This window comes from Dama dama, chromosome 12 (assembly GCF_033118175.1).
Source record: "Dama dama isolate Ldn47 chromosome 12, ASM3311817v1, whole genome shotgun sequence".
Classification (NCBI taxonomy): Eukaryota; Metazoa; Chordata; class Mammalia; order Artiodactyla; family Cervidae; genus Dama; species Dama dama.
In genome coordinates, this window is record NC_083692.1 from 78,549,369 (window position 1) to 78,611,911 (window position 62,543).

A 62,543-nucleotide genomic window follows, 5' to 3' on the forward strand; every position below is an offset into this window, starting at 1 on the left:
TATATGCATTAATATACTTTATTGGTATTTTTCTTTCTAACTTACTTCACTCTGTATTATAGGCTCCAGTTTCATCTACCTCATTAGAACTGATTCAAATGTGTTCTTTTTAATTGCTGAGAAATATTCCATTGTGTATATGTACCACAACTTTCTTATCCATTCATCTGCCGATGGACATCTAGGTTGCTTTCATGTCCTGGCTATTGTAAACAGTGCTGTGATGAACACTGGGGTACACGTGTCTCTTTCAATTCTAGAGTGGTAACATAGTTTTATGAGCAAATGAGATTAGGACAATTGGATATTCTTGGGAAACAATTGAAACTTGACCTAAATATCACACCTTATACAAAAATTTGAGTATCGTCTCAAAGTGAACCATACATCCAGGTATAAAGTGTAACATTACAAATTTTTTAGGAAAAACATAAAGAGAATATCTTCATGACCAAAGTCTGGACAAAAAGACTTTTGACATGACCCCAAAAGCACAATTCATAAAAAAAAAAAAAAATCACTTAGATTTCATCAAAATTAAAAATGTTTGCTCTGTAAAAGACACTATTAAGAGAAGGAAAAAGATAAACCACGGAAAGGCAGGAAATAGTTGTAAATACATTTTCATCAAAAGACTGTATTCTGAATACAATGAACTCTCTGAACTCAGCAGGAAGAAAACAAACAATCCAGTTGAAACCTGGACAAAAGATTAACACAGACACTTTACCAAAAAGCTATCTGGTAATGAAATAAGAATATAAAGACATGATTAGAATTATTAGTAATTAGGGAAATGCAAATTAAGCCACAAAGTAACACTTCACATTTCTCACAGGCTAAAATTAAAAATACTGACAATGCCAAGTTCTGGCAAAACTGCAGAAAAATTGGATCACTCATGTATTGCTGGTGGGTGAATGGTCCAGCCATTCTGGAAAAAAGTTCAGCAGTTTCACCTAAACTTAAATATTCACTTACCTTACAGCTCGGCAATCACACTCCTGGGTATTAATGCTTGAAAAGTGAAAAATTATATTCATTCAAAAATCTGTACTTGAATATTCATAGCAGCTCCATTTCTGATGATCAAAAACTGGAAACTAGCCAAATGTTCTTCACTGGGTGAATAGACAAATAAATCCACTGTAACACATCTGTACAATGCCATATTATTTATAGGTTTTTCTCAACTTGCAATAGAATTGTGTCTCAATAAACCATTTTCAGTTGAGAGGATCATAAATGGAAAATGCATCTAATATACCTAACCCACTGAATTGAACCCAGTCTACCTTAAAGGTGCTCAACACCGACAGTAACATACAGCTGGGTGAAATCATCTAACACAAAGTCTATTTTATATTAAAATGTTGAAAATCTCATATAATTTATTGAGTACTGTACTGAAAGTGGGGCTTCCAAGGTGGCTCTAATGGATAAAGAACCTGCCTGCTAAAGCAGAGACATAAGAGATGCAGGTTAAATCCCTGGATCAGGAAGATCCCCTGGAGGAGGGCATAGCACCACACTCGAGTATTCTTGCCTGGAGACTCCCATGGACAGAGGAGCTTGGTGGGCTCCCGTCCATACTATCTCAGAGTCGGACACAACTGCAGGAACCTAACACACACACTACAAGTAAAAAACAGGATGGTTGTATGAGCACACAGTGAATGTAAGCATGTCTGTTGTTTACCCTCCTGATCTCAGGGCTGGCCAGGAGCTCAGCTCACTGCTGCTGCCCAGAATCACCAGGGAATGTTATACCACATGTTGCTAGCATGGGGGAAGATCATATTTAAAAATTCAAAGTATGGTTTCTACTTTCTACTGAAAGTTCATCACTGTCTTGCCACTGTAAGGTAAAGAAATTCAGAGTCAGAATATCCTAAGATGGTAACAGTCTGTAGTGATTAAAAGAAACAGACTACTGATATGTGCAATAGCCTGCGAAGCAGGAGATGTGGGTTTGATCTCTGGGTCAAGAAATCCCCTGGAGAAGGAAAAGGCAACTCACTCCAGTATTCATGCCTGGAAAATTCCATAGACAGAGAAGCCTGGTGGGCTACAGTACATGGGGTCACAAAAGAGTCAGACAGGACTTAGAGACTAAACAACAATAGCCTAGATGGATCTCAGGATGTTATGCTGGATGAATAAATAGTCGTTCTCAGAGGCTACATGGTATATGATTACACTTATTGGATTATTATTATGCTTACATAGTGTGATTTTGCTTAAACAACATTCTCAAAGGCACAAAATATAAAGATGAAAAGGGCACAAAATATAAAGATGAAAAGGAGGTGAGTAGTTAGCAGGGTTATAAAGAGTTGCAGGGATGGGGAAGGTATTCAAAGACAATTTCTTTAGACATATGAAACAATTTTGTGTCATGATTTCAGTGGTGGTACAAGAACTTATACATGTGATAAAATTTCTTAGAGTGATGTATGAAAACCTAAGAGTGTATGTCAAAATTGATGTATAAGGTTATGATATTTTGGTAAAATTGTATTAATATCAATTTCTTGATAGATATGAAATCAATATCAGATTTCAAAAGAATAATATTTTATTCTGGTTATAATTTTATTTAAATATAAACCACTGAATAGGCTCTGAAACTCAGATGGGCTGATTTTCTAAAATCACTTCATGTTGCAGTAATTTTATTTATTGAAAAATCTAAGTAGAGCTCTGGGACTCAGTGGGAAAACAAAAGAGATACATTAATTATTTTGGATAAGATTGCTTTTCTCCCAGAAGGCCTAAGATCTGTGAATGTTTGAAAACAGTCAGTAGATTCTGGATGGAGAAAAGTAAGTATAGGCTAAATGAATGACCAATCAGTAGATTTCAAGAAAGTTTCATAGGCTATACAAAATTATATCTTAAACAGGATGGCAAATAATTTTACTGAATAATTACCAGTGTATGTCAACTTGTTTAATCTTTAGTTCCCTTCAATTCAAATCTTTAATATTAATTGCTTTTTTCAAGCCCTCCTCTAGGATCTGCCAAATTTAATGACCAGGGAAACACGAGTAGACAGAGTAAAAGTTGTGGTGAGCCAAACTTTTTTCCTTCTGAGCACAGACCAGCTGGTCTAGGAACATGACAAATGGCACTTCCTGTCTGGGGGAGGAGCCACACAGGAACCAGGTACTGTGTAAATGTGTTGCCAGGCACTTACAGACACTGAAATCTTAGCTTGAGGCAGAATTAGACACACTTGTCCTGGGGAATCCATCCATCATGCTGCTCTCCAGCCTGCTCTGGGTGTTCCTGGCCTTCACCTTCTCTGGTAGGGATGCTTCCAGGCATGGGTGTGAGTGTTCAGGGTGAAAGGACTGCACACAGGCATGTGTTACTTCACAGGGACTTGGGGAGGAAAGGAGGATTGGAGAAAAGCAAGCATCTTAGGATTTCAGTTTGGATTGTAAATATTTGGGTCCAAAATTAGCCTAATTTCTACATTATTTTGTTCACTATTTCAGCTCTGTTTTCTTTTTATTGTTTTTTTTCCCCACAGGATCTGGTGTGGCTCAGAGTGTTACTCAAGACCAACCACACATAGTCAGTGAAGTGGGGAAGACAGTCACCCTGAACTGTCGGTATGAAACAAGTTGGGACATGTATAAGTACTCCATTTTTTGGTACAAGCAGCTTCCCAGTGGACAGATGACTTACCTTATTCGTCAGCATTCAGATGATGGGAATGCAAGGGACAGCCGCTATTCCGTAAATTTCCAGAAAGCTCATAAATCCATCAGCCTCACCATTCCAGCCTTAGAGCTGGAAGATTCTGCACAGTACTTCTGTGCTCTCCGGGACTCACAGTGCTTGAAGTAATAGGAAAAGCTGAACAAAAACCCCAGAACTAAACAAACGAGAGCCCCCCTGCTGCAAGACCCCAGCTGAAAGGCACACCTGCAGACCCCAGACAAGAAATGGTACTCCTGCGGTTGCTTCATCTGTAGTCTGGATCAGAGGACTTAATTCTAAATAAAAGCTTCTTTGATGTCACTTGAAAGCAGGTGTCCAGAGTGACTGTCAACTAATATGTTCTCTTGAATTCTTGACTTTAAGTCAATCATACAGAAGATGTGTAAAGTTGTCTAAAGCTGTAAACTTGCTCCATAATAATTTAAAGTGACAGTTTCCCTAAAATACACTCACATCACAAATCTGGGTATAGTTATCATGATCATCATGAAAATCATTTCCTTAGTCCTTTCTTTTTAGGCTTTTGTCCCTTAAGGCACAATCAGAGAAGCAGAACCATTAGTGGTGTCGAATAAGAAATTAGTTATAAAGATTAGGATTCAGACAATTGCTACGCCTGGTGAAAGAGTGTACACAAAGCTGTTATCTTAGTATCTGGTATTGAGACTGAATTTAGTGTTAGTCAGTTGGAGTAATATTTGTAGAAGAACATTGGATAGAGACTGAAGCATGGATGAACTGTACCTCAAATGACATACTAGAACCACGAAGATAATGGAGCCCACAAAGACACACTAAAACTTGTCTATGTCTCACCTCCCTCAGTTTCAGAGTAGAGGGTGACCTTAGGAGAAGTAGATGTCTTTTGGCATCATGCTACATACATACTTGGCCCAAGACAAAGAGAAGATGAGGAGATTTGGTTGGAAGTGAAGGAGTTGTGAGTCAATAATAAGATGAGCTATCAGATCAGCAGCAACATGTATAATTAACCATAGTCTCTGGAGCCCTGCAACAAACCCCCAAATATAAAAACTGTAGCTGCTTCATCACAACGACCTTCCAAATGTTAGACAAGTTCCTTTGGCGGCCAACTCTTAAGTCCGAACAATATGGGAAGTACATTCTAGGAAAGATGTTTCCAGTTAGTTAAGATAGATCAAAGCTGCTACAGTACACTCTTTGTTAACTTGTCATCCATCTGTACTCTTTTAACCACTTTTGAATAAGGATGATTGGAAAGCCATGCTTCTTGCTCATGTTGTTGTTGCTGTTCAGTCACTAAGTCGTGTCTGACTGTTTGTGACTCCATGGACTGCAGCTCACCAGGCTCCTCTATCTTCCACTATCTCCCAGAGTTTGCTCAAATTCATGTCCATTGATTTGCTGGTACCATACAACCGTTTCATCCTCTGCTGCCCTCCTCTTTTGTCTTCAATCTTTCCCAGGATCAGGCTCGGTCTTTTCCAATGAGTTGGCTCTTCTCAACAAGTGGCTACAGTATTGGAGTTTCAGCTTCAGCATCAGTCCTTCCAATGAATATTCAGGGTTGATTTCCTTTGGGATTAACTACTTTGATCTCCTTGCAGTCTGAGGGGCTCTCAAGAGTCTTCTCCAGCAGCACACTTCTTGCTATTATGATGCAGTAATTCCTCATTCAACACAAAATACCTTCTAACCTTATCCTTCAAAGATTAGAGCAAGTTCATTTATCCATTTGTAGGTGATGTTATTTTATCTCCTAGCTAGCCACATTCTCCCACTGAATCCTGTATCTTCACTACTGAGATAAAATAAGATATAAGATTGAGTTATGTTAACATACCTTCCTTATGTTACTACATGCAGAAAATGGGAGGGGGGTTAAAAATTGGTTAATATAATACATAAATATATTTATATAAAAATGAAAAACAAATTTTCATAAGTATTATTGTTCTCATTCCTGCAGGTGATCACATTACAGCTGGTATTTATAATGACCTCTTCCATTACCCATCCCATAACCTGTTTGCTCATAGTAAGCACTTCCCCTCACTGCTATACTTGACTTCCTATAAAGCAATCTCCTTATTCAGGAGCAATGCTATGAGGAAATCCATAAATTTAAATAAGGAATTCTGCAAGTCCACCACTCTGGTTTTGACAGATGTTTGCAAGACATTGTATTCTGGGAAACATCATTAAGAATGATTAAAAGATGTTTTCTCTTTGGAAGAAGAGCTGTGACAAAGCTAGACAGCAGAGACATTACTTTACTAACAAAGGTCCATCTAGTTAAAGCTATGGTTTTTCCAGTAGTTGTGTAGGTATGTGAGAGTTGGATCATAAAGCTGAGCATAGAAGAATTGATGGTTTTGAACTGTGGTGTTGGAGAATACTTGAGAGTCCCTTGGGCAGCGAGGAGATCCAACCAGTCAATTCTAAAGGGAATCAGTCCTGAATATTCATTGGAAGGACTGATGCTGAAGCTGAAACTCCAATACTTTGGCCACCTGATGCGAAGAACTGACTCATTGGAAAACGACTCTGATGTTGAGAAAGATTGAAGGCAGGAGAAGGGGAATACAGAGGATAAGATGGTTGGATGGCATCACTGACTCAATGAGCTTAAGTTTGAGCAAGCTCCAGGAGTTGGTGAGGCATAGGGAAGCCTGGTGTGCTGCAGTCCATGGGTTTGCAAAGAGTAGTACATGACTGAGAGACTGAACTGAGCTGATAACTTCACATCAGAAGCAATAGAAGCCACCAAGCTAAAAAAGAAAGAAAGAAAGAAAGAAAGATTTATAGAGTTTAAAGAAAACAAACTAAATATCCAAGCCAGTTTCTTATGAACATGAAAACATATTTTTAAATTGTGTTTGTTATAAATCACCACTAAGAGTTTTGAAAGTCAAAGCACAGACTGATAAACAGTATTTGCAGTGCATATTTCTGAAAAAGGACTCAAATGCAGAATATGTTAGAAGTTCCTTTATTTTTTTTTTCTTTTTTTTTTTTATTATTATTATTTTTTTTTTCCAGTGGGTTTTGTCATACATTGATATGAATCAGCCATGGATTTACATGTATTCCCAATCCCAATCCCCCCTCCCACCTCCCTCTCCACCCGATTCCTCTGGGTCTTCCCAGTGCACCAGGCCGGAGCACTTGTCTCGTGCATCCCACCTGGGCTGGTGATCTCTTTCACCATAGATAGTATACATGCTGTTATTTTGAAATATCCCACCCTCACATTCTCCCACAAAGTTCAAAAGTCTGTTCTGTATTTCTGTGTCTCTTTTTCTGTTCTGCATATAGGGTTATCGTTATCACCTTTCTAAATTCCATATACATGTGTCAGTATGCTGTAATGTTCTTTATCTTTCTGGCTTACTTCACTCTGTATAAGGGGCTCCAGCTTCATCCATCTCATTAGGACTGGTTCAAATGAATTCTTTTTAATGGCTGAGTAATATTCCATGGTGTATATGTACCACAGCTTCCTTATCCATTCATCTGCTGATGGGCATCTAGGTTGCTTCCATGTCCTGGCTATTATAAACAGTGCTGTGATGAACATTGGGGTGCAAGTGTCTCTTTCAGATCTGGTTTCCTCAGTGTGTATGCCCAGAAGTGGGATTGCTGGGTCATATGGCAGTTCTATTTCCAGTTTTTTAAGGAATCTCCACACTGTTTTCCATAGCGGCTGTACTAGTTTGCATTCCCACCAACAGTGTAAGAGGGTTCCCTTTTCTCCACACCCTCTCCAGCATTTATTGCTTGTAGACTTTTGGATAGCAGCCATCCTGACTGGCGTGTAATGGTACCTCATTGTGGTTTTGATTTGCATTTCTCTAATAATGAGTGATGTTGAGCATCTTTTCATGTGTTTGTTAGCCATCTGTATGTCTTCTTTGGAGAAATGTCTGTTTAGTTCTTTGGCCCATTTTTTGATTGGGTCATTTATTTTTCTGGAATTGAGCTGCAGGAGTTGCTTGTATATTTTTGAGATTAATCCTTTGTCTGTTTCTTCATTTGCTATTATTTTCTCCCAATCTGAGGGCTGTCTTTTCACCTTACTTATAGTTTCCTTTGTAGTGCAAAAGCTTTTAAGTTTCATTAGGTCCCATTTGTTTAGTTTTGCTTTTATTTCCAATATTCTGGGAGGTGGGTCATAGAGGATCTTGCTTTGATTTATGTCGGAGAGTGTTTTGCCTATGTTCTCCTCTAGGAGTTTTATAGTTTCTGGTCTTACATTTAGATCTTTAATCCATTTTGAGTTTATTTTTGTGTATGGTGTTAGAAAGTGTTCTAGTTTCATTCTTTTACAAGTGGTTGACCAGTTTTCCCATCACCACTTGTTAAAGAGGTTGTCTTTTTTCCATTGTATATCCTTGCCTCCTTTGTCAAAGATAAGGTGTCCATAGGTTCGTGGATTTATCTCTGGGCTTTCTATTCTGTTCCATTGATCTATATTTCTGTCTTTGTGCCAGTACCATACTGTCTTGATGACTGTGGCTTTGTAGTAGAGTCTGAAGTCAGGCAGGTTGATTCCTCCAGCTCCATTCTTCTTTCTCAAGATTACTTTGGCTATTCGAGGTTTTTTGTATTTCCATACAAATTGTGAAATTCTTTGGTCTAGTTCTGTGAAAAATACCGTTGGTAGCTTGATAGGGATTGCATTGAATCTATAGACTGCTTTGGGTAGAATAGCCATTTTGACAATATTAATTCTTCCAATCCATGAACACGGTATGTTTCTCCATCTGTTTGTGTCCTCTTTGATTTCTTTCATCAGTGTTTTATAGTTTTCTATGTATAGGTCCTTTGTTTCTTTAGGTAGATACACTCCTAAGTATTTTATTCTTTTTGTTGCAATGGTGAATTGTATTGTTTCCTTAATTTCTCTGTCTGTTTTTTCATTGTTAGTATATAGGAATGCAAGGGATTTCTGTGTGTTAATTTTATATCCTGCAACTTTACTATATTCATTGATTAGCTCTAGTAATTTTCTGGTAGAGTCTTTAGGGTTTTCTATGTAGAGGATCATGTCATCTGCAAACAGTGAGAGTTTTACTTCTTCTTTTCCTATCTGGATTCCTTTTACTTCTTTTTCTGCTCTGATTGCTGTGGCCAGAACTTCCAACACTATGTTGAATAGTAGTGGTGAGAGTGGGCACCCTTGTCTTGTTCCTGATTTCAGGGGAAATGCCTTCAATTTTTCACCATTGAGGGTGATGCTTGCTGTGGGTTTGTCATATATAGCTTTTATTATGTTGAGGTACGGCAAACGCTAACGAGTATGAAAGAGGAAATTAATAGTAACACAATAATAGTGGGAGACTTTAATACCCCACTCACAACTATGGATAGATCAACTAAACAGAAAATTAACAAGGAAACACAAACCTTAAATGACACAATGGACCAGCTAGACCTAATTGATATCTATAGGACATTTCACCCCAAAACAATCAACTTCACCTTTTTCTCAAGTGCACACGGAACATTCTCCAGAATAGATCACATCCTGGGCCATAAATCTGGTCTTGGAAAATTCAAAAAAATTGAAATCATTCCAGTCATCTTTTCTGACCACAGTGCAGTAAGATTAGATCTCAATTACAGGGAAAAAATTGTTAAAACTTCAAACATATGGAGGCTAAATAACACGCTTCTGAATAACCAACAAATCATAGAAGAAATCAAAAAAGAAATCAAAATATGTATAGAAATGAATGAAAATGAAAACACAACAACCCAAAACCTATGGGACACTGTAAAAGCAGTGCTAAGGGGAAGGTTCATAGCATTACAGGCTTACATCAAGAAACAGGAAAAAAACCAATTAAATAACCTAACTCTACACCTAAAGCAATTAGAGAAGGAAGAAATGAAGAACCCCAGAGTTAGCAGAAAGAAAGAAATCTTAAAAATCAGGGCAGAAATAAATGCAAAAGAAACTAAAGAGACCATAGCAAAAATCAACAAAGCTAAAAGCTGGTTTTTTGAAAAAATAAACAAAATTGACAAGCCATTAGCAAGACTCATTAAGAAACAAAGAGAGAAGAACCAAATTAACAAAATTAGAAATGAAAATAGAAGTTCCTTTAAATCATTAAGAAAACAGATAATAAAGAATGACAAAATCTTGGAGATCCAACTCAGAAATAAGATAACTGATAGCTAATGCATATATAAAGACCTTAATATTATTATTAATTAGGGAAATGAAAACAATACTTTATATAGGCATACCATCTGGGTCGTTTCAGTACTCTGAGCATCAGTGTGGCTAAGAGAATATGACTCCAGGAAATAGGGAGAAATAATGACTGTCTCCAGGAAAATAAGTGATTAAGTGAATTTTCTAGATGCTTCCATCATTGAACCGATGTGGAGAAAAGAACAAACAGTAACAAGTCACAGACCTAGACATTGAAGGAGAGGTAGGATTTACTGGAAAAAAGAAAGTTGGTATTTACTGAGCTTTACTCAATGTCAGGCACTGTGTTTGCCTTTCAGATTCATTATCTAATTTAAATAACAAAACCCTAAGAGATAGGATTTATTGTTTCCTTTAAAAAAAAATACTTTGGAAATGAGCCCTATCTTTTCTAATTGTGAAAAGCTTCTCTACCTTGTATTATCGGCCAGTGTGTTGCATTTTAGAGGTCTGCTTAGAAGCAAGGTCTGGACTATGGAGAATCACTTGGCCCCAGAACTGGGTGGCTGGATGTCTCAGTGGTGGTGACATTACTGGTTTAAACTGGATGCTAAAGGGAACTAAGAAAGAAAATGCCCAAACATAGATTCAACTGTCCCAGGATCAGTAAATGAGGAAAGCATCCACTAACTAGTTGACAGTGCCGGATGCTTTAGTAAGTTTCTTAAGTAATAGTGTGCTGGAAAAAACAAGGGCTACAATGAGATTTCATTCTTTAAACACTCCAAGCTTGTTTCCCAATCAAGACCTGTGTCCCTTGTTTTTCCCTCTCTCCTGTGATGCTTTGCTGTTGTTTAGTCACTAAGTCGTGTGTGACTCATCCTCTGTCCATTGGGTTTCCCAGGCAAGAATACTGGAGTGGGTAGCCATTTCCTTCTTGAGGGGATCTCCGGACCCAGGGATTGAATCCACTGGAAGGTGGATTCTTTACCACTGAGCCAGTGATGCTATCCACCCAACTATGAACATGATGTACCTCTGAATTCCTTCATGTTTCAACTCATACGTCACCCCTTTGTGACTCCTTTGTCTAAATCTGTTTTTCCATCCTGAGAATCGGACTCTAGCACACTGGATGCAGCAAGAATGAAAGCTGACATACTGCCACCTGGTGTCCTGCTCAAACATTTTGTGAGGCTTTCTCTGGCTTCCCTGCTCCCCTCCAGTGATCTTGGATTAAATTGTAGGGAAGCATAATCACAATAGCAGCTGCCAAAATTGAACCACTCAGTAAACTTTGCAATGCAAAATTCAAGGGAGAGAGGATTCAAGAAAACTGGCTGGTTTTTTTTTTTTTCTTTTTTCTTTTTTTTGCTTTTGCCAGACAGATGTGAAAGTGATTGATTCCAAATGAAAAATAAACACATGTGATGACTATGGTCTGCATGAATAGAAAGCTTGGAATTGTTGCACAAGATGGGAGATTTTTATCTATTAAGTCACATTGTATTTACTGCTTGTCTTGTAGTATAGAAATATCCTGAGAAGTGGGAGCAAAAGTCAAATATGAAAATACTAACAGACTATAGTAGCAAACACAGCTTGGTATACTCTTTCTGTGTTATATGATGCTACCCATTGTCTCAACGTAATACTTTATATTTAAGGTGGTTAACATCAGTTAATGGGAACTGATTTCCCATTAACAGTAAGAAACATAATAGACCACTGACATTTATGATAATACATGAAATCTTCTGTGTAAACTGCTAAACAAACCTCAAAAAATATTGAGTTTTATCTTGTAAATAGACTCGTCTGGAATTTCATACCATGGCTTCCAATCCTCCAAGGTCTTGTACATTACCACAGCTGGTTGAGAGCCTGTGACAGAGAAGGTGTTGCACTAGGTGGTTTGCATGTGTGTTCGCAATTCTGACTGGAACCCCTCAAGATTGGGTCCACCCTACTTTAGGAAGACAGTGGAGCAAAGTGCTTAAAACCAAAGACTTAAGTTGTATTTCTAGATCTAGCATTCATTAGTTGTGTGACCTTAGGATTGTGACAAGAATTTTTATGCTTCAATTTCCTCAGCTCTGCACTGTGGTTATTGATAGAATTTACCATGCAGGGTTCTGATAAGAAGCGAATGAAGCAATGAATGCCAATGCTGAGCCCAGTGCCCAGCAGGAAGATACTGGCTACTTACAGAAATAAAATTGAACACAAGAGAGATTCAATGCCTAGCCTGGTATTGCAGAGTAAGTGTCAGAGGGGAGCCCTCCCTCCATACTGTACTTAGAGCTGATGCCTTTCCTCATCCCAAGAGTCACTCTCTATCTTAACACAGTTTTGTAATGTCTTTAAAGTGCTTATCACTACTTAAAATTGTCTAATTTTTTAGAAAACAAAGCTGTTTAATTTTTTCTCCTTCTACTGCACTATAGGCCTTTTTTTCCTTTTTTATTGCTCTTCACTGTTGCATCCTGCATTCCTGAACAATACATAGCACACACAGGAGACTACCTATCTATCTATCTATAAGTAATTGGGCAGGACCTTATGAGGCCTTCCTGGAACAGACCACTCCATCTGCCCCTGAAGTGTCCTCTCTCTGCCTCTTGTGTGTAGAAAAACTTTAGCTCTAGACCTTCCCCAAGTTCCAAAGTATAAATTTAATCAGAGAAGTGAGAAAATGCAGAAAGGAAGGAAAACAATCAAGCAAGACAAAAAAACAATAGTTTCAGTTCAGTTCAGTCATGGAGTCGTGTCTTCAGCACGCCAGGCTTCCTGTCCATCACCAACTCCCAGAGGTTGCTCAAACTCATGGCCATTGAGTCAGGGATGCCATCCAACCATCTCATCCTCTGTCATTCCCTTCTCCTGCCTTCAATCTTTCCCAGCATCAGGGTTTTTCCCAATGAGTCAGTTCTTCATATAGGGGGTCAAAGTATTAGAGCTTCAACTTCAGCATCAGTCCTCCAGTGAATATGCAGGACTGATTTCCTTTAAGTTTGATTGGTTTGATCTCCTTGTTGTCCAACGGACTCTCAAGAGTCTTCGCCAATAGTTTAGCCATTAAGCAAGTTCAGGGACCTTCAGATCCCCCTCAAGGACTGTGTGTAACATTCTGAGCCAAGTTCTTTGGGCTGTTTTGCAGAAGCTGAAACCCCTACCAAGTGGAAGAAGTTAACTGTATGTGCTCACGAACACTAGATCTCAGACTATCTATGTTAGTTGTTCAATTGTGTCGGACTCCTTTCAACCCCATGGATTGTAGTCACCAGGCTCCTCTCTCCATGGAATTCTCCAGGCAAGAATACTGGAGTGGGTTGCCATTTTCTTCTCCCAGAGATCTTCCTTACCCGGGTATCAAACCTGGGTCTCCTGCATTGCAAGTGGCTGCTTTACCGTCCCAGCTACTAACGAAGCCCCAGTACTCAGACTGGTTGGAAACAAAAGGTTGATTGTGTTGACTCCTGATTACCTCACCACCAACGAACCAGAAGAATGTCCACAAGCTGATCACACACCCCACAACTCCCTTCCCTCACCTTATCTTTAAAACATTTTCCTCAAAGCCATCTGGGAATTCCAGACTTCTGAGTCCTGGCTGCATGGGCCACTTGCTTGGTACCCTGTGATAAACACTGCATTTTGCTTCACTGCAACCCACATGGGCAAGTGGATCCAGAAACGTTCCAGGAATATATATTGTTGTTTAGTCGCTAAATCATGTCCGACTTTTTTGTGACCCGGTGGACTGTAGCTTGCCAGGCTCCCTATCCACAGGCTTTCCCAGGCAAGAATAATGGAGTGGGTTGCCATTTGTTTCTCCAGGGTATCTTCCTGATCCAGTGATCAAACTCATGTCTCCTGCCTTGCAGGTGGATTCTTTACCACTGAGCCATCTGGGAAGCCAATGTATGTGAGTATGTGTTTGTGTGTGTGTGTGTGTGTGTGTGTGTGTGTGTAGTGCAAAAGATGAAAGTATTTCTAAGAGTCCACAGTATTCAAACTCTAAAGTAAAAGATTAAATGGGGCTCATTTTAATTTATCTGTATTTGTCAACATTTCTACTTTGCATGCCACTTCAAGAAGATTTATTTAATTTACCTAGTGGTCAATTGACTTGGCCTCTATTTCAGATAATTATGATAGTTTTAGATTTCAGGATTCTGTCATATTAGTTGAAAGAATGCTTCCTGCTGTTGGAGGCCTATTCTTCCTGGTTTGGACACAGCCCATCCAGTATGTCAGTAAATTTATCAAAGAATTAGTCGTCTCATCAGAATTAAGCTCCATAGCAAATGAGCTTTCTGAATGGTGTGGTCATGTTCTTATGATCTTATCCTCAAGTGGGCTGATTGCTGTGATCTGGAGAAAAGAAAAAGGAATTCGATTTGTAGTGACTTCTGTTTGTCAGGGCTTCCCAAGTGGTGCTATTGGTAAAGAACCTGCCTGTCAATGAAGGAGATATAAGAGGTATGGGTTCAGTCTCTGGGTCCACAAGATCTCCTGGAGGAGGGCATGGTAACCCACTCTGGTATTCTTGCCCCGAGAATCCCATAGACAGGAGAGCCTGGTGGGCTACAGTCAATGGGGTTGCAAAGAGTGAGACACCATTGAGCAACTAACACTATACTACACTGCTGTTTGTCTAGCATCCCCTCCCCAAACATACATTCATACTTCTGAATAGGAGACATTAATGAGACTTTTCAGATATTCCTTTATTAACCGTAGGTGTGTTTCTTTTCTTGGGAAGGTAAGCCAGAGGTTAGCCATTGAGAAATCTTCCAATCCTGTTTCTCTTTTCAGAACATGATTTAAATTTGAGTATTCATGGGCTTCCCTGGTGGCTCAGATGCTAAAGAATCCACCTGCAGTGCAGGATACCTGGGTTCGACCTCTGAGTTGAGAAGATCCCCTGGAGGGCATGGCAAGCCTCTCCTGTATTCTTGCCTGAAGAATTCCCATGGACAGAGGAACCTGGTGGGTTACAGTCCATGGGGTTGAAAAGAGTCATACATGACTGAGCGACTAAGCTGGTGGAAGGCACTGCTCTGATTTTTAGCACCTATCCCATGCTGTTTAGGTGAGATGAGATGAGGTGGTTAGATAGCATCATTGACCCAATAGACATGAATTTGAGCAAACTCCAGGGCATAGTGGAGGACAGAGGACACTAGCATGCTGCAGTCCTTGGGGTCACAAATAGTCGACTTAACTACTGAACAACAACCATACTGTTTACTTTGCTTATTTCAGTTGTTCCCTGGAAAGAAGATTTGTAGTCAGTATGCAGTACCAGATTCCAAGAAGTAGATTTAGATTCTGAACAGTCTCTATTATCTTGTATTTGCAAATTTTCTCTAGATGTGTTTTATTTTTTTTAACTACATTTTGAGCTCACAGACAATGTTGCTTTTATAACTTTTAAAGGTCCTAGGGAAATTGTGGACAAAATCACTGTTTAAATAAATACCTAGATGTTGAATTAAACTAACATTCTTCCTGTACTGTGACACAGGTAAGACAGAACAAAATTCTTATTTATTTTTAAGCAACTCTACTGAGGTATAAGTGACATTCCCTAAAATTCTTCCATTTTGAATTCCCAGTTTAATAATTTTTAGTAAATTATCCTGCATCCCCAATTATAGTTGTCCTTTATTTCCACGTTTGCCCCCTGGCAACTACTGATCTAATTTACAGCTTTATAAGTTCCTTTTGTGAATATTTCATATACATGGGAACTTTCAATATGTAATTTTGTGTTTTGCTATTTTTCCTTAACATAATTTTTTAGAAAAAAATTATTTATCTTGTAGTATACATTAGTATTTCACTCATATTTATTGACGAATAGAAATTCATTGACAAATTAATTACATTTTGTTTATCCACTCACCAGATGTTGCACATTTGGCTGCTTCTCGTTTGGGGGCTATTAGGAAGGGTAACCACAAAGTAGGTTCTCAGAATTTTTAGAACGTAATTTTGTTAACACTTACACATTTACTGAGTATCACTAATGTAGGTCACATGGCAAATTCCAAACACTGTAGACTACTTGAAAGTGAAAGGGAAGTCATTCAGTCATGTCTGACTCTTTCCAACCCTTGGATTGTAGTCCGCCAGGCTCCTTCGCCCATGGGATTTTTCCAGGCAAGCATACTGGAGTGGGTTGCCATTTCCTTCTCCAGGGGATCTTCCTGACCCAGGGATCAAACCGGGGTCTCCCGCATTACAGGGAGACTCTTTACCGTCTGAGCCACTGGGGAATCCCAGGGAATAGACTACTTAGCCAAATAGGTATATATTGTGATTCTTACTATGCTACCTGCTATATGTGTGATCTCAAGTTAGTTACTTGATCTCTTTCAGCTTTCGTTTTCTTGTTTGTAAGTTGGAAATAATATCTCTATTGCATATATTTTCTATTAGAGTAGATAATTTAACACATAGCATTTGTGATTTGAAAGTTTATAAACTTTATTGAAATTTTATGTAAAAGATTCCTAACCAAAGTGTGTTTCCTGTCACATTTGCAATCCCAATCTCTCTCAAGTTGAATAACAGCAGTCCATCCCAAGGCAACCCAATTCTGAAAGGTAGTCAGCTTTCTTTGCATTGTGAGCTCTTAAGAGATATCCACAATGTTTGTGAAGCTGGTCTCAAGAAAGCAGTGTTTGAATCCTCTTTTTGAACCACAGGAAGTTGACTCTAGGGCAGAAATGGTGTATTTCTAGAACATGTATGTGGTCTCATCTCTGATTGGCTGGGCAACAAGATACAAAATCCATACCTGAAGCAGAATATTCCACAGACCTAGGCTGCAGAACTTTCCTCTGTTGAGGATACTTGATCAGAATAAATGGAGAGGAGCACTTTGCCAGCCTCATTACTGAGTCCATGGCTTCATCCAAACCGGCATTTCACATGATGTACTCTGCATATAAGTTAAATAAGCAGGGTGACAATAGACAGCCTTGATGTATTCCTTTCCCGATTTGAACCAGTCCATGTCCAGTTCCATGTCCAGTTCTAATTGTTGCTTCTTGACCTGCATACAGATTTCTCAGGAGGAAGGTCAGGTGGTCTGGTATTCCCATCTCTTGAAGAATTTCCCAGTCTGTTGTGATCCACACAGTCAAAGGCTTTGGCATAGTCAATAAAGCAGAAGTAGATGTTTTTCTGGAACTCTCTTTCTTTTTTTGATGTTTCAGGTGATGTTGGCAATTTGATCTTTGGCTCCTCTGCCTTTTCTAAATCCAGCTTGAACATCTGAAAGTTCACGGTTCACATATTGTTGAAGCTTGGCTTGGAGAATTCTGAGCATTACTTTGCTAGCATGTATATGAGTGCAATTGTGCCATAGTTTGAACATTCTTTGGCATTGCCTTTCTTTGGGATTGGAATGAAAACTGACCTTTTCCAGTCCTATGGCCACTGCTGAGTTTTCCAAATTTGCTGACATATTGAGTGCAACACTTTCCCAGCATCATCTTTTAGGATTTGAAATAGTTCAACTGGAATTCCATCACCTCCACTGGCTTTGTTTGTAGTGATGCTTCCTAAGGCCCACTTGACTTTGCATTCCAGGATGTCTGGCTCTAGCTGAGTGATCACACCATCGTGGCTTTCTGCATCATGAAGATCTTTTTTGTATAGCTCCTCTGTGTATTTTTGCTACCTCTTCTTAATATCTTCTGCTTCTCTTAGGTCCATACCATTTCTGTCCTTTATTGTGCTCATCTTTGCATGAAGGGTTCTCTTGATATCTCTAATTTTGTTGAAGAGATCTCTAGTCTTTCCCACTCTATTGTTTTCCTCTATTTCTTTTCACTGATCACTGAGGAAGACCTTCTTATCTCTCCTTGCTATTCTTTGGAACTCTGCATTCAAATGGGTATATCGCTCCTTTTCTTCTTTGCTTTTCTTTTCTCTTCTTTTCTCAGTTATTTGTAAGTCCTCCTCAGATGAACATTTTGCCTACACTCTAATAAAAAGTTTAAAAACAAAAAGCAAGTGGTGTTTTAAATGGTATGGCAAAATAATTGTCCTGAATATGTATCAGTGAATGACACCTAGTTTGTTCCTTAATTCCCTCAGCTCAAACCTTTATTACTAACTGCTTTTTCAATGCCCCCTTTCAAGATCAGCCTAACTTAATTGCCAGTGAAAGAAAAATAGACAAAGTAAAAGTTTGTGGTGAGTCAGATGTTTTTTCTCATCTGTACACAGACCACATGACATATGAATATGACAAACACCACTTCCTGTTTGAAGGAGTCACACAAGAACTGAGGAATTATGCATATGTGCTGCCAGGCACATAAAAACACTGAACTCTAAGCTTGAGGCAGAACTGAGCACATTTGTGTAGGGGAATCCATGCCTCATGCTGCTCTCCAGTCTGCTTTGGGTGTTCCTGGCCTTCACCTTCTCTGGTAGGGATGCTTCCAAACATGGGTGTGAGTGTCCAGGGTGAAAGGACTGCACACAGTCACGTGGTGCTTCACAGGGACTTGGGGAGGAAAGGAGGATCGGAATTAGCTAGCATCTTATGATTTCAGTTTGCTTTTTTGGGGGGAGGATGGTCTGAAGTGAGCCTAATTTCTACACTATTTTATTCACTGCTTCATCTCTGTTTTCTGATTTTTTCCACAGGATCTGGTAGCCCAGAAAGTTATTCAAGATCAAACAGACATATTCACTCAGATTGGAGAGGCAGTCACTGTGAACTGTCGGCGTGAAACAAGTTGGAGGAGTTACAACAGTTTTTGGTATAAGCAACCTCCTAGTGGAGAGATGATTTTCCTTACAAGGGATGGTCACTACTCTATAAATTTTCAGAGATCACTTAAATAACCTCCAGCCTCACCATTTCAACCTTACAACTGGAAGATTCTGCAAAGTACTTCTGTGCTCTCTTTGAACTCACAGTGCTCAAGGTAATAGGAAAAGCCTAACAAAAAACCCCAGAGCTTAACAAGAGAGAGCCCCTCTGCTGCAGGACCAGAGCTGAGATACAAACCTGTAGATCCTAGACAAGAAATGGTAATCCTGCAGTTGCTTCATCTGTGGTCTGCATCAGAGGATTTAATTCTAAATAAAATTTCCTTCCATGACATATGGAAGCAGGTGTGCAGAGTAACTCTCTCCTGATAACATTCTCCTCTTGAGTTTTTGACTTTAAATCAACCATACAAAATATGTGCAAAGTTGTCTAAATTTGAAGACTTTCTCTACAGTAATATAAAATGGTAGTTTCACCTAAAGATCCTCACATCACAAGTCTGGGTCTAGAGTCTGAAATCATCATGAAAATAATTTCCTTAGTCCTTTCCTTTTAGGGTTTCCCAGGCGTTAGGGGTAAAGAACTCGCTTGCCAATGCAGGAGACATAAGAAACTCAGATTTGATCCCTGGTTTGGGAAGATCCCCTGGAGGAGGCCATGGCCACCAACTCCAATATTCTTGCCTGGAGAATCCCTTGGACAGAGGAAGTTGGTGGGCTACAGTCCATGGGGTTGCAAAGAGTCAGACATGACTGAAGTGATTTATCATACAGTTCTTTCCTCTTAGACATTGTGTCAGAGCATATTCAGAGGAGAACCACCAGTGATGTATGATAAGAGATTAGTTATAAGGATTATTCACAGGCAGGGGCTAGAGCTGGTGGAAGAGTCTATAAAAGCTATTATATTTGTATTTGGTTTGAGCTTGAGATCACTGTAAGTCAACTAAAGTACCATTTATGAAGGAAAGTTGGATGTGGCAACTGGACAAACTGTGGGCAAACTGGAAAAAGCATGGACAAACTGACATGTACATGAGGACAATGGGACCCACAAGACACACTGAAACTTGTCTTTCTCTTACCTCCTTCAGGCTCACAGCAGTGGGCGAACTTCAGAAGTATGCCATCATGCTACATGCATACTTGGTCAAAGACAAAGAGAACATGAGTAAGAGATCTGGTGGGAGGTCGAGGAGTTGTGAGTCAACAATAAATTGAACTACCAGACCAGCAGCAACATTATGAGTTGCCATAGTTTCTGTAACCCTGAACCAACCACCAGAACCTAGAAACATGACTACTTCATCACAGTTCAGTTCAGTTCAGTTCAGTCGCTCAGTCGTGTCCGACTCTTTGCGACCCCATGAATCACAGCACGCCAGGCCTCCCTGTCCATCACCAACTCCCGGAGTCTACTCAAACTCATGTCCATCGAGTCGATGATGCCATCCAGCCATCTCATCCTCTGCCGTCTACTTCTCTTTCTGCCCCCAATCGCTCCCAGCATCAGGGTCTTTTCCAATGAGTCAACTCTTCGCATCAGGTGGCCAAAGTATTGGAGTTTCAGCTTCAGCATCAGTCCTTCCAATGAACACCCAGGACTGATCTCCTTTGGGATGGACTGGTTGCATCTCCTTGCAATCCAAGGGACTCTCAAGAGTCTTCTCCAACACCACAGTTTAAAAGCATCCATTTTTGGCGCTCAGCTTTCTTCACAGTCCAACTCTCACATCCATACATGACCACTGGAAAAACCATAGCCTTGACTAGATGGACCTTTGTTGGCAAAGTAATGTCTCTGCTTTTTAATATGCCATCTAGGTTGGTCATAACTTTCCTTCCTAGGAGTAAGGGTCTTTTAATTTCATGGCTGCAATCACCACCTGCAGTGATTTTGGAGCCCCCCAAAATAAAGTCTGACACTGTTTCCAATGTTTTCCCATCTATTTCCCATGAAATGATGGGATGCTTCATTACAAGTACCTTCCAAATCTTACACAAATCTCTTTTGTGGCCAACCATAACCCAGAACAATACAGAGAAGCAAATTCTGGGAAATAGATTAAGTTGAGACAGTACCAATCCACCAAAATAGCTTAACTATTTAACTTCCCTCCTTGTTAACTAAGCATTCATTACCTCTTTGAACACCACAACTTTGAATAAGAACTACAGAAAACTATGCTTCCTGTTAATATGATGCAATTAATCTTTATTCAGCCAAAACAAGCTCTCTCCTTCAAAGAGAATACCAAGTTCATTTATCTATTTAAGGGTGACATTCTTTCCTCTTCTAGCTGAATCACACTCTCCAATTGACCCTGTATCTTTACTACAGAGATACAATGAGGTATAAGATTAACTTGTAGCAGCACATTTTCTGTTACCAGAAGCAGGCAAAGAGGAGAGGGAAGCTAAAAATGGCTAATGTATACATAAATATATTCATATAAAATGAAAATAATTTCATAAATATTCTAGGTTTTGTTACTGCAAATGACCACATGGCTGTAACTAGTATTTATAACTACCTCATCCAATACCCATTCCTTAACCTCTTTAGCATAGCAAGAACCTCTACTCCCTGTTGTACTTGACTTCCTATAAAAGAAGCTCCTTATTCAGGAACAATGCTATGTGGAAAGTCATAAAGATGAATAAAGAGTTCTGTAAGTTGACCACTGTGGTTTTGGCAGAAGCTTGCAAGGTCTTGAAGACAAATTCAAGGGTCTATTTTAGTGGAAAAAAAATCATGCTAATAGGCAGGGGAAACTGATATGTTGTATTCTGGGAAACATCATTAAGAATGACACTTGTCTTCTCATCACAAGCAATAGCAGTCATAACAGGAAAACATTTGTAAAGTCTTTAAAGAAAACAACAAATAAAACTTTCAAGGAAACTTCTAATGAGCATAAAGCATATTTTTAAATTGTCTTTTTTGTTAAAAAACACTGCTAAGAGAGTGGAAAGCCAAGTGCCAGTCTGGAAGGCTATATATGCAATACACATTACTGAAAAAGGAAATCAACTGCAGAATATATTAAAAGCTCATAAAGCAAAAAGGAGTGAAAATAGTCACTTCTTAGTCATTAATAAGAACAACTTATTAATAGTCATTAATAAGAATGGCAAAATCTTGGAGATCCAATTCAGAAATATTATATCTAATAGCTAGTAAACATTCAAGGTGTCCTTGATTTCACTATTTTTATGGAAATCAAAGTCAAACCTCACCTGTTCCATCTGTGTCTTTTCAGCACCCTGAGTGTATCAATGTAGCTAGCTGGCTATCACACCAAAAGGATAAGGAAAAATAATGACTATCTTCAGGAAAACAAGTGATTAAATTTCCTAGAAGTGTCCATTACTGAACTGATGTGGAGTTGAAAAATCAGGTCACAGACCTGGACATTAGTGGAAAGGAGGTTTTAGTAGAATATAGAAAGTTGGTATTTATTGAGCTTACTGTATGTCAGGCACTTCTGATTCATTATCTAATTTAAATATCAAAACCCTATGAGACAGATTTTACTGTTCCAATTTTTTTAATCTTTGAGAAATGAGACACAACTTTCTTAACTGTGAAAAGCATCTTAAACTTTTATTGTCATCCTGAGTGTACCATTTAGAGGGCTCCTTGGAGAAGATTTGGGTATGAGGAAGCACTTGACCCAGGACAGGGTGACTGGATGTCTCGGTGATGGTGACATGATGGGTTTAAACTGGAACCTAAAGGGATCTATGAAGCACAGTTCTATGAAGATCTACAAGATCTTCTAGAAATAGCACCAAAAAAAAAGATGTCCTTTTCATCATAGGGGATTGGAATGCACACATAGGAAGTCAAGAGATACCTGGAGTAACAGGCAAGTTTGGCCTTGGAGTACAAAATGAAGCAGGACAAGGACTAATAGAGTTTTGCCAAGGAAATACACTGGTCATAGAGACACCCTCTTTCAACAACATGAGAGCCCACCCTACACACAAATATCACCAGAAGGTTAATACAGAAATCAAACTGATTATATTCTTTGCAGCCAAAGATGGAGAAACTCTACACAGTCAGCAAAAACAAGATCTGGAGCTGACTGTGGCTCAGATCATGAGGTCGTTACTGCAAAATTCAGGCTTAAGCTGAAGAAAGTAGGGAAAACCACTAGACCATTCATTGGATCATAGAAAAAGCAAGGGAATTCCAGAAAACATCTACTTCTGCTTTGTTGACTATGCTAAAGCCTTTGACTTTGTGGATCAAAACAAACTGGAAAATTATTAAATAGATAGGAATACCAGACCACCTTACCTGCCTCCTGAGAAACCTGTATGCAGGTCAAGAAGCAACAGTTAGAACCAGACATGGAACAACAAACTGATTCAAAATTGGGAAAGGAATACATCAAGGCTGTATATTGTCACCCTGCTTATTTAAATTATATGCAAGAGTACATTATGTGAAATGCTGTGTTAGATGAATCACAAGCTGGAATCAAGTTTGCCAGGAGAAATACCAACAACCTCAAATATGCAGATGATGCCACTCTAATGGCAGAAAGAGAAGAGTAACTAAAGAGCCTCTTGATGAGAGTGAAGGAGGACAGTGACAAACTCAACATTCAAAAAACTAAGATCATGGCATCTGGGGTCCCAACACTTAATGCAAATAGATGGGGGAAAAGCAGAAGCAGTGACAGATTTTATTTTCTTGGGCTCCAAAATCACTGCAGAAGATGACTGCAGACATGATATTAAGACACTTGTTCCTTGGAAGGAAAGCTGTGACAAACCTAGACAGCATATTAAAAAGCAGAGACATCACTTTGCCAACAAAGTTCCACAGAGTTGAAGCTATGGTTTTCCAGTAGTCATGTTGATGTGAGAGTTAGACCCTAAAGAAGGCTGAGTGCTGAAGAATTGAGGCTTTCTAATTGTGGTGCTGCAGAAGACCTTTGAGAGTTTCTTGGACAGCAAAGAGATCAAAGCAATCAATCCTAAAGGAAATCAATCTAGAATATTCATCAGAAAGACTGATGCTGAAGTTCCAATACTTTGGCCATCTGATGTAGAGAGCTGACTGACTGGAAAAGACCCTGATGCTGGAAAGCTTGAGGGCAGGAGAAGAAGGGGGTGATTGGATGGCAGCATCCACACAATGGACATGCGCTTGAACAAACTCTAGGAGATAGAGGAGGATAAGAAATTGTGGTGTGCTGCAGTTCATGGGGTCACAAAGAGTCAGACATGACTTAGAGACTGAACAAAAACAACACTTCCAGCGAGTATTTATGAATATTTGTTAAATGAACAAAGCATGATTACTATAACATTTACTCCTAAGTCTTCAGTATAATTTTCCTCCATCCTAGACTTGGATTTATTATTTATAGTCTATTATTCATTGTTCACAACAATAACCTTCTGTTTATACTATCAGAGTCTTTTATTTGGCATGCACCCCATAAAATTGGAAGATTGTTTTCAGAATAACTTAAACAGTTGTTTAACATAATTTATCATCAAATTCATGAATAATGATTCATCGGCTCACTCAGAAACCATGCAATTCTTGAGTGCCTACTGTGTATCAAACTCTCTTATAAATATTGAATTACATGGGCTTTGAAGTAAAATTTAAACATCGGAAGGTTAGAGACAAATGAAAAAGAGATCAACAAATCAAATGAGAATCGTATGACTGCAGAGGCCTGGCGTGCTGCGGTTCATGGGGTCGCAAAGAGTTGAACACGACTGCGCGACTGAACGACTGAACTGAAAGCAGTCAAAGATAATTAAAACCTTCTGAGAGGCATTTAGGACCAAGGAAATCCAGATGAGCACAGAGGTGTGACAAGGAAGGTGTGTGTGCTGTGTGGCAAGTCGCTTCAATCGTGTCTAGCTCTGCGAGTCATGGCCTGTAGCCCACCAGGCTCCTCTGTCCAACGGATTCTCCAGGCAAGAATACTGAAGTGGGTTGCTATGCCCTTCTCTAGGGGATCTTCCTGATCCAGGGATTGAACATGGGTCTCTTAAGTCTTCTGCATTGGCAGGTGAGATCTTTACCACTCGCACCACTTGGGAAGCCCATTTACCTTCAAATCTGAGTAGCTTTCCAAAAAGTTGCTTGCTGACTTTTGGTGTGGGTTTAGCTCTGCAGTTCTTCTATTCAGTCACAAGAGAGGGCTGATTCATCTGAAAACAGTGTTTCTTTCTGGGAGAAAGGGAGGGAAATTTGTTTTCCATTGATGTGCCAAAAACAACGAAAAATGACATGCTTTCATCTTCTTTAGACAACTTGAGCTTTTCATCTCTTGTTGAATGGGTGTGATCAAGGATTCAGGGGATCTTAACCCAATAGCCTAAGCCTTTTCCATGTACCTCCCTAACACTGCTTTCCCATTTCTCTGCTCCAATTATCTCTTCCTTTTTCTATTCCTTATACCCATCTTTTCCCTCTTCCGACCTTTTATACCACTCACACCCACCTCCACCCCACCCCACCTACTTTGCCTTTCTTTCTGTCTATTCCTCTGCCTTAGCATCTTTGCTGCACAACACCCACAAGCATCGGCATAGGGAACATGAAGATTATGGACCACTGTTCAAGGGGGATGAGGTGAACACCATCTATGTCAATAGATACATGTCAATTAGAACAGATGCATGAAAAATGTCTACCTATATGGTGAAAGATGCATGATTCCAAGAACACTTATAAGAGCTCCAAGTTCCAGGATGTGTAGTTTTAGTCTCCATGTTATTAATTTTTCCATCTCCCAGAGCAAATCACTGCCTACTTTTGAATCTCCCATACATTTTCTGGAATGTGGATGGAAATTTTCATTATCTTACAACACAGAGCTCAGTAATTTTTCTGGTATTAAATACTATGCTCTGCAAGCTTCGTGGAACACCAGCCAATTTCTTAAGAAACAAATGATAGACCAATGGTTGTGCATAGACACATCATTGTGATTGGTATTCCTTTTCCCAAGGCAGACATTAAACTTCAGAGATGATTGCACTGTGAACTGGGGATGTTTCACCATCTTTTAGGGACATGACTAAAACAGGGGAGGAAGACCTAGATAAGGGATTCTTTGATCATTGGCTGAGAAGGTCCTGGCAACAACACAGCGATATCTGCACTGGTTGTAAGTTTTTACTAACAGTTGTTGCCTCTGTTCTCTGAAACCTCCTTAAGCCAAGGATCAGCTCTGAGCCCATGATCCTGGTTTGTCCTTGAAGTATGAGGCTGGTGACTGGAGTAACCATGTTTCTGACCTTGGGTGAGTGTTGTCTACAAGGGATGACTTTGAGAGCAAAGGACCACAAAGAGTTATTTGTTTTCTACTTCTCTCCCTGTGCTTTATTCAGGATCACAGTGATGGAATTGAGAACCAATCTATGGATTTTCTAGGGAACAAAAACTTCTACATGACAGAAACCATGACCATGATTTCAGAAGAGTCTTTAGCAGTAAGCAGGTTGTAGGAAATCTCTTGGTTTATTGAGCCAAGGACCCATGGAACAAAGCCTATGGATATCTGATTCTTGCCACGTATCTTTGTTCTCTATAATTTTGTTGTTCAGTCACTAAGTTGCATCCAACTTTTTACCACCAAATGGATGGCTGTATGCCAGGCTCCTCTGTCCTCTATAATCTCTTGGAATATGCTCAAATTCAAGTCCATTGAGACAGTAATGCTGTTTAACCATCTCATCCTCTACTGCCCCCTTCTCCTTTTGCCTTCAATTTCCCCCAGCATCAGGGTATTTTTCAATGAGTCAGCTCTTTTCATCAGGTGTACAAATTATTGGAGCTTCAGTTTCAGCATCAGTCCTTCCAATGAATATTTAGGGTTCATTTCCTTTAGGATAACTGGTTTGATCTCCTTACAGTCCAATACTGAACACCAATAATATTTTTGCAGGACATAAATAGAAACACAGGAGTAGGGGTTAGGGCTAGACAGTTACAGGAGGGTTATGCCCTTGATCCATAGAATTATGCTTATTTGTGCTCTGGAACTAATGTGCTCTTATTTGTGCTCTGGAACTGGCTCCTCTGTCCTTGGGATTTTCCAGGGAAGAATACTGGTGTGAGTTGCCATTTCCTTCTCCAGAAGGATCTTCCCAATCCAGGGATCAAACCAGTGTCCTTTGTCTCTTGCATTGTAGGAGGATTCTTTACCACTGTGCCACCTGGGAAGTGGTCAAATTTTTTCTTTATAATGCCTGTGTAGTACTCTGAAACTTTCTATTATTAATTATGTTTACCTTAATAAGTATTTATTTCTATGACTGTGCTATCCTAAAGAGTGTTGTCTTTATACAACTTTGTAGATTGACTTGTGTATATATGGGGACATGTCTATTGTAATGAAATTTCTGAACTGGAATGGCTATTTTCAAAACAAGGTGCGTTTACATTTTTTTTGATAAAGTGACAACTTTCCATTCAAATGGTATAAACAATTATATTTCAACCAACAGGGAATGAGAAGGTGTACTTTGCATCTTCTAAAAATTGAGAATTACCAGCCTTTTCCATTTTAACAATCCAAATGTACTTTATCTTTAGACATTTTATTGATCCCTAGTGCTTTCGAGCAACTTTTTCTTGTATATTGGCACTCTGTCATTCAACCTTGTTCATAAGCTTCTTCCTATCTTTTGACCATTTTTTTCCATTAGGTTAACTTTATTTTTATTTGCTAGAATTATTTTGATATCTTACATGTTATTTTGACTTTTATGTTTGCTTGTATGTTTTATTCTAACATACTACCTTTATTTTTAAAATGATGCTGTCTTTATTTCTTACACTGTTAAATCTATCAAAAATGTATTTCTTTTTGGCTTTAAAATCAGTGTCTTTTAGAAAGCCCTAAATGTATCTTTTAATCCTCCTTACCATTCAGTGAATTATTCTGAGATCTATGCTACCTATTAGAAAGCTAAGCCTCAAAGATATTTTAAAAGTTGCCTATCTTCAGTCTTAATATATCTTAGACCAACTGTTATGTTTATTTTTAAATCTGCTAATGTCAAGCTCCAAAATCTCAGCATGTGTAGTTCAATCTGGCCTTACTGGAAGCAACAGTAAGAACAAAGCCCTGGAATACTGAGGCAACTGGAAAGTCATGGGGTGAATCACAATTCCCATAGCTGAAGGTGACACACATTTTAGGGGAAAATGTCAAGTGTTAGAATAAAAAGCATATGTTGTGACTCAAGAAAAGCCATATGTTTAATTCTGTAAAGAGACATGCAAGTCCTCTAAACATCCAAATAGCAGTAGAAATATTTTTACTGATTGTAGTGGGATTCCGAAACATCCTTAGCTCCTTATTAGCCACACATTTTCCCGAAGAGAAAAGATATAAAGGAAACTAGAACACAAGACAGAGAAAGAAATAGGGAGGCATTCTGGCCCTTGATGTGAGCTGCATCACTAACATAATATCGTGGATCATCCGCAAATCAATCAATGTAACACACCACATTAACAAATTGAAAGATAAAAGCCATATGATTATCTCAATAGATGCAAAAAAAGCCTTTGACAAAACTCAACATCCATTTATGATAAAAAAAAAAAAAAACCCAGAAAGCAGAAACAGAAGGAACATATCTCAATATAATAAAAGCTATTATGACAAACCCACAGCAGACATTTTCCTCAATGGTGAAAAATTGAAAGCATTTTCCCTAAAGTGAGGAACAAGACAAGGGTGCCCACTCTCACCACTACTATTCAACATAGTTTTGGAAGTTTTGGCCACAGCAATCAGAACAGAAAAAGAAATAAAAGGAATCCAGATAGGAAAAGAAGAAGTGAAACGCTCACTGTTTGCAGATGACATGGTCCTCTATGAAGAAAACCCTAAACACTCCACCAGAAAATTACTAGAGCTCATCAATGAATACAGTAAAGTTGCAGGATATAAAATTAATACACAGAAATCCCTTGCATTCCTATACACTAACAATGAGAAAACAGAAAGAGAAATTAAGGAAACAATACCATTCACCATTGCAATAAAAAGAATAAAATACTTAGGAATATATCTACCTAAAGAAACAAAAGACCTATGTATAGAAAACTATAAAACACTGGTGAAATAAATCAAAGAGGACATAAATAGATGGAGAAATATACTGTGTTCATGGATTGGAAGAATCAATATTGTGAAAATGAGTATACTACCCAAAGCAATCTATAGATTCAATGCAATCCCTATTAAACTACCAACGTATTCTTCACAGAACTAGAACAAATAATTTCACAATTTGTATGGAAATACAAAAAACCTTGAATAGCCAAAACAATCTTGAGAAAGAAGAATGGAACTGGAGGAATCAACCTGCCTGACTTTAGGTTCTACTACAAAGCCACAGTCATCAAGACAGTATGGTACTGGCACAAAGACAGAAATATAGATCAATGGAAAAAAATAGAAAGCCCAGAGATAAACCCACATACTTATGGACACCTTATCTTTGACAAAGGAGGCAAGGATATACAACAGAAAAAAGACAACCTCTTTAACAAGTGGTGATGGGAAAACTGGTCAACCACCTGTAAAAGAATGAAACTAGAACACTTTCTAACACTATACACAAAAATAAACTCAAAATGGATTAAATATTTAAATGTAAGACCAAAAATTATAAAACTCCTAGCAGAGAACATAGGCAAAACACTCTCCGACATAAATCACAGCAAGATTCTCTATGACCCACCTCCCAGAATATTGGAAATAAAAGCAAAACTAAACAAATGGGACCTAATTAAACTTAAAAGTTTTTGAACAACAAAGGAAACTATAAGCAAGGTGACAAGACAGCCTTCAGAATGGGAGAAAATAATAGCAAACCAAGAAACAGACAAAGGACTAATCTCAAAAATATACAAGCAACTCCTGAAGCTCAATTCCAGAAAAATAAATGACCCAATCAAAAAATGGGCCAAAGATCTAAACAGATATTTCTCCAAAGAAGACATACAGATGGCTAACAACACGTGAAAAGATGCTCAACATCACTCATTATCAGAGAAATGCAAATCAAAACCACAATGAGGTGCCATTACACGCCAGTCAGGATGGCTGCTATCCTAAAGTCTACAAGCAATAAATGCTGGAGAGGGTGTGGAGAAAAGGGAACCCTCTTACACTGTTGGTGGGAATGCAAACTAGTACAGTCACAATGGAGAATAGTGTGGAGATTTCTTTAAAAACTGGAAATAGAACTGCCATATGACCCAGCAATCCCACTCCTGGGCATACACACTGAGGAAACCAGATCTGAAAGAGACACATGTACCCCAATGTTCATCGCAGCACTGTTTATAAAAGCGAGGACATGGAAGCAACCTAGGTGTCCATATGCAGACAAATGGATAAGAAAGCTATGGTACATATACACAATGGAATATTACTCAGCCATTAAAAAGAATACATTTGAATCAGTTCTAATGAGATGGGTAAAACTGGAGTCCATTATACAGAGTAAAGTAAGCCAGAAAGACAAAGACCATTACAGTATACTAACACATATATATGGGATTTAGAAAGATGGTAATTATAACCCTATATGCAAGACAGAAAAAGAGACACAGATGTATAAAACAGACTTTTGGACTCTATGGGAGAAGATGAGGATGGGATGATCTGAGAGAATAGCATCAAAACATGTATATTATCAAGTGAGAAACAGATCACCAGTCCAGGTTGGATGCATGAGACAAGTGCTCAGGGCTGGTGCACTGGGATGATCCAGAGGGATGGGATGGGGAAGGAGGTGGGAGGGAGGTTCAGGATGGGAAACACATGTAAATCCATGGCTGATTCATGTCAATATATGGCAAAAACCACTACAATATTTTAAAGTAATTAGCCGCCAGCTAATGAAAATAAATGGAAAAAAAAAAAAAAGACTGACAAATCTCTCCTGCTGCATAGGATGTGTACCTAAATATATATCGCTGTGTTTATACTTTGGGAACTGCTTTGATTTGTGAGTCAGAGATGAAGGAACAGATACTTGTATTCAATCTTGCCAAGTACAATGAGAGGTGCTGTAGCATTTTCCAAATATCAGCATATCCCTTCAGTCACCTTTTCACTCATTTGCTCCTCTTCACAGACTTTTTTTTTTTTTTTCCATTTATTTTTATTCGTTGGAGGCTAATTACTTTACAATATTGTAGTGGTTTTTGCCACACATTGACATGAATCAGCCATGGATTTACATGGGTTCCCCATCCCGATCCCCCCTCCTGCCTCCCTCTCCATCCCATCCCTCTGGGTCTTCCCAGTGCACCAGCCCTGAGCACCCATCTCATGCATCCAACCTGGGCTGGTGATCTGTTTCACCCTTGATAGTATACTTGTTTCAATGCTGTTCTCTCTGAACATCCTACCCTTGCCTTCTCCCACAGTCTCTCACTTTCTGTTTCCTTATTTCACTTTTCATGAAACATATCTTTCGTCCCTTTAGTTTATTGAAGTAGTCTCAGTAATTAGCACAGTACCCAACAAATAGTATGTGTTCAACAAATATTTATTGAGTAAAGAAGTATTTATGACTGATGTTACTAGTAATTGCCAGGGATGCAATAAAATATTGAAAGGGTGAGTTAGATCTTTTTAACAATAGAAGAGAGTCAACATCACACGGATTTCACAATGAAGACGGATATATTTGAAGATACTTATTCATTCATAAACTCATTAATCCTATTCTTCTATTCCCCTTTCTTTTCCTTCCACCCTCCCTCTCTCTTTTCCTTCTTTCCTCTCTTTCCTCTTCTTTCCTATAATTATTAGTAAAACAGGGACCCAAGTACTTTGTTAAGATCTTCTTGTGAAACTTTAGTTTATTCCAACACAAAATTCTTTCTTCCATCAAAATTCCCAGTACTTTGTGTTTCTCATAAAGTGGTTGACACCAGATATTTTGAAAGATTAAAATTGCACTTAACTCATTCCCCCAATGAGGCAGGGAATTCTCCTAATTTTAGAAAAATGGATACAAAAAATAGTTATTTGGATATCAACTGGTATTGTCATTCACGCCATCTTCTATAACTATAAGCCAACAAAGGTGTTAAAAGTCCATATGGTGTTTTCAGCAAACCCATGGCCATTGGAAACACAGTGCTTGCCAACCCAAAAGTGGTGAACAGATTTTAAAAAGCCTTTTCTTATTCCTGTTTTTTCATCTTCGTTCAGAAATAATACTTACCAATAAAAAAAAAGAAAAAAAAAAAAAAAAACATGTGCTATTCTTATACCAAACCTGTCCTGCTTTAAAACATTCTACTGAACTTATCTTTAGAAATTACAGAATTAATGTGTACTGTTAAATAGAACTGTCATTAGTTCTATCACTAATTCTGCCAGTAGAGATTCACCATGAGCAGATGATCTCACAAGAAAAATAACAGGAGTTAGGAACTTGAAGCTTCATTAGCTCACTGTATCTTTTAACTGTTTTTCCCTACAACTAATACATTAATAAATTGAATCAGGAAAAGATTGTTATCAGTGCACCCTGAGGATTCTAATGTTTTACAAATTCTACCTGTTTGCACATCTGAGGGACTGAATCTAAAGTAAGACGAATATCTAATTCATTTGTTACACCAGAATTGCATAAAACAGGCAACATACTAAGTGATTTTCAAATTAACTAATAACAAGTGTACACACAATACAGCACTTGGAAAAGAAAGCATCCTGGGCACAAATAGGACGAGAAATCTTCTGAAAATAATTCATTTTAGTAATTAGAATGAAAGTTTAGAAAACTACATCATCCAAGTAATAAATATGTGATAACTATAAAATGTTAAAAAAAGTTCTAAAAACAGAAGAAAAATTGAAATAAAGCAGAATGATATAAGCAGATGGAGAGGGTGACAAAGTAAAATTTTGTGATAAAATTAATCCTGAAAATGTATTACACTAAAAATTGGAAAACATTTGCCTTTATGTGCCAAGGATAAAGGATTTTCATTGCAATAAGGGACTTTCTATCACTTTTCCTATGGAAAGGTGTATTATGGCCTTCAGATCATATATAAATAGCAGTCAAAGTGCAGATCTGAATGTAAGAATAATGTATGAAGTTAATGGAAAAAATATAAAACTTGTGTTAGGTACACATTTCTTAAACAGGACACAAACATGGCTAAGCATCAAAACTAGTCTATATTCATATATACATTCATTTTTTGTGTCACTTTTCTGTATAGCAGAGATGGGCACAACATTGTAAACCAACTACCCTTCATTTAAAAACTGATATATATTAAAATTGGCATTAAAAATATTCAAGAGTTAAAAGGATAGTTAGAAAATCTATTAAAGGGTAACTAGTGAATATATTTACAGTATTATTATGTTATCAAAGTTAATATTATTAATTATAAAATATTATATTATCAAATATTAGCTATAAAATACATTATCATACTATCAAAGGGCTCATTTTGATTTCAAAATATCTCCTTCAAATCAACAAGAAAACAAACAAATTGATAGAAAAGACAAAAGTCTGAAGTAGGCATTTGACAATAGAAGATATTCAAATGGTCAATAAACATGTCATTCCCACAAGATGCATAAGCTGACATAGCTAATTTATACTGGTAGAAATCAGAATACTGTTATAAATGGGTCAGTATCATAAAGGGAACTCTGAAGGGCTGGTAATGCTCTGTTTCTTAATCTGAGTGTTGGTTATAAAGTTGTTGGTTATGTGAAAATTTACCTTGCTGTACCCTTATATTACATTTTCTTATATGAATATAAACCTCCAATAAAAACTAAAATGATACATGATAATCTCTTATTAATTATTAGTTATAAGGTGACAATAAACTAAAACTAAATTTCAGGTGTTTTCATTCTAGTTTTCCTTTTCTGCTACTGAAGTATTTAGGTAAGAACACATTTGTGAAACAAGCATGACTTCTGACCATGTGTAAGCATTGACTTTCTATTCATAGACCATAGATGAGAAATGTGTCATTTGTCTTTTTCATCTATCCGAGGTAGTATCAGGACTTCCCTGCTGGTTCAGCGGTAAAGAATCCGCCTGCAGTGCAGGAACCGCAGGAGTCTCTGGTCGACCCCTGGGTCAGGAAGATCCCCTGGAGGAGGGCATAACAACACACTCCAGTATTCTTGCCTGGAGAATCCCACGGACAGAGGAACCTGGAGGGCTACAGTACATAGGGTCAGAAAGAGTCAGACATGACTGAAGTGACTTCACACACATGCAACACATGCAGTATCAAGGTACCAACACGCTGACATTTGGCATTATTAGGAAAAGCAGAAAACTCTAGTGAATAGGAAAGGGTGATAAATCGCTCAGGATGCTTACATCTTATTGATTACAACAAAGTTCACACTGATCCCAAGCTATGAAAGTCCGGGGAAGGTACGCATTTTTCTCTAGGAACATTGTTAACAAACAGAATATTGGGATTCTGGTAAGGATGAAGAAGTAAATCTACTTGTAGACAATGAACAGTACCTGTCATATCCTTAAATATTAAAGGGCTCCTGAAACACTGTGGCATGCTATGCAGTCAGTGAGATTTATTAACCAACATCTTTATCGCTAACACTATCCCAGAATCTGGTGCTTGGTTCCGGTTTGCTGTAACAACAGAAAAGGAAGTTCGTCTTGTCTTTGGACTTCAAAGTCTGGTGAAATGGAAGAGAGAGAGGAACATTTATAAAGGAGCTGTGGAATGATTATCTTTACACTCCCTTTTAGTTAAGGAAGCAATAGCCTCTGTGAAAGTTCCTTCCACATGGCCTTAACTAAAAACTGACCAGTATAATATATTTCTCTCTCTTGTGGTTGCTCCTTAGTCTCTCTCATCTAAAACATTTTGAATTTAGAGATGGGAACAGCATTCTCTTCAGAATCACATCCGTGCAAAAATAGACTCTTGTCTTTGCTCTAAATCTCAAACAGAGCCCTCAATCATTGACAGTCCAGGAAAGAGAGATCTCCATTCTGAACTGTACTTATGAGAAGAGTGCATTTGACAACTTCCCACGGACTTCCCTGGTGGCTCAGACAGTAGAGCGTCTGCCTACAATGTGGGAGACCCGGGTTTGATCCCTGGGTCGGGAAGATCCCCTGGAGAAGGAAATGGCAACCCACTCCAATATTCTTGCCTGGAGAATCCCATGGACAGAGGAGCCTGGTGGGCTATATTCCATGAGGTCACAAAGAGTTGGATATGACTGAGCAAGTAAGGAATATTAAAGAAATGGTATCAGCAACACTCTGGTAAAGGCCCTGCAATCTTGATAACCATATGTTTGGTTGTGAATAAAAAGGAAGACTCACAGTTCCCCTCAATAAGAGTGTCAAACAGCTTTCACTGCACATCACAACTTCCCAGCCTGGGGACTCAGCCGCATACTTCTGAGCAGAAAGTGCACGGTGCTCCCCAGGCACCTGCAGCCTGTACCCAAACATGCAGCTGAGGTTCCAGACACACCCTGACGTGTAGATGAAATATACTCACAGACACACACACATATATCAGTTTGTGCATAAAAGTTTTAATATATTTAAGCAAATTGAAATTATATAGAATTTATTCTTTGATCAAAAGTGGAATTGACTTAGAAAATCAATAGCAAAATGACATCTTGAGAAATGCCCAATATTTCAAATTGAGGCATTAAAATTTAGGTTTTAATTTAACCCATAGGTTAAAGAAATAATACTTGGCTATTAGAAAATATTGTGAAAGAAAACATAGTGAGAACATATACATATAAATGTTATGAGATGCAGCTAATATAGGAGGAATTTCTCTTTTAAATACCTATACTACAAAAGAAAAAGGCTGCAAAACAATTATCTAAGCTTTCAACAAAAAAGATAGCAAAAGAAGAACAAATTACAACTAATATAAACTGAAATAAGAAAATAATAAAATTGTCTGATTGGTAAAACAGGAATAGAATAATAGAAATAAACATGAGATACAAAGTTAATTTTGCTAAAATGATTATATTCCTAAAAAATTATATTCCTAGATAGAATTATCATGGTGAAAAAAGAGAAAACACAAATTAGAAATATAAAGAATGAAAAAGTAAAGAATAGATGCTGCAGTGTTAAAAGGATAGAGTACCTCTGCTGTCCACCTGAAACTATCACAATATTGCTAATTGGCCATACTCCAATACAAGATAAAAATTCAACAAAAATGGATAAAAAGAGATAATAAAAAATCATTAACAGGATAATGCTACTGATTCATCCCAAGTGGGGATGTGAGAAAGTGGGCAAATCTAATTTTTTGGCAAAGGTGCAATGACTATTCAATGGAGAAATGATAGTCTTATGAGCAAATGATTTAGGGACAATTGGATATTCCTAGGCAAATAACTGAATCTTGGCCTAAATCTCACACCTTATACAAAAATTTGAGGAAAGTCACAAAATGGACCACATAGCCAAGTGTAAAATCCAAAACTATAAAACTTTGAAAAGAAAACAATCTTCAGTACCAAGTGTTGGACAAAATGGTTTTTGTCATGACATCAAAGCACAATCCACAAAAAATAAAATATTCATCAAAAGTAAAAATGCTTGCTCTGTGAAAGATACTATTAAGAGAATGAAAAAGACAAACGACAGAATGGCAGGAAATATTTTCACGACGTGTTTTCATTAAAGGATGGTGTTCAGAAAACAATGACTGTATAAACTCAGCAGGAAGAAAACAAGTAGTTCAATTGGAAAATGGTTCACCCAGACATTTCATCAAAGAGCCATGTGTTAGGGAAATAAGCATGTAAACATATCTTCAACATCATTAACCATCAGGGAAATGCAAATTAAAACCACAATGAAATACCATTCCACATATTTCTTAATGGCTAAAATGAAAAATAATGATGACACCAAGTTCTGGCAATGATGTAGAGAAATTGGATCACTCATACATTGCTGGTGGGTAAATGGAACAATCATTCTGGAAGACAGCTTAGCAGTTCCACATAAACTTAAATATTCACTCACCCTACAATTCAGCAGTCACACTCCTTTATGGGCATTTATAATGGAATAATGAAAAACTTATGCTCACACAAAATTTGTACTTGAATATTCATGGAAACTATATATGCGATGGCCAAAAACTGGAACCCAGCCAAATGTTCTTCATTGTATGAATAGATAAATATGCTGTGGTACACCCATTCAGTATAATATTATTTATAGATCTATCTCAACTTGCTATAAGGTTAAGTGTAAATAAACCATTTTAAGTTGAAAATGTTGTAAGTGGAAAATGCATATAATATACTTAACCTACTGTGCATCAGAGTTCTGCTTGGCCTAATCTTAAAGGTGTTGCACTGAAAGTGATACATGAGACAAGTACTTGGGCCTGGTGCACTGGGAAGACCCAGAGGGATCGGGTAGAGAGGGAGGTGGGAGGGGGGATCGGGATGGGGAATACATGTAACTCCATGGCTGATTCATGTCAATGTATGACAAAACTCACTACAATATTGTAAAGTAATTAGCCTCCAACTAATAAAAATAAATGAAAAAAAAAGAAAACAAACAGAATGGTTGTATGGGTGCTGCTGCTGCTGCTGCTGAGTTGCTTCAGTCGTGTCCGACTCTGCGACCGTATGGGTACAGAATAGTTGTGTGTATCAGTTGTTTACCCTCATGATCCCAGGATTGACTGAGAGCTCAGCTTGCTGTTGCTGCCCAGCATCACTAGAGAATGTCATACAGCACGTTGCTAGCATGGGAAAAGATAAAAATTAAAAATACAAAGCATGGTTTCTAGTGAGTGCATATTAGGTTTCTCACTACTGTAACGTGAAAAATCCTAAGTTGATTCATCACAAGTTGGGGACAGTCTGTAGTGATTAAAACAAACTTACTATTGATTCATGCAACAGCCTAGATGGATCTCAATGCTGAGTGAAAAAAAGTATCTCAGAAGACTACATGATACATGCTTACACACCATATTATTACAATTGCATGCATAATGTATGAATTTACTTAAGCAGCATTCTCAAAAGGACAAAATATAGAGATGAAAAGATCAGTAGTTGCTAGGAGTTGCAGGGGTGGAGACAGTGTGAAAGTGATTTTCTCTAGAGAAATGGAACAATTCTGCATCATGATTTTAGTGGTGGTACAAAAATGTATACCCGTGATAAAATTTCAGAGCTATGCATAATAAAGAGTGCATATAAAGCTGATATATCAGATTATCATCTGTATTTTAGTAATACTTTATCAATATCAATTTTCTGGTATATATATAATATCAATAGTTATATATGCTACATATAAAATACCATGCTGCTGCCCAGTTGCCGTGGACATTCGTGATCTCTTCTACTTAAATACAAGTAGGTTTGGTCATGCAAACCAGGGCATCAGCTGCCTAACAGCACTCAGAGGTGAAATGGGACAGAGGAGAATATGTCTCAACTAAACGTGCACTCTCCTTCATGCATCAGTCACTAACAACACCGCTCAAGCAACTTAAAAGCAAGGAGTTGGCACTGCTTTAGAGACCTTGTCTGTACTTCCTTTCTACTATTTGTTTGCCTTTGGTTCTTTTATATTAATACATACATTAAAATGGTAAAACCAAATGGAAAATTGACAGACAGCTACATTCAACTGAACAGGTAACAGTTTACAAAATTTCAGTAATCACCTTCTATGCTATAGACATATACTGTGTGCTTGCAGTCTGTAGATACCAAGTTTTGTTGGAGCGCATTATAGTATTATGGCACAGAAAGAACTGACATGCTTATCTTAACTTTACTTAACAAAAAGAAAAAAATAACAAGCAACTAGCTAGTAAGACTGAACACTTTGGGCCAGTGGGACAGAAAAAATAACATGAGGAAAATTCTAAGACACATGATCTAAGAAGTACAATTCTACTTGTGGAAGGAATGGGACTGGATTTCCTGATCCTCCTTAAAGTCTGATAAATAAGATTAAATATCAAGTTTCAAAAGAATAATTATTTTATTCTGGTTATAAATTCATACAAACATAAAAAACAGAATAAACTTTGAAAGTTAGAAGGACTGATGTTTAATCATTTGATGTCGAAATGATTTTATGTATTGAAAAAACCAAATAGAGCCCTAAAACCTATAAAAAATATATGTTAAAAATTTTGAAAAGACTGCCTTTCACCAAAAGTCTGTGAGTTTTTCAATAGAGTATTTAAATTTTGGATGGAGAAATGTAAGTATAGGCTAAATGAATGACTAGTAAATAAGTAGATTATAAGAAGGGTTCATTGATTATATTAAATCTTATTTTAGTCTGCTCATTTTGTTACAAACAGCATTATTTTGTTCTTTTTCATGGCTGAGGAATTTTATTGTGGGGTTTCCCCGGTGGCTCTGCAGTAAAGAATCCACTTGCCAATCAGGATACATGGGTTCGATTCCTGGCTCAGGAAGATCACTGGAAAAGGAAATGGCACCCCACTCCAGTATCTTGCCTGGGAAATCCCATGGAAAGAAGAGCCTAGCAGGTTACAGTCCATGGATCCCAAAGAGTCAGACACCACTTAGTGACTACAGAACAACAACAATATCGTTGTACATAAGTAACACATTCTATTCATTTCTCTGTCAAAGCACATTTCATTTTGCTGTAACACAAACTGTAAATCAACCAAACACCAATACAAATGTAAAAAAAACAAACAAAAAAATCCTGTATTAAATGGGATGGCAAAATTATTCTGTGGAATAATTATAAGTGAAAATCAACTTGTTTGTTCTTTAGTTCCACTCCGTTCAAACCTTTAAAATAATTGCTTTTGCAAAGCCCCCTTTCAGGCTCAGCCTAATTTAAGAAAGAAAAATAGACAAAGAAAGGTTTGTGGTGTGCTAGACTTTTTTTCCCTGTCTGTGCACAGACCATGTTACCCATGAACATGACAACCCCCACTTCCTGTCTGAAGGAGTCACACAGGAACTGGATACTATGTATATGTGCTGCCAGGCACACAGAGACACTAACTCTCAGCTTGAGGCAGAACTCAGCACATTTGTGCAGGGGAATCCATGCCTCATGTTGTCCTCCAGTCTGCCCTGGGTGTTCCTGGCCTTCATCTTCTCTGGTAAGTATTCTAAAAGAGAAGCAAACATCTTATGATTTCAGCTTGGGTTTTTTTAGTCTAATTCCTATACTATTTTATTCACTGCTCCATCTCTGTTTTCTGATTTCCCCCACAGGATCCAGTGTAGCCCAGAGAGTTACTCAAGACCAGCCAGACATTTCCAGTCAAGTTGGGGAGGTAGTCACCCTGAGCTGTCGATATGAGACAAGAGTGAGCAGTTACACCATTTTTTGGTATAAACAACTTCCCAGTGGAGAGATGATTTACCTTATTCGTCAGGGTTCTTCTAGCCAGAATGCAAGGGATGGCCGCTACTCTATAAATTTTCAGAGATCACAAAGATCCATCAGCCTCACCATTTCAGACTTACAGCTAGAAGACTCTGCAAAGTACTTCTGTGCTCTCTGGGAACTCACAGTGGTTGAAGTAATAGGAAAAGCTGAACAAAAACCCCAGAGCTTAATAAGAGAGAGCCCCCCTGCTGCGGGACCCAGGCTGAAATACACACCTGCAGACCCCAGACAAGAAATGGTAGTCCTGCGGTTGCTTCATCTGTGGTCTGGATCAGAAGATTTAATTCTAAATAAAAGCTCCTTCTATGTCATTTGGAAGCAGGTGTCCAGAGTAACTTTCTAATGATACGTTCTCCTCCTGAGTTTTTGACTTTAAATCAGCCACACAGAACATGTGTAAAGTTGTCTAAATTTGAAAACTTGCCCCATAAGAACATAGAATAGCAGTTTTACTGGAAAAGGCTCATATCACAAATCTGGATCTAGAAGCTGAAATTGTCATGAAAATCATCTCCTTAGTGCTTTCCCCTCAGAGTTTGTGTAGGGGCACAATCAGAGGAGAACCACTAGTGATGTAGAGTAAGAGATTAGTAATAAGGATTAGGACACAGGCAATGGCGAGAGCTGGTGGGAGAGTCCATAAAAACCGCTGTATTTGTATTTGGTGTTGAGTTGAATTCACTGTAAGTCAACTAGAATAACATTTGTGAAGGAAAGTTGGATGTGGACAAAAGCATGGACAAACTGTGACATGTATGGAAATATATGAGGACAATGGAACCCACTAAAACTTGTCTTTCTCTAACCTCCTTAGGGCTCACAGTAGTGGGTGAACTTCAGGAGAAGTGGATGTCATTTGCCATCATGCTACATGCATACTTGGTCTCATACAAAGAGAACATGAGTAAGATATCTGGTGGAAGGTCAAGAGGTTTTAAGTCAATAATAAATTGAACTATCAGAGCAGCAGCAACAGTATGTATTGCCATAGTCCCTGGAGCCCAGTACCAACCTGAGGAACAGAGAAACATGCTACTTCATCATAAGTACCTTCCAAAACTTACACAAATCTCTTTCAGGGCCAACCCTAACCCAGAACAATACAGGGAAGCAAATCCTGGGAAATAGATTTTCATATTGTTAAGTTGAGACTGTACATAAGCTACCATAATAGCTTGACTAGTTAACTTCACTCGTTAACTAGGCATTCATCAGTACCTCTTTGAACATCACAGCTTTCTAATAAGGACCACAAGAAAACTACGCTTGCTGTTAATATGATGCAATTATCCTTCATTCAACCAAAACAAGCTGTCTCCTTCAAAGAGAATACCAAGTTTATTTATCTGTTTAAGGTTCTTTCCTCTTCTAGCTAAACACACTCTCCCATTGAATCCTATATCTTAACTACTGAGATACAACGAGATAAAGATTAATTTGTAGTGGCATATTTTATGTTACAACAGGCAGGCAAACAGGAGAGGGAAGTTAAAAATGGTTAATGTATACATAAATACATTCATATAAAATGAAAATAATTTTATAACTACTATTGCTTTTGTTTGTTTTTTTTTTCATAGTAATTGTATTTATCTTACTTTATTTAATGTACTTCCCCCCCCCTCCTCATCCTGAACCCCTCTCCCACCTCCCTCCCCTTCCCATCCCTCTGGGTCATCCCAGTGCACCAGCCCCGAGCACCGTGTATCATGCATTGAACCTGGGCTGGCGATTCGTTAATGACTATTGCTTTTGTTATTGCTGCAAATGACCACATGATTGTAACTAGGATTTATAACTACCTCATCCATTACCCATTCCATAAGCTCTTTATCATAGCAAGAACCTCCACTCACTGTTGTACTTGACTTCCTATAAAGCAAGCTGCTTATTCAGGAGCATTGCTATGTGGAAAGTCATAAAGATGAATAAAAAATTCTGAAAGTCGACCAGGATAGTTTTAGCAGAAGTTTGCAAGACACTGAAGACAAATCCAAGGGTCTATTTTCATGGGAAAAAATCTTGCTAATACTCACAGGAAATTGATTCATTGTATTCTGGGAAATATCATTAACAGTGATAACTGACTATCATCACAAGCAACAGAAGTCACAAAAGGAAAGTATTTCTAAATTTTCTAAAGAAACCAAACAAATAAAACTTGCAAGGGATATTCTTATGAGCATGAATGTATATTTTTAAATTGCCTTTTTTTTTGGTCATTATTGAAAATCACTGCTAAGAGAGTGGAAAGTCAACACCAGCGTGGAAGGCAATATATGAAAAAGACAGTTCTGAAAAAGGAATCAAATGCAGAATATATTAAGAGCTCATAAATCAAAAAGAAGAGAAAACAGTTAATCAGAGTAGCAAAATCTTAGAGATCCAAATCAAAAATATTGTATCCAATAGGTAGTAAACATGCAAGATGCCCTTGATTTTACTCTTTTTAGGAAAACCAAAATCAAACCTCCCCTGTTCCATCTGTGTCCTTCCAACACCCTGAGTGGATCAATGTATCAATGTAGCTAGTTCTATATGGTATCAAAAGGTTAAGGAAAAAATAATGACTGTCTCCAAGAAAATAAGAGATTAAGTAAATGTCCTAGAAGCTTCCATCCCTGAACTGATGTGGCGGAGTGGAGGGTGAGAGGTGGGGGGCGGGAAGCAGATCACAGATCTGGACACTGAAGGAAAAGCAAGTTTTAGTAGAATAAAAAAAGTTGAAATGTACTGAACTTACTATATGTCAGGAACTGTAGAATTCATTTCTGATTCATTATATAAGCTAAATATCAAAACCCTATGAGACAAGTTTTATTGTTCCGATGCTTGTAATCTTTGGGAAATGAGACATAACTTTCCTAACTGAAAAATGTCTCAAACTTTCATTGTCATCCTGAGTGTACCATTTATAGGGCTCCTTGGAGAAGATTTGGGTATGAGAAATCACTTGACACAGAAGAGGATGAATGGATGTTTCAGCGATGGCGACATTATGGTTAACATGGAACCTAAAGAGATCTGTGAAGAGCGGTTCTATCAAGATCTGCAAGACTTTCTAGAATTAACACCAAAAATAGATGCCCTTTTCATCACAGGGGATTAGAATGCAAACTCAGGAAGCAATGCAAACTTAGTTCAGGCAAGTTTGAACTTGGAGTACAAAATGAAGCAGGGCAAAGGCTAATACAGTTTTGCCAAGAAAACACACTGGTCATAGCAAATGCCCTCTTCCAACAACACGAGAGACCACTCTACACTTGAATATCACCAGATGGCTAATACAGAAATAAGATTGGTTATATTCTTTGCAGCCGAAGATGGAGAAACTCTATACAGTCAGCAAAAACAAGATCTGGAGCTGACTGTGGTCAGATCATGGGCTCCTTATTTTAAAATTTAGGTTTAAATTGCAGAAAGGCTGGAAAACCACTAGGCCATTCAGGTACGACCTAAATCAAATCCCTTAATTTAAACAATTTAAACAGTATTCAACATAACATTTTCATTAAATTCAATAAATTCATTGTCTCATTCAGCAAACAGATAATTCTTGAGTGCCTGGTCTGTACCGACCTCTCTTACAAACATTTGAATTATAGGCTTTTGAGTAAATTTTAAATACAGGAATGTTGGATACAAATGAAAACTAAAGAGATCAAGAAGGGAGAATCATACGACTGAAATAAAGCAGTCAAAGATCAATAAAACCTTCTATAGAGTGTTTGGGACCAAGAAAACACAGATGAGCACAGAGGTATGACAAGTAAGATGTGTGTGCTGGGTGGTGAGGCGCTTCAGTCCTGTCTGACCCTGCGAACACATGGTTTATAGCCCAGCAGGCTCCCTTGTCCAAGGGATTCTCAGGCAAGAATACTGAAGTGGGTCGCCATGCCCTTCTCCAGGGGATCTCCCCAATCCAGGGACTGAAACTGTGTCTCTTAAGTCTCCTGCATTGGCAGGTGAGTTCTTTACCACTAGAGTCACCTGAAGTGAAAGTGAAAGTCTCTCAGTCGTGTCTGACTCTTTGTGAACCCACGGACTGTAGTCCATGGAATTCTCCAGCAGAATACTGGAGTGGGTAGCCTATCCCTTCTCCAGTGTATCTTCCCAATGCAGGGATCGAACCAGGGTCTCCTGCATTGCAGGTGGGTTCTTTACCAACTGAACCATCAGGGAGTCACCTCGGAGGCCTATTTCCCTTCAAACCTGAGGAACGTTTCAAACAGTTGCTTGTTGACTTTTGGTCTGGGCTTAGCTCTCCGGTTCTTTTATCCAGTCACAAGAGGGGGCTGCTTCATCTGAAAACTGTTTCTGGGAGAAGGGAAGGGAAATTTGTTTTCCATTGATGTGCCAAAAAAAAAGAAAAATGACATGCTTTCACCTCTTTTAGACAACTTGTGGTTTATTATTCCTTGTTGAATGTGTGTGGTCAAGGATTCAGGGGATCTTAGCCCAACAGCCTAAGCCCTTTCCACGTACCTACCTAAACACTGCTTTCCCATTTCCCTGCTCTGATTATCCCTTCACCTTTCTATTCCTTAAACTCTTTTTCCCCTCCTCCAACTTTCTTTTACCACTCACACTCATCTCCACCCAAACCCCACTTCATTTGCCTTTCTTTCTGTCTATTCCTCTGCCTTAGCATCCTTGCTGAACAACAGCCACAAGCACAGGGAACATGAGGATTATGGACCATTGTTCAAGGAGGATGAGGTGAACACCATATATGTCAGTCAGTTAATATATTAAGAACAGATGCATGGAAAATGTCTACCTAGATGGTGATAGATGCATGATTCCAAGGACATTTACAAGAGCTCCAAGTTCCAGGATGTGTAGCTTTTAGTCTCAATGTTAATCCTTCCATCTCCCAGACCACATCCTACTTTTGAACCTCCCAAAGATTTTCTGAAAGGTGGATGGGAATTTTCTTCATCTTACAACACAGAGCTCACTGCATTTTTCCAGGATTAAATACTGTATTCCACAAGCTTCTTGGAGCATCAGTCAATTTCTTAAACAAATGATAGACCAATGGTTGTGCATAGACACATCATTGTGAGTGGTGTTCCTTTGCCAGAGCCAGACATTAAACTTCATAGATGATTGCACAGTGAGCTGGGAATGTTTCACCATCGTTTGGGGACATGACTAAAACAGAGGAGGAAGACCTAGATAAGGACATGCTTGACCATTGGCTGAGATGATCCTGGCAATAACACAGTGGTATCTGCACTCATTGTAAGTCTTTACTAACAGCCGTTGCCTCTGTTCTCCGGAACCTCCTTAAGCCAAGGATCAGACACAAATCTGAGCTCTGAGCTGATGATCCTAGCTTGTCCTTTGAAGTATGAGGCTGGTGACTGGAGTAACTGTGTTTCTGACCATGGGTAAGTGTTCTGTCTCTACAAGAGATGACTTTGAGGGCAAAGGGCCACAAAGAGTTATTTGCTCTCTACTCCTCTCCTTGTGCTGTATTCAGCATTATAGTGATGGAACTGAGAAGTGATCTGTGGGTTTGCTAAAGAGGACAGACTTCTATATGACAGGTTAAATCATGGCCATGATTCTGGATGAGTCCTTAGCAGTAAGCAGGTTGTAGGAAATCTCTGGGTCTATTGAATCAACGACCCATGGAACAAAGCCCATGGATCTCTGATTCTTGCCACATTTTTGGTCTTTGTAATTTTGTGGTTGTTCAGTCACTAAATTGTATACAACTTTTTACATACATGGACGGCAGTATGCCAGGCTCCTATGTCCTCTACTATCTCCTGGAGTATGCTCAAATTCATGTCCATTGAGATGGTAATGCTGTTTAACCATTTCATCCTTTGATGCCCCCTTCTCCTTTTGCCTTCAATCTTTCCCAGAATCAGGATATTTTCCAATGAGTTGGGTCTTGAACCAAGTATTGGAGCTTCAGTTTCAGCATCAGTCCTTCCTAAATGAATATTTAGAGTTCATTTCCTTTAGATTGACTGGCTTGATCTCCTTGTAGTCCAATAATGAACATCAATAATACTTTTTAAGGACATAAATAGAAACACTGCAGTAGGGGTTAGGGCCAGACAGTTATGGGATGGTTATAACTTTGATCCATAGAATTATACTGATTTGTGCTCCAGTGCTAATTTGATTTCTTAACCCCATAGGGACTGTGACTGATGCTAAGACCACCCAGCCCAGCTCTATGGATTATGCTGAAGGAGAAGATATAAACCTGCCTTGTAATAACTATACCATTGATGGAAATGACTATATAAACTCATATCAGCAAAATCCCAATCAGAGTCCACAGTGTGTCATTCATGGCGTATGAAGCACAGTGAACAACAGCCTGGCCTCTCTGACCATAGCTTCAGACAGAAAGTCCAGCACCTTGGTCCTGCCCCAGGTCACCCTGAGCGACACCGCTGTGTACTACTGCGTCCTGAGAGAGGCACATGGGGACAGACGGGGCTGCACCTGTGCAGTATCTCTGGTGGGAAGAAGCGGGACACAGTGGGGGGAGCAGTCACGAGAGCAAATCTAGAGTCATCTGGAAGGAGAGTCAGAGAGCAGTGAGAGATGAGGAAATTGAAGGGACGGAGAAGGGGAGAAGCATAAAGAAAAGAAAAAAAGGACAAGGAAGAAGTGCCTCATTGGTTGATGTAGCTGGGAAGAATTATATGGCTACTAAGAATCCTGATTGCAATACATAAATCAAGTGAGAACCATTAAGCATGGAGGAACTGTGACATGTATGGAGGTGGATGAGGACAACGGAACCCACAAGACACACTAAAGCTTGTCTGTCCCTTACCTCCTTCATTCTCACAGTAGTGGGTGACCTTCAGAAGAAGTGGATGTCGTTGGCCATCATGCTACATGCATACTTGGTCTAATACAAAGAGAACATGAGTAAGAGCTCTGATGGGAGGTAGAGGAGCTGTGAGACAGTAATAAGTTGAACTATCAGATCAGCAGCAACATTATGTATTGCCATAGTCCCTGGAGCTCTGCACCAAACTGTGGAACATAAAAATATGGCTACTTCATCACAAGTACCTTCCAAAACTTACACAAATCTCTTTTATGGCCAAGCCTAACCCAGAACAAAAAAGGGAAGCAAATGCAAGGAAATAGATTTCCAGATAGTTAAGTTGAAACGGTACAAAGCTAGCATAATACCTTAACTAGTTAACTTCCCTCCTTGTTAACTATGTATTCATCAGTACCTCCTTGAACAACACAACTTTCGCATAAGGACAACAGGAGAACGCTTCCTGTTAATATGATGCAATTATTTTTTCAATCAACCAAAGCAACTTCTCTCCCTCAAGGAGAATGCCAAGTCCATTTATCCATGTAGGGGTGATGCTCTTTCCTCTGATAGTTGGATCAGAGGATCCACTGAATTTTTTAACTTGACTACTGAGATGCAAGGAGATAAAAAGTAACTTGTAGTAGCATGTTTTGTGCTACTACAGGCAGGAAAACTGGAGATGGAAGTTTAAAATGGTTGATGTATACATAAATATATTCATATAAAATGAAATTAATTTCATAACTATTATATTTTTTGGTACTGCAGATGACCACATGGTTGTAACTGGTATTTCTAACTACCTCATGCATTACCCATTCTATAATCTCTTTGCTCATAGCAAGAATCTCCACTTACTGTTGTACTTAACTTCATATAAAACAAGCTCTTTATTCAAGAACAACACTATATGGAAAGTAATAAATACGAATAAGGAATTCTGCAAGTCCACCTCTGCGGTTTTGGCAGAAGTTTGCCAAGCATTGAAGACAAATCCAAGCATCTATTTTAGTGGGCAAAACTCTTACTAATCCTCAGGGGAAATTGATATGTTGTATTCTGGGAAACATCATTAATAATGATACCTGACTTATCACAGGCAATAACAGTCACAAAAGGTAAGCATTTCTAAAGTTTTTAAAGAAAACAAACACTTAAAAGTTTCAAGGGAACTTCTTATGAGCATGCAAGTATATTTTAAAATTGTTTTTGTTTGTTAAAAAGCACTGCAATGAGAGGGAAAAGTCGAAGTCCGACTGGAAGGCTATATATGCAATACACAGTCCTGAAAAAGGACTCAAATGCAGGATATATTAAAAGCTCATAAATCAATAAAAAGAGAAAACAGGTAATAAGAATGGCAAAATCTTGGAGATCCAAATCATAAATATTATATCCAATAGGTAGTAAACATACAATATGACCTTGATTTTACTGTTTTTACAGAAACCAAAATCAAACCTCATCTGTTCCATCCGTGTCCTTTCAGCCTGAGTGTATCAATGTAGCTAGATGTATATGATATCAAAAGGATAGGAAAAATAATGACTCTCTCCAGGAAAGTAAGTGATTAAGTAAATATCCTGGAAGCTTCCATTACTGAACTGATGTTGGAGGGGAGGGGGAAGTAGGTCACAGAAGTTGACTTTGAAGGAAAGATAGGCTTTAGTAAAAGAAAGAAAGTTGATATTTATTGAGCTTACTGTAATATAGTAAGGCACCATGGGATGCATTTCCAGTCCATTATCTAATTTAAGTGTTAAAACCCTATGAGATAGGTTTTATTGTTCCATTTCTTTTAATCTTTGAGAAGTGAAACATAACTTTTCTAACTGTGAAAAGTGTCCCAAACTTTTATTGTCTTCCAGAGTGTACCATTTTAGAGGGTTCCTTAAGAGAAAGTTTGGGTATGGAGAAGCACTTGGATCTAAGAGAGGGTGGCTGGATGTCTCAGTGATGGTGACATTATACTAGTTTAAACTGGAAACTAAAGGCAACTAGGAAAGAAGATGGCAAACCTAGGTACAAATTGCCCCAGGATCAGTAGATGAGGAAATCACCCACTATCCAGTTAAGTGCTAAATGCTTTAGCAAGTTTGTTAGTTGTATAGTAAAGTAAAGTAAAGTTGCTCAGTCGTGTCAGACTCTTTGCGACTCCATGAACGGTAGCCTACCAGGCTCCTCTGTCAATGGGATTTTCCAGGCAAGAATACTGGAGTGGGTTGCCATTTCCTTCTCCAGGAGATCTTCCCGACCCGGGGATTGAACCCGGGTATCCAGCATTGCAGACAGACGCTTTACCATCTGAGCCACCAGGGAAGCCCAAGAGGCTACAGGAAGAGAAGAGATATCACTCCTTAAACAATCCAAGCATATTCCTGTATCAAGACCTGTGCCCCTTGACTTTGCCCTCTCTGCTGTGATGCTATCCCTCAAAACATTTACATGGTGCACCTCTGAAAACTCAAATATCACAGCTTTGTGAATGCCTTATCTCAGTCTTACTATTCGCATTCCCAGAGAATCAGGCCCCCGCAGCTGTGCAGCAGGAAGGAAAGCTGAAGCACTGCCACCTGGTGTCCTGCTGAATATTCTGTGGGGCGGACACTGGGCACCTTGCTTCCCTCTAGTGGTCATGGATTAAATTGCGGGCAAACCTAGTCACTGGTTATTATGTGCCTGGAGAATCCCGTGGACTGAAGAGCCTGAGTGGCTACAGTCCAAAGGTTTCAAAGACTGAGAGGCTAAGCATGCATGCACGCTAGTCACAATGGGGGCTTCCATTGTTGAACCAAAATCAGTAAACGTCTCATTGAAGAAATCATAGGAGATGAGAAGATTCGGGAGAACAGGCTGGTTTTAATCTTTACCTGTGAGTGAAAGTCACTCAGTCGTGTCCGAATCTTTGCGACCCCATGGACTATACAGTCCGTGGAATTCTCTAGGCCAGAGTACTGGAGTGGGTAGGCTTTCCCTTCTTCAGGGGATCTTCCCAATCCAGGGATAGAACCCAGGTCTCCCACATTGCAGGCAGATTCTTTACAATCTGAGCCACAAGGGAAGCCCCAAAATACTTGAGTGGATAGCCTATCCCTTCTCCAGCGGATCTTCCGGACCCAGGAATCGAATGGGGGTCTCCTGCATTGCAGGTGGATTCTTTACCAACTGAGCTCTCAGGGAAGCCCTGATAATCTTTGCCTACTAGATGTGAAAATGATTGACTTCAAACGACAAATATTGGGTTGGCCAAAAAGTATCTTCATGTTTACCTTTATGTAGAATATCTACATGGGATGATTTTGGCTGGCAAGTAATAGGCTACCTTGGAAAGGAAGCTCAGGATTATTGCAACAAAGGTTTTTTGTTTTTTTTTTTTTTTTTTCTTCTTCTTCTAGTAAGTAAAATCGTTTCTACTGCTCTGTCCTTTCTTGTAGTATAGTATAGAAATATTCTGAGAATGGGAGCAAGACTCAAAAATGGGGAAAAAACTAAACAATCATAGCAAACACTACTTGGTGTACTCATTCCAACAACAACATCTCAATCTCTCAATATAACACCCTAATGAACTGATTTTCCCTGAACAGTAAGAACATGATAGACCATAGAAACTTACGAAAATACACGAAATCTACCATTTAAACTGCCAATTACACCTCAAAAAAAATTAAGCTCTATCTCGTGGATAGACTCCTTTGCAACTTGAGAGTTTGGCTCCCAAATCCTCAACGTTTTGTGCATTGCTTGCAACTGACTGAGTGCCAACGCTAGGGAAAGTGTTATGCAAGGTGATTTTCAGCTGTGTACTCACTCAATTCTTCTAACCCTTCAAGGTTGGGTCCACACTACTTTAGGGAGGCAATGTAACAGTGCTTAGGATGGAAGACTTGGATTATGTTTCTAGACCTATCATTCACTAGTTGAGTGATCTTGGGAGTATCAATTAATTATTTTTATGCTTCAGTTTCCTCATATCTGCAAAGTGGATATTGATAGAATCTACCATGCAGCATTCTTACGAGAAGTGAATGAGATGATGAATGCCAATGTGAGCCCAGTGCCCAGCAGAAGGATACTGACTATTCACAGAAATGGAAATTGAACATTAGAGAGGTTCAATACCTTGCCTGGTGTTGCAGAGTAAGGGTCAGAGTGGAGCCCTCCCTCCATAACTTACTTAGAGCAGATGCCTTCCTCATCTCAAGAGTAACTCTCTATCTTAATATAGCATTGTATTGTCTTTAAAGTGCTTATCCAGTGCAGTGGGTGCTGTGCTGGTTTGATTCTTGATCAGAGAGCTAAGATTCCACATGCTTTGCCCCCCCCCCAAAAAAAAACATTAAAAAATCCAGAAGCAATATTGTAACAAGTTCAATAAAGTCTTTAGAAATGATTGACATCAAGATAATTCTTCTTAAAGAAAGAAAGAAAATCAACAAGTAGACTCCTATTATTTTTAAAACATTTACAGAATATCACAAATGTAGGGGCATGACAGATTCCAAACACCATATGCTCCATACCAGATAGATAAGTGTTCTAATTCTTACTATGCCACTTACCTGATATTTCACCATGAGTTAATCACCCAAACTCTTTGAGCTTCAGTTTTTGTTATTTGTAAATTAGGAATAATAGTAACTCTTTGTGTGACTTTCATATTAGAATAATGTACTTGAAGCAAAACAAAGTTCAGCGCATTATGTGGGTGAACATTTCTATTTGGGGAGTTTGAAAGTTTTAAAAATTTTGTTTAAAATACGTATAAAGATTCTTAACCAGGGGAGGAGCCAAGATGGCGGAGGAGTAGGACGGGAGACCACTTTCTCTCCTACAAATTCATCAAAAGAATAACTGAACGCAGAGCAAACTTCGCAAAACAACTTCTGATCGCTAGCTGAGGTCATCAGGCGCCCAGAAAAGCAGCCCATTGTCTTTGAAAGGAGGTAGGACAAAATATAAAAGATAAAAAGTGAGACAAAAGAGCTAAGGACGGAGATCCGTCCCGGGAGCTCTTAGGCGGCATTGCTTGGGGTAGGGTCCGGGCCTGAGTGCCCTGAGGACAATCGGAGGGAGCTTCTGTGAGTTGCCAACATGAACTGTGGGAGACCAAAAGAGAGAGAGTAAATTAACCGGCCGGAACACACTGCCGGCCGTTCGCAGAACAAAGAGACCGAGAGGGTCCAGAGAGGAGCTCGCAGGCTGCGGACCAGCCCAGCCCCGCCGGAGTCAGGAGGCAGGGGGGAGGGGAAGGTCGCGGCGAGACACAGGGCGCAGGCACCCGACCGGCGCGGGCGGGGACTGGGGCTGGGGACGCGGAGGGCAGAAGGCGCGCGCACCCGACTGGCGCCAGCGGAAACTGAGACTGGGTCCGCGGAAGGGAGGGGGCGCGCCACAACAGGGGAGAGTGCGCCCACCGAGCCCCTGGCTGCCTGGACCGCTCTGACGGGGAAGGCACAGAGAGCAGGCGCAGCTTTTCCTTCCGCGCTTTTGTGGAACACCCGAGGGCTGGAACCTCGCGCAGCGCGGGGCGCGCTCCATATAGAACAGCCGGGAGCCTGAGCGGCGCAGACGGAGAGGGCAGCGTCGGCGCCCGCCCCCCCGCAGCGCCAGCCCACCCCCCGCCCCCCCCCGCAGCGCCAGCCCGTCCCGGAAACGCAAGCCCCTCCCCGCAGAGCGACGGAACTAGCTACCTGAATAAGAGTCCACCTCCGCCCGCCTGTGTCAGGGCGGAAATGAGGCTCTGAAGAGACCGGCAAACAGAAGTCAAATAAACAAAGGGAACCGCTTCAGAAGGGACTGGTGCAACAGATTAAAATCCCTCTAGGAAACATTGACTACACCGTAGGAGCCTGTAGATATCGAGAAGTGTAAGCTGGAACGAGGAGCTATCTGAAACTGAGCCGAACCCACACTGACCGCAACAGCTCCAGAGAAACTCCTAGATATAATTTTACTTTTTTCTCTTTTTTTTATTTATTTTTTATTTTTTTCTTTTTTTTTCTTTTTTCTTTTTTCTCTTTTATTTTCCTTTAAAATCCCCTATTACTCCCCCATTACTCCTTAACTTTCATTTCCATAGACTTTTACGATTTTTTAATTAGGGGGAAAAAAAAATTTTTTTTCTTTTCTTTCTTTTTTTCTTTCTTTTTTTTCTTTTTCTTTCTTTTTTTTTCTTTTTTTTCTTTTTTTTCTTTTTCTTTCTTTTTTTCCTTTTTTTTTTCTTTCCTTTTTCTCTTCTATTTTCTATTTTTCTTTTTCTTTCATTTCTTTTAAAGTCCTCTAGTACTCCTTTACTACTCCTTAATTTTCATTTCCAATACACTATAACCTTACAAAAAAAAAAAAAGAAGAGAAGCCCTATTTTTAAACCAAAGATTATTCTCTCCCAATCTTGACTCTCTGTTTTCTACCTCAGAACACCTCTATTTCCTCCTTTCCCCTTCTCTTCCCAATCCAATTCTGTGAATCTTTGTAGGTGACTGGGCTACGGAGAACATTCTGGGAACAGACAGCTGCGTAGATCTGTCTCTCTCCTCTTGAGTCCCCCTTTTTCTCCTCCTGTTCATCTCTATCTCCCTCCTCCCTCTCCTCTTCTTCATGTGACTCTGTGAACCTCTCTGGGTGTCCCTAACGGGGGAGAATCTTTTAGCCATTAACCTAGAAGTTTTCTTATCAGGGCTGCATAGTTGGAGAAGTCCTGAGACTACAGGAAGAATAAAACTGAAATCCAGAGGCAGGAGACTTAAGCCCAAAACCTGAGAACACCAGAAAACTCCTGACTACAAGGAACTTTAAGTAATAAGTGACTGTCCAAAAGCCTCCATACCTACACTGAAACCAACCACCACACAAGAGCCAATAAGTTTTAGAGCAAGACATACCACGCAAATTCTCCAGCAACGCAGGAACATAGCCCTGAACATCAACATACAGGCTGCCCAAGGTCACACCTAACACATAGACCCATCTCAAAACTCATTACTGGGCACTCCATTGCTCTCCAAACAGAAGAAATCAAGCTCCACGCACCAGAACACTGACGCAAGCTTCCCTAACCAGGAAATCTCGACAAGCCAATCGTCTAACCCCACCCACTGGGTTAATCCTCCACAACAAAAAGAAACCACAGACCTCCAGAATACAGAAAGCCCACTCCAGATACAGCAATCTAAACAAGATGAAAAGGCAAAGAAATACCCAACAGGTAAAGGAACATGAAAAATGCCCACCAAGTCAAACAAAAGAGGAGGAGATAGGGAATCTACCTGAAAAAGAATTTAGAATAATGATAATAAAAATGATCCAAAATCTTGAAAACAAAATGGAGTTACAGATAAATAGCCTGGAAACAAAGATTGAAAAGATTCAAGAACTGTTTAATAAAGACCTAGAAGAAATAAAAAAGAGTCAATTACAAATGAATAATGCAATGAATGAGATCAAAAACACTTTGGAGGGAACCAAGAGTAGAATAACAGAGGCAGAAGATAGGATAAGTGAGGTAGAAGATAAAATGGTGGAAATAAATGAAGCAGAGAGGAAAAAAGAAAAAAGGATCAAAAGAAATGAGGACAACCTCAGGGACCTCTGGGACACTGTGAAACGCCCCAACATTCGAATCATAGGAGTTCCAGAAGAAGAAGACAAAAAGAAAGGCCATGAGAAAATACTCGAGGAGATAATAGCTGAAAACTTCCCTAAAATGGGGAAGGAAATAGCCACCCAAATCCAAGAAACCCAGAGAGTCCCAAACAGGATAAACCCAAGGCGAAACACCCCAAGACACATATTAATCAAATTAACAAAGATCAAACACAAAGAACAAATATTAAAAGCAGCAAGGGAAAAACAACAAATAACACACAAAGGGTTCCCATAAGGATAACAGCTGATCTATCAATAGAAACCCTCCAGGCCAGAAGGGAATGGCAGGACGTACTGAAAGTAATGAAAGAGAATAACCTACAACCTAGATTACTGTATCCAGCAAGGATCTCATTCAGATATGAAGGAGAATTCAAAAGCTTTACAGATAAGCAAAAGCTGAGAGAATTCAGCACCACCAAACCAGCTCTTCAACAAATGCTAAAGGATCTTCTCTAGACAGGAAATGCAGAAAGGTTGTATAAACGTGAACCCAAAACAACAAAGGAAATGGCAACGGGACCACACCTATCAATAACTACCCTAAATGTAAATGGGTTGAATGCCCCAACCAAAAGACAAAGATTGGCTGAATGGATACAAAAACAAGACCCCTATATATGCTGTCTACAAGAGACCCACCTCAAAACAAGAGACACATACAGACTAAAAGTGAAGGGCTGGAAAAAAATATTTCATGCAAACGGAGACCAAAAGAAAGCAGGAGTCGCAATACTCATATCAGATAAAATAGACTTTCAAATAAAGGAAGTGAAAAGAGACAAAGAAGGACACTACATAATGATCAAAGGATCAATCAAAAAAGAAGATATAACAATTATAAATATATATGCACCCAACATAGGAGCACCGCAATATGTACGGCAAACACTAACAGTATGAAAGAGGAAATTAATACTAACACAATAATAGTGGGAGACTTTAATACCCCACTCACAACTATGGATAGATCAACTAAACAGAAAATTAACAAGGAAACACAAACCTTAAATGACACAATGGACCAGCTAGACCTAATTGATATCTATAGGACATTTCACCCCAAAACAATCAACTTCACCTTTTTCTCAAGTGCACACGGAACATTCTCCAGAATAGATCACATCCTGGGCCATAAATCTGGTCTTGGAAAATTCAAAAAAATTGAAATCATTCCAGTCATCTTTTCTGACCACAGTGCAGTAAGATTAGATCTCAATTACAGGGAAAAAATTGTTAAAACTTCAAACATATGGAGGCTAAATAACACGCTTCTGAATAACCAACAAATCATAGAAGAAATCAAAAAAGAAATCAAAATATGTATAGAAATGAATGAAAATGAAAACACAACAACCCAAAACCTATGGGACACTGTAAAAGCAGTGCTAAGGGGAAGGTTCATAGCATTACAGGCTTACATCAAGAAACAGGAAAAAAAACCAATTAAATAACCTAACTTTACACCTAAAGCAGGTGGAGAAGGAAGGAATGAAGAACCCCAGAGTTAGCAGAAGGAAAGAAATCTTAAAAATCAGGGCAGAAATAAATGCAAAAGAAACTAAAGAGACCATAGCAAAAATCAACAAAGCTAAAAGCTGGTTTTTTGAAAAAATAAACAAAATTGACAAACCATTAGCAAGACTCATTAAGAAACAAAGAGAGAAGAACCAAATTAACAAAATTAGAAATGAAAATGGAGAGATCACAACAGACAACACTGAAATACAAAGGATCATAAGAGACTACTACCAGCAGCTCTATGCCAATAAAATGGACAACTTGGATGAAATGGACAAATTCTTAGAAAAGTATAACTTTCCAAAACTGAACCAGGAAGAAATAGAAGATCTTAGCAGACCCATCACAAGCAAGGAAATCGAAACTGTAATAAAAAATCTTCCAGCAAACAAAAGCCCAGGACCAGATGGCTTCACAGCTGAATTCTACCAAAAATTTAGAGAAGAGCTAACACCTATCTTACTCAAACTCTTCCAGAAAATTGCAAGAAGAAGGTAAGCTTCCAAACTCATTCTATGAGGCCACCATCACCCTAATTCCAAAACCAGACAAAGATGCCACAAAAAAAGAAAACTACAGGCCAATATCACTGATGAACATAGATGCAAAAATCCTTAACAAAATTCTAGCAAACAGAATCCAACAACATATTAAAAAAATCATACACCATGACCAAGTGGGCTTTATCCCAGGAATGCAAGGATTCTTTAATATCCGCAAATCAATCAATGTAATACACCACATTAACAAATTGAAAGATAAAAACCATATGATTCTCTCAATAGATGCAGAGAAAGCCTTTGACAAAATTCAACACTCATTTATGATTAAAACTCTCCAAAAAGCAGGCATAGAAGGAACATACCTCAACATAATAAAAGCTATATATGACAAACCCACAGCAAGCATCACCCTCAATGGTGAAAAATTGAAGGCATTTCCCCTGAAATCAGGAACAAGACAAGGGTGCCCACTCTCACCACTACTATTCAACATAGTGTTGGAAGTTCTGGCCACAGCAATCAGAGCAGAAAAAGAAGTAAAAGGAATCCAGATAGGAAAAGAAGAAGTAAAACTCTCACTGTTTGCAGATGACATGATCCTCTACATAGAAAACCCTAAAGACTCTACCAGAAAATTACTAGAGCTAATCAATGAATATAGTAAAGTTGCAGGATATAAAATTAACACACAGAAATCCCTTGCATTCCTATATACTAACAATGAAAAAACAGACAGAGAAATTAAGGAAACAATACCATTCACCATTGCAACAAAAAGAATAAAATACTTAGGAGTATATCTACCTAAAGAAACAAAGGACCTATACATAGAAAACTATAAAACACTGATGAAAGAAATCAAAGAGGACACAAACAGATGGAGAAACATACCGTGTTCATGGATTGGAAGAATTAATATTGTCAAAATGGCTATTCTACCTAAAGCAGTCTATAGATTCAATGCAATCCCTATCAAGCTACCAACGGTATTTTTCACAGAACTAGACCAAAGAATTTCACAATTTGTATGGAAATACAAAAAACCTCGAATAGCCACAGTAATCTTGAGAAAGAAGAATGGAGCTGGAGGAATCAACCTGCCTGACTTCAGACTCTACTACAAAGCCACAGTCATCAAGACAGTATGGTACTGGCACAAAGACAGAAATATAGATCAATGGAACAGAATAGAAAGCCCAGAGATAAATCCATGAACCTATGGACACCTTATCTTTGACAAAGGAGGCAAGGATATACAATGGAAAAAAGACAACCTCTTTAACAAGTGGTGCTGGGAAAACTGGTCAACCACTTGTAAAAGAATGAAACTAGAACACTTTCTAACACCATACACAAAAATAAACTCAAAATGGATTAAAGATCTAAATGTAAGATCAGAAACTATAAAACTCCTAGAGGAGAACATAGGCAAAACACTCTCCGACATAAATCAAAGCAAGATCCTCTATGACCCACCTCCCAGAATATTGGAAATAAAAGCAAAACTAAACAAATGGGACCTAATGAAACTTAAAAGCTTTTGCACTACAAAGGAAACTATAAGTAAGGTGAAAAGACAGCCCTCAGATTGGGAGAAAATAATAGCAAATGAAGAAACAGACAAAGGATTAATCTCAAAAATATACAAGCAACTCCTGCAGCTCAATTCCAGAAAAATAAATGACCCAATCAAAATATGGGCCAAAGAACTAAACAGACATTTCTCCAAAGAAGACATACAGATGGCTAACAAACACATGAAAAGATGCTCAACATCACTCATTATGAGAGAAATGCAAATCAAAACCATAATGAGGTACCATTACACACCAGTCAGGATGGCTGCTATCCAAAAGTCTACAAGCAATAAATGCTGGAGAGGGTGTGGAGAAAAGGGAACCCTCTTACACTGTTGGTGGGAATGCAAACTAGTACAGCCACTATGGAAAACAGTGTGGAGATTTCTTAAAAAACTGGAAATAGAACTGCCATATGACCCAGCAATCCCACTTCTGGGCATACACACTGAGGAAACCAGATCTGAAAGAGACACGTGCACCCCAATGTTCATCGCAGCATTGTTTATAATAGCCAGGACATGGAAGCAACCTAGATGCCCATCAGCAGATGAATGGATAAGGAAGCTGTGGTACATATACACCATGGAATATTACTCAGCCATTAAAAAGAATTCATTTGAACCAGTCCTAATGAGATGGATGAAGCTGGAGCCCCTTATACAGAGTGAAGTAAGCCAGAAAGATAAAGAACATTACAGCATACTGACACATGTATATGGAATTTAGAAAGGTGATAACGATAACCCTATATGCAGAACAGAAAAAGAGACACAGAAATACAGAACAGACTTTTGAACTTTGTGGGAGAATGTGAGGGTGGGATATTTCAAAAGAACAGCATGTATACTGTCTATGGTGAAACAGATCACCAGCCCAGGTGGGATGCACAAGACAAGTGCTCCGGCCTGGTGCAATGGGAAGACCCAGAGGAATCGGGTGGAGAGGGAGGTGGGAGGGGGGATCGGGATTGGGAATACATGTAAATCCATGGCTGATTCATATCAATGTATGACAAAACCCACTGGAAAAAAATAATAATAATAATAAAAAATATATAAAAAAATAAAAAAAAAAAAGATTCTTAACCAAAGTGGGATTCATGTCACATATTACCATCCAACTCTCTCAATTTGAATAGTAGCAGTCCATAATTAAGCAGCCCACTTCTGAAACGTTGTGGGTTCTCTTTGTGTAGTGAGCTCATCTCAATGTTTGTGAAGTTGGTCTCAAGAAAGCAGTGTTTGATCCCTCATTGTGAACCACAGGAAACTGATTCTAGGGCAGAAATGGTTGGTGTTTCTAGCACATGTATGCAGTCTTGTCTCTGATTGGTTGGGGAACCAGGTACAGAAACCTATTTTCTGAAGCAGAATGTTTCACAGATCTAGGCTGCAGAACGTTCCTCTACTGAGGATACTTGATCAGGATAAATGGAGAGGAACACTTGGCCAGCCTCATGGCTGATCCTGTGGCTTCATCTTGGCTGTAAGTCCTGGGGCTGCTGAAGACATTCTGAACAGTCTGGGGTGGTGATGGGGAAGGAGGGAGATGCAGTCAGGCACCTCAAGATTCTAATATTTGGGAATGTGTGAAGGCAACGAACACTGTAGAGAAATCAGTTTCTATGTGTGACCTTGTCTTTCTGAACAGGAGTGAGCAGCCTCTTGACTGTGGAACAGCGTCCTGCCTCGCTGTGGGTTCAGGAAGGAGAGAGCGCCAATTTCACCTGCAGTTTCCCTCCCAGCTCTTTCTATGCCTTACACTGGTACAGGTGGGAACCTGCAAAGGGCCCCAAGAACCTGTTTGTAGTGAGTGTAAATGGGGATGAAAAGAAGCGAGGACGAGTGAGAGTCACTCTGAACACTAAGGAGGGCGACAGCTCCATGTACATTGGAGGATCCCAGCCTGAAGACTCAGCCACATACCTCTGTGCCTCCACACAGTGCTCCTCAGCCCCCTGCAGCCCTCACCCAAACCCGGGCCTGCTGCTGCTCTGGGACCAGCGCTGAGGAAGAGCCACTGTCGGGAGGGAAAGGGAAATTCAATGAATGACAGTGTCTTCAGTAATCAGGGGGAAATGCAGACACAGATAAACAGGCATTCCAGTCACTGTAGCTCCCTCAACCAACTGGACTGTTCCTAAACATCACTAATCTCCACTACCACCAGTATACTGGCTATATCATTGATTACAATCCTAGCCTCCTCTTTTCCTGTTATTTCAAGTAAACTAGACAGTTTTCAAATCTATCTGAAATAATATGGTTATACCTGGGTAATAGTTACCCTTCACTATTGCTACATCCTAAGAGCTAGTCTTTATGGTATTTCTTTATGTGCATGAATGTAATATGGGGATATGCTGTCTCATACATCTGGCATGGAAGTCTGCATGTTTTATACCAGAACAGTCAATTCTATCTCATTTAACTTGGAGATTTTGATTTTGCTTTAGTTCAAACTACCCACTACATGGACATCTGTATGTCATTTCTTTACTATGTGGCTGTTTGCATTTTAAAAAATTGCTTTGATATCTGGAAGAAGCATTGATAGGGGAAATTCACTACTAAAATTGGTCTCTCCCCCAGTTTATATTGTAACTGTGATAATGAGTAAGTAACTGAACTCCAAGATCTGAGTTTCTTACTTAGTAATTTCCAGGTATATGAAGCTGATCAATTATCTGGTCCTGTGCTCATTTTGCAGATTTCCAAATAACCCACCAGTTTATTACCATATTGGGCTTCTCTGATGGCTCAGACAGAAAAGAATCTGCCCACAATGCAGGAGAGCCGTGTTCAATCCCTGGGTCAGGAAGATCCCCTGGAGGAGGGAATGGCTACCCACTCCAACATTCTTGCCTGGATAGTTTCATGGGCAGAGGAGCCTGGTGGGCTGTAGTCCATGGGGTCACAAGGAGCTGGACGTGACTGAGTGACTAGCACTCTCACTTAATGCCGCGTTGGTACTTTGCTGCTGTTTAGTCACTTCAGGTGCGTCTGACTCTGTTCGACGCTACCGACTGTAGGCCGCCAGGCTCTTCTGGCACAGGCTGCTAATTCTGGGGTCTTTCTGGGGTTTGTCAACATGGATTAATTTGCTTCTGGGCTCTTCATCTTATAGCTTGTGTTTTCAGGTTTCTCCCCACCATACACATTAGTAATTAATATCCAGCCTCTGTCCAGCCTCCTGAAGTATGGGGCTATTGTGCTCTCTCTCTTTCATAAATTTATATTTTAAAAAATGTATTAGTGTCACTATGTTTAGGAAAGATAATACATATTATAAAAACAATATTGGTTTCCATACAAATACCTCATACCGAAGCTATTTAAGAAACATTAATGTGAAAGATTTCTTTTTCAAAAGTCATTCACAAGACAGTAATGAATCTATTTGTCCATCAGATTGCAAATGGTTAAATCCATTTTGCAATATGAATGTGCATAGAACTGGAAGGTAGAGCACAGAAGTGAGTGAGGTGAACCTGTAGTTCATTGTACAGTAGTGTTGATGGAATAAAACAACACGCCAAAAAAGAGCTGCTGGTCAACTTCCCAAACTGTGTCTTCAACATGATTGGCATAAAGATCAATGGAAGAAATTTCTAATACTATCAGTGAAGACCCTGAGTTTTAGCTAACTCTGAGTTGGTACAAACAAAAAGCACAGAGGAAAAGCAAGGACACAATCTGTCTATACTGTGTGTTGCTGCAACACAGTGCTTCATGTATTTTTCATACCAAAGAACATATAGAAATTGATTACATTTGTACAGCACTTCAATATAGAATGCTGCTTGAAACTGACCTGTGATTCCACATTCCCTGGGTTCTTCCTCACCTTAGGAGGTAAGGAAATAAAGCACTTTCCACACAGGTAATCAATTCCTGGATGCAGTGGCACATAATTTGGAAAATCTACTCTTATACACATGGGGAAATGTAAACCTGGAAATGAGATTTCTTCAAAAATACCTGTGTCTTTAAGAAAGTCATATGTAACCAAGAAAACATGCACCAAACTTCTCAGTTTCTTTGGGTTCTCAAATGGATTTGAAATTGAAAATATTCTGTTGTGTTAGTTATAGAGATACAGATCTGACCTCTTAAATAGTCTCTCATTTTTTAAAGTCACATGGAGTGAGAAGAATGAGTGAAATATAAAAATCAAATTGAACAAGGAAAGCTCACCTCCCTGTTTACTGTAGGGCCCCAACATGAGCAACCAACCACCTGCTCCTGTTCTATGGGGCCCAAGGCTCTCATCACACCTGAGCATCACCAGCTAATCTTCTGTGCTAAGGC

General features: G+C 39.0%; 3 gene segments (V, D, J or C); all 3 read left to right on the forward strand.

The window, feature by feature from the left end:
• Window positions 1–3,183: 3,183 nt before the first annotated feature.
• LOC133067064 (T cell receptor delta variable 1-like) lies at window positions 3,184–3,858 on the forward strand. The segment is given in 2 exon segments: window positions 3,184–3,310; window positions 3,539–3,858. Coding segments are annotated over 2 exon segments (369 nt in total).
• Window positions 3,859–39,760: 35,902 nt separating this feature from the next.
• Window positions 39,761–40,511, forward strand: LOC133067065 (T cell receptor delta variable 1-like). The segment is given in 2 exon segments: window positions 39,761–39,875; window positions 39,991–40,511. Coding segments are annotated over 2 exon segments (570 nt in total).
• Window positions 40,512–45,524: 5,013 nt separating this feature from the next.
• Window positions 45,525–60,242, forward strand: LOC133067066 (T cell receptor alpha variable 24-like). The segment is given in 2 exon segments: window positions 45,525–45,564; window positions 59,884–60,242. Coding segments are annotated over 2 exon segments (399 nt in total).
• The last annotated feature ends 2,301 nt before the right edge of the window (window positions 60,243–62,543 follow it).